At 46.4% G+C, this 72,089-nt stretch overlaps 1 long non-coding RNA gene across 1 annotated transcript; it reads left to right on the top strand.

Moving 5' to 3' along the window:
• The first annotated feature begins 10,075 nt into the window (after positions 1–10,075).
• LOC141244298 (uncharacterized) lies at positions 10,076–30,827 on the top strand. The gene is made up of 3 exons (XR_012308231.1): positions 10,076–10,158; positions 11,974–12,117; positions 29,046–30,827. It is a non-coding gene; the product is annotated as an uncharacterized lncRNA (long non-coding RNA).
• Positions 30,828–72,089: the final 41,262 nt, after the last annotated feature.

A 72,089-nucleotide genomic window follows, 5' to 3' on the forward strand; every position in this document is an offset into this window, starting at 1 on the left:
TAGTCATCGGGAGGAGGTGTCCAAACCTTGTCCCCGAAAGAAAAGGGGGGCACAAACTACAGTGGGCCCACATGAGGTCAGCACTCAATCGCTTCTGAACCTTTGCCTATTCAAGACAGTGAAGATTTGTGCTAAGTCTGTCTCTCACTGGTAACATTAAGCTGTTTTTCTTGGGGTTTCTTCCCCTTTTTTTTTAATCTTTTCCCTCTTTTCCTTCCTCCGTGGACTCTATTCTACACTATTGGATGACTTCTTGAGCATTTGGAGGATTGGAACAGGGGTTGAGGAGAGGCGCTATGTATATGCAAAGACGGTTGCTACACTTTAAACTTTGTTCATAAGCCGTTGGGCGGGAGAGAAAGGAGGTTACCTGTCAGTATATGGAAGTTCGTTTACGTCGAATATTTAGAGGGATAATTGTTGAGGGGAGGGGGAGGGTATTTTTACAAGGGGGGGAAATGGGAATGGTTTTTACTGTTGTTGTATAAAGAGTTTTCAGAGCGCGATCCACTTAATGCAACGTCGTCTCAAATTATAATGTGCTGTTATACCACAAATTATGCTTACCCAGTTAGAGAGTACCATCACCTAATCTCACTATATAACAAAGAACATGGTTAAGGTTATAACCTGGAACGTTAAAGGATTAAGATCCCCGGAATAAAGATCAATGATATTGCGACATCTGAAGAGACTTAACGCTGATATTGCCATGTTACAGGAAACTCATTTGTCCCAAAATGAAATGTTTAGAATGCATAGAATGTGGGTAGGGCAGTATATGGCTCTGGGGCGGAAGGGAGGAAAGCAGGCGTGCTAATTCTGGTCAACAGGGCCTTCCAACACAAAATCCTCTCTGAGGTCAGGGACGATGGGGGACGCCTGATACACCTGGTACTGGATAGTCCGTCAGGTAGACTAAGTCTCTATAATATTTATGCCCCTAACTCGGCCCAGAAAGACTTCTTTACATACATTCAAAAGTTGGTCCTGGAAGATGGAGAGGATACAAAAATTTTGGGGGTGACTTCAATACAGTAGTATCTAGCTTAGAAGATAGAAGAAGGGGAGGACGTCATGGACTCTGTGTTGCCCAAAACGAGGAGTTCCAGGAGGGGTCGGGACTACTCCACAATTTGATTTCCTGCTTATGCTTGGGGGATGTGTGGAGAATGTATCATCCCCTAGATCGTGGTGAATTCACACATTATTCTCACCCGCATGATTAGTGGTCACGTATAGACATGTTCTTACTGGGGGGGGGGTGCCGATAGATAGAGTAGAAGATGTGACCATAGAAGACATGGCTATTTCAGACCACAATCCAGTCACTCTACAATTGACAGATTCATCGCCAAGAGGGACAGATTATCTGTGGCGCTTCTCGTCATATCTTAGACGAGACGGGAATTTTGACAAATTATTAGGGGAATGGTGGACTGAATTCTCATTAGACAATGAAGCTCACAGGTCTGATCCACGGTTATTTTGGGAAACGAGTAAGGCCGTAATGAGAGGTAAAATCCTAGCCTACACAAAGACACAGAAATGTAAGGCCAATGAGCAGTTTAAAACTGCTAGCGAGGCCGTCAGGAAGGCGTACACTCAATTCAAAAATCTACAAACTTTGGACTTGAAATCCCAGTGGGTGACAGCTAAACAAAAATTTGACGCATGGGCCAAGAAAAAAGAGCTATTTTGGAAAGCCCAATGGGAGGTTGATTTATATAGATACGGGGATATAGCAGGAAAAATTTTAGCCAATTTAGCCAGAGGAAAGAGGCCGCATACGGCAATAACATCTTTGAAAAAGAAGGATGGTACTTTAGAATCCACTCCAAGGGGGATTAACAATCTACTCGGAAAATACTATTCAGAATTCTACAAAGACAATCTAGGGCCAAGAGAGGGAAGGGAGGACTGGTTGAAAAAAGTAAAATTACCAAACTTAGCAGAGGGAGAACTAGAGGGGTTAAATAGAGAAATAACCCAAGAAGAGGTCCTTGAGACGATAAAACACCTGGGTTCCCACAAGGCTCCGGGTCCTGACGGGTTCACTGGGGAATATTATAAAGCGCTTAATGATAAAGTTGCCACCTGCATGGTCCCTTACTTTAATAAGATCTTGAGGGGTGAGCGCCTGTCTGATCAAACCAATATGGCATATATTAAACTTTTCCCGAAAGGAGAAAGGGTAGCAACCGATCCCTCCAGTTATAGACCCATTTCACTAATCAATCAGAATCTCAAGATTCTGCCCAAGATTATGGCAGACTGTCTGGCACAAATTATGCCACGGCTTATCGGGAGCCAACAATCGGGGTTTATAAAGGGAAGGTCGGCAGTGGGTAATATTAGGAAGGCTATATTGATCCTGGATGAGGTGGGAAGGGGGAGGTTATGCAGGGATGATCCACCGGCATTACTATTGTTGGACGACGAAAAAGCGTTTGACAATGTAAGTTGGGCATGGCTTGATATGGTTTTGGATGCCTTTGGCTTTCTCGGGTCCTTTAGTACCTTTCTAAAAACACTATACTTTAACACAAGAGCGAAGGTGAACACCCCGGGCTTTCTGTCTGCAGCCTTCCCCTTGGAGAAGGGAAAACGCCAGGGATGTCCCTTGTCTCCTTTGCTTTTCAACCTGGCAACTGAACCTTTTTCTCGATTCCTCAATGATGGCGATGCATTTGAAGGAATACGAGTAGGGCAAAGAACTGTTGAATCAGCTTTATTTGCTGACAACGTAATATTATTTTTAAATAGACCGGGAAGAGATATGGGCAACCTGCTTGCACAGCTTGAAGTCTATGGCTCCTTTTCTGGCTTCAAACTAAACAAATCTAAATGTGAGCTGCTCAGACTGGGTGAGTCAGGTCGCAACATCCATCATGAGAGGTTGGTGGACCGGATAGGAGGTATTAAGGTTAGACGTGACCACATAAAATATCTAGGGGTTTATCTGGGGAGGTCTGCGAGCTCTGTGTATTCTCTGAACTTTGGCCCGTTAATTGCCAAGATAGAGAAAGAGTTGGAGGAGTGGAAAAACCTCCCATTGTCTCTATTGGGGAGGTGTCATCTGATAAAGATGATTAGTTTAGCGAGACTGCTGTACCCACTACAGACGATCCCTCTTCTCCTCCGATATACAGACATCAAACGACTCAATGTAGCATTCACGAGATTCTTATGGAGAGGAAAGAGAGCGAGAATAAGAACTGATACCCTGACGCTTCCCAAAGACAGGGGGTGGTTAGGACTCCCGGATATTAGGGGATATAATTTGGCTTGTCTTTCCCGACATGTGCTAGACTGGCTAAAGAAATCTAGCAAACACTCTAACTATGAAGATGAGGTGGAACCATGGGACCCGGTTAGTCTCCTTCATGCCTCTTGGTCTGACATTCCACAGTCTTTGAAACACTCATTGATATACAGAGACACAGCGATGTGCTGGAAGCGGTCCGAAAGAAATTTAAGTTGGCGTGGAGGGTTTCAAAATATTTGAATCCCTGGGCCCATATCGGCTTTAAAAATGGGAAGGGAGAACATTCTATTCAAGGAATGGAGAGTTAGGGGCATTCAGAGGATGGGTGACCTGTTACATGTGACTAAGAAAAGATGGTTACGTGGGTCGGAAGTGTTAGAGAAGTACGGTCTATCGGCCATGCAGTTGATGCAATATGGACAACTACAGTTCCATGTCTTAAACCAGCTGAAGGATGTCTCGATGGAATGCGTTACAATCTCTTACTTATACAAACGATTGAAAGACATAACCTCATTTGAGGGCGTTGATAAGAGATTTAAAGGTTGGGAGAGATTGATTTAAACTGAAGATCTGGAGGACAAAATACTTAAAGGCTGGGAATTGGTGAGAAAGTATATACCTAATGAAAAGTGGAGGAACATGCAATTCCGTATCATGTATAGAGCGATATTTGGCTTTACCATACCACCAACACCACAAGCACCTGATAGGTTACAAAGTTGCCCAAAATGTGACACCCCTAAGACAGATATGATTCATGGCCTGTGGACTTGTACAGCTATTCAGGGTTTTTGGAGACGGGTTATTACGGCAACACAAGATATTTATAATAATGACATAGGTCACGACCCCTTGACATGGCTGTTACACTTCCCGGCGGAAAAAATTTGGAGATGAAAAGAAGCTAGATTATTGCACATTATAGCTATAACAGCTAAGAAACTTATTTTAAGGGACTGGCTGAGTGGGGCATGCCCCAAGATCCCAGACTTAGTAACAATGCTGAAAGACAACATATTGACTGAGAGGATGGAAGCTGAGAGAAACAAGGATATCTTGACAGAAATTTTTTTTAATACGTGGAGAGCCTTCAAAATTTTGCATCTGACCCCGGACGAGTTGGTTCGTACGGTCCTTCCATTTAAAAATTCCAACTGGTATCTACTAGAAGACTTGAATGGTACTCTGGGGATCTTAAAGATATAGAAGTGGTTTTATTGTTTGTGGTGATAGCGGAGGAACCTTCATTCGATATCTTTCAGGACACTACTAGAGTCATTTGATATACATGATAGATGGCTGTACTGCATTTTGTGGATGTATCTATATTGGGGGCTTATGTTTGATTTTGATTTTGTGCTCTTATGATGTTATTTTGTTATTTTGCTATTTTGTACCATTGACAAACTGTAATAAAAATGATTTTGGAAAAAAAAAAAAAAAAAAGAGTCCATAATAATAATATCATAGAATCATAGAATGGTAGAGTTGGAAGGGACCTCCTGGGTCATCTGGTCCAACCCCCTGCTCAAAGCAGGATTCACTAGATCATCTCAGACAGATGTCTGTCCAGCCTCTGTTTGAAGACGTCCATTGAAGGGGAACTAACCACCTCTCGTGGCAGCATGTTCCACTCATTAATCACCCTAACTGTCAAAAAGTTTTTTCTAATATCTAATCTGTGTCTCCTCCCATTTAGTTTCATCCCATTGCTTCTAGTCTTTCCTTGTGCAAATGAGAATAAAGATGATCCTTCTACAATGTGACAGCCCTTGACATATTTGTAGACAGCTATTAAGTCTCCTCTCAGTCTTCTTTTTTGCAAGCTAAACATTCCCAAATCCTGCAACCGTTCCTCATAGGACATGGTTTGCAGACCAGTCACCATTCTGGTCGCTCTTCTCTGAACTTGCTCCAGTTTGTCTATGTCTTTTTTAAAATGTGGTGCCCAAAACTGTACACAGCATTCCAGATGAGGTCTGACCAAAGAGGAGTAAAGACCGATAATGACTTCACGTGATCTAGACTGTATGCTTCTGTTAATACATCCCAGAATTGTATTTGCCTTTTTTGCTGCTGCATCACACTGTTGACTCATGTTCAGTCTATGACCTATTAGTATACCTAAGTCTTTTTCACATGTACTGTTGCTTAGCTCTATTCCTCCCATTCTGTATATGCTTTTTTCATTTTTATTGCCCAGATGTAGTACTTTGCATTTTTCCCGGTTAAAAACCATTCTGTTGGTTGCTGCCCACTGCTCCAGTTTATTTAGGTCTTTTTGAATCCTCTCTCTCTCTTCTCTAGTATTAGCTATCCCTCCTAGCTTTGTGTCATCAGCAAATTTAATCAGTTTACCCTCAATTCCTTCATCTAAATCATTGATAAAGATGTTGAACAATACAGGTCCCAGGACGGAGCCCTGTGGTACCCCACTTGAGACATTCATCCAGCTGGATGTGAAGCCATTTACAACCACCCTTTGAGTCCGATCACTAAGCCAGTTATGAATCCACCTAACAGTTGCCTGGTCCATTGCATACTTGGTCATTTTTTCAATAAGGACGGTGTGAGATACTTTGTCAAATGCTTTGCTGAAGTCAAGATATACTATCATTGGACACCACTTTGTCCATCCACAGCGTGCAACCATTATATTTCGCCAGAAAAGAGTCCCAAACCTCCAGATCCGCCTTGATCTCCTGAGTAACGCGAAAAAATGATGCGACGATGATTTTCCTGCCAACGCCTCCGATAATCACCTGGAAAACACCCTGACCATCGGCATTATCCTGCAAGCAAAATTAAGCTTGCCCAACAATGACCGTACTACCTTCAACCTTATTTTCTTGACGCGTCGCACCGCCGCTTCCGCCAGCCGCAAATCCATCAACTTTCCTTTAGGAAGCCTACACTCCATCGCCACACTGTCAATTTCTATACCCAAAAAACACATCACCGTAGCAGGGCCCTCCGTCTTGTCTGCGGCTAATGGGATCCCAAACAACACCGTCACCTTCTTTAAAGTTACCCACAAAACTGAACACACTAACAAGCCAGAAGGCCCAACACAAAAGAAATCATTCAGGTAGTGAATTATTGAAGAGACCCCGGACATGTCCCGAACCACCCATTCAACAAATAAACTAAAAGCCTCAAAGTATGAGCATGATATAGAGCAGCCCATGGGCAAACAACGATCTACAAAAATGTTTTCATCCCACATGCAGCCTAACAGATGAAGAGTGTCCGGATGCACTGGAAGCAAGCGAAAAGCCGCCTCAATATCCGATTTTGCCATTGTGGCGCCCCTGCGGGGTCAGTCGCCACAGAGGTACTGCATCTCACCCAGAGGTGTGGTATCTCACTCTCAGGTAAGGATGGAGTACTGCCCGGGACCCACCCACTTGCATCCAACACTACACCCTTCCAGGCCAGCAGGCGGGGCAAGATGCACTGCCTTATGCTGAGCCCTGTCCCTGTTGGAAGTGCGGTGGAACCGACTGAGGGGGAACCAAGTATTGGGTGAGGGTGGAGGAAGCAGCTAGGGGAGCACTTCAGTAGGTGTATAAAAAGGGGAGCCATCTTGAGAGAGAGAGTCCAGTCAGTCAGTGTTCAGTCTGAGGAGAGAGTGGTGGAAGCAGGAGCTCTGCTCAGAGAAGAGAGCCTAGACAGAGAGGCCCAGGAGGACTGGCTGAAGAGGAAGGGAGCAGAGGAAGGCTCCAGGAGTAAGGGGATCCCAGGGGCACGGCAAGTGCGGAAGCCACCAATGCGCCCGAATCTGCAGGAACGTGGAGGTATCAGGCCGCAAAGAGGACCGGCCCCTAACTAGTGGAGAACTACAAGGCTCAGCTAGAAACCGGATGCTTCTGTACTTTCAGGGTGCAGCTGCTCACAACCACAACTACATCGCTAAAAAGGTAGCCACATAGGATTCAGGGGACTGCAGGTTACCCGCCAAAATCCGAGGTTACCGGCTTGGGACACTGGCGCAGGGCAGGAGGGTGAGAGCCAGCGCAGGAAGACGACCGAGTAAGGCACACAGACTGGGGTCCCGTTATGTACTCCTGAGGCACCTGGGAGATTGCTGAACCCCTGCCTTGGTAAACACAGGACGGTGTGGGAGGTTACCCTGGTCCTGGTAACCTGGAGTTCAACAACTGTGAGTAAACCTTGAAGACTACACCCCACTGTGTCCTAGAATTATTATCTGCGCCATCACCTGCACTACACCGCACCAACCACATCCGCCCTATAGTATCACTACTTACTGCCCTGGAGCTAAGCTCTCCCTGTGGAGAGCTGAACCAACTCTGCTGTGTCATCATCAGTTCCAGAGGATCTGCACCGCAGCGGCGGCCCCATATAGCAGCATATCACAGGTGTCGTCACGAACATTATATAAAAACTATATTCCCTTTTCTTTAATCCCTTTTATTAACCGCCCTGGGTCACGGACCGGGTCACTGCCACTGTGACACCCCCAGCACCGACCTGCCCCGCTACAGAGTACCCCACGGCCCAGGGGGCGAGTCACCACCAACGCAGCTTGCCCTGCTGCCCTTACCAACCCTAATGACTTATCAAACGATAACTCTACCGGGATGCCATTCACGGAGTCCTCTTCTAGAGAAGATAAGTGATGAATAAGCCAAAACTTATTTGGTACCAGCTTGGGTACAACATTCAAAGGGGAAATTCTCAATTCTGGCCAAGGCGGATCCAGAAACGGTCCCGCCGTGCTCCCCAAAGCCACTTCATTATACAGCGTTTCCATCACCACCTCCGGGTGTTCCCCTGCCGATTTCAAATTTCCCGGCCTAAATTTTGGCGCTCCAGGATCAAACGGAATCCTGAAACCCTCAGAAAAACCCAGCTCAATTAACCTAGCCGCCTCCATATCTGGATATCTATTTAAAAATGGAAGCATCGCCTCGACCTTCACGGGAGTCCTCCCTCTTTCCAGAACCCTCACCTCTTTTGCCTTTTGCTCGTTTAAAGCACTTACTGAGCCCCTGACTTCCCCTACATCCAAAACACTCGTGCTTAAACTTGCATGTGCCCCCAAACTTACATTGCCCCTAGTTGAACTGCCAACAAAAACCTTTCTTTATAGACACTGAAGATCCGCTGGCTGTCTCCTGCCCTCCGGTTTCTGCTGCTGGGCTTTCAGTGCCCCACAACCTCGGACTCCGGTGTCCAGTTCTTCTGCGCTTCCTCTGGGGTGAACTGCCATGCAGCTCCACTCCCTAGGTCTTTCCTCATCGACGTCCTGACTTCAACTCCTTTCTTCTTTCCTCAAACTAACCAAGCCTCCAGATCCCAGTTGCTAAGGGGAGGAGCTCCCCTTGCTGGTCTGGAGCCAGGAAAGTGTTGCATGCTAGCAAAACCTGATTAGGGGACCCCTCCTTGCTTCGAGGCATGGCATCACCCCTTGTGAGGGAGGCAATGCCACTGTGGCACCCGGACTCCTGGGGTGCCACATACACTTCAATTATCCAACCGAACCACCTCATCCTCCTTTTCTTTCTCAGTATTACTCTTTTCCTGTGATAACACCGAGCCACCACCCTGCAGGCGCACTCCCGCCTGCCCAGATCCTGCTCCTGAACCTCCGGAAGCCACTCACGCCACTGCCGGCGACCTCACATCACTTGCCCCCTGTGACGCCAAGCCCTGCAATACACTTAATAATTGACCCCATAGATAATGCACCCACCAATTGCCCCTTGAATATTCCCTATAACACCCTCTGAATTACTAACCCCCAACACACCCCGAGCACCACCCACATCAGTTAAATTATGAACAAGGGTAGTCTCCTCATCAGGCTGCCTCAGAGAGATCCTCTGACCGGCCGCGACATCTCCTGACGGAACTTGCTCATGTTCTGACGGTCCCTATGAAATCTCGCCCTCCTCTCAGCTTTTCTCCATGTTTTCAACGTTGTCAGGTCTTGATAAAGGCGCAGAAGGAGCTGCCTGACGACGCTGCCGCTCCGGATCCAAAGATAGCTCCCTAAGGTCCCGCACATCTGCCGGCCGCTTCCTGCCCGATAATCTTAAAAGGGCCCCGCAGGACAGCCTGCCCCCGCAATCTCCCGTGGCACTCCTGGACCCCAGATCCTCCCATCCACAGACCCACCCTGCCGCCTGCAGGAGGGCCGCTCATCTCTCATCCGTCCCCTTTCTTGACCACCTGCTGCTGCGCCAGTGTTCCTCATGGCTCTGCTGCACCTCCGCCCTGCAAGCCGTGCTCCTCCCTGCCGACTGTGGGAAGGCCCTTCACGCTCCCTCCCCCGCCGGGGTCGACCCCAGCATGACATCGGGGCCACCGCTGCAGACAGCAACTCCTCCCCCGCCGTACACTGGACGCTGGTCCCGCCCTCATCCGCAGACCGTGGGAGGACTCCTCATCCCGCCATCTTGCCAGGTATAACCCACGGCTGGCTTGTCACCGGGGGTCACCGCCGCGCTGCTCGGGGGCCTTTTAGGCCGCAAACCGGAAGAGGGCCGCAGCGCAGGCACGCCCACTTCTGGTAGGCTGCGGCTCCGGCGAGGATTCCTCCTGGGGATCGGAGAAGGAGCCTCAGGCACGCGCTGCTCCCCTGGCTGCAGAGGTCCCCGAGGGGGCTCCTGGAGCTTCTCCTGCTCCGAACCTCACCTGCTGGTGAGTAACGCTCCGGCGGCCGTGACCGCTGCAGGCCTCCCTGAAGCTTCTTCTGCAGCCGACGACTGTGCACAGGTCACCCGCAGCTGCTGCTGCACCAAGTCTGCCCCATGGATTGCTGAGACAGGCCGCGCTAGGTCCAGCAAGGCCACAAGATCTGCCATGGCTCCACTGCAGGGTCTGGTCTGCTTCAGCTGCGATCCAGGAAGCAAGAGGAGGTAACTGACCCCTGCCCTTCCTTATATCATCTCTTGCTCCTCCCCCCACCTCTTCCCCTCCAATCAAAACTCCCCACACTACTCCTAATCCCTTATTCAAAATTTTAACTCCTTCACTCCCACCCTCCTATCTTGTCATGTGGCCTATACGCCCTATGGGGCTCCCTGGCCTTCCTTACTAATGGTAGAGGGAAACTTACCCTTGTATACTTCGCCTGCCCCAGCAAGAGATTTTCTAATGCCTGGATTGCTTGGAGTTCCCTGTCTGTGGTAAAAATAGAATTGGTGGAATTTATCATGAAACATTTCTTAACAGTTTTTGAATAAAAAGATTTATCTTTAATGGCTCAAAAATGGTTAAAATTTGCTGCGGGTCTCACACACACACAGTCTGGAAAACAACAAGGCTATGTGATCTGATCCATAGATTATAATGGGTAGGTGAACACCGCGGATATAACCCGTACGTGAAACACTGTCGTCTGAATGAGGCATTGACGCGCCCCCGGGGCAATGGGGTACTCGGCATCCGGGCCTGTGGATGCTGGTGGGGGATATCACGGTGGCTGGCCCGGTCCGTGGCCCAGAGTGGTCAACCAAAAAGGGGGATTTGTAACTTGGATAGGAAAAATATAATAAATAGTTTGTGACGCCACCTGTGGTACCTGGTAAGGATTACCAGCGCTGCTGCAGACCTCCGGGGGGTGATGGGATGGCAGCTGAGGTGGAGCGGCCCCCGGGGCCGTGTGGAGTTTGATGGTGGTGATGCTGGGACTTGTAGTGCAGGCGGATGGCGCAGCAGAAGTAACTGACAGAGTCAGGGGATTCGCTTCAATACCTTTACTGGTGCGGATGTCAGGTACGGTCCAGGGTACTCAGTAGGATGGGTGCACTTCAGAACTTCTCCCCAGTGAGTGGGTATAAGGCCTCCTGGTCCGTGTCTGCCTCTCTGTATGCTCCTGGCCAGCCTGCAACTGGGCCTAGCTTATGTGTCGTGTTGTTCCTTCACCTGTCGCTCGGTAGTAGGACCTTCTGCTGGCAACCACTATCCCTGGTAAAGCTGGGGCCTTCGTGGTACCTGATCCTGTAATGGGTCTAGCTTCAGGTCGTCGAGGGACTTGTAGTCCTGGAATGCCGGTGAACCCTACTGGGTATAAAGGGACCCTGTAGGCGCGGACCTGGTGTCCGGTTTGTATATCGGGGTGAGCCTATGAAGCTCCTCTGCCCCCTCAACTCCTCTCTCCTTTCTCCTCTCTGCCGTCGGCCACACTCGGGGCCCTCAGAACTTAGCAGCAGACGCGCTGCGTCTTCGCTGCTCTCAGCGTCAGCACGCTCTCTGACTCTGACTGAACTTCTCACTGACTGAGCTGCCTGGCTCCACCCTCCATATATATATCCCTAACAGGCTCCCTCTGGTGGTGTGAGGTGGAAGGGTGGAGGTGTTTGTATGTAATGAGGGCCTCTTGTGGAGAAGTCCATCCATGCACCCTGGGTCCTGTGGTACCTGTGAACAGCAGGGTGCCACAGCATGAGGGGAGTCTGATTAGGCATTATTTCAAAAGGAAGTCTGGGGTTTGTATTACAGAGGATTGTGGTCAGGAGTCTGCATTAAAGGGGTTGTTGGACAACCCCTTCTTGATCTAAATGTTTGGCCATAATAAAATTAAAACGCCTGAGTATAGGTGAGTATAAGCTTTTTTATTTTATTGGGGCCAAGCGTGGGGGTGAAGGAGTTGTCCAAGTAGTGGACAACTTCTTTAAGAGAGAGTCTGGTTTGGGTATGGATTTATGAACTCTGGTAACTGTATCTTTTAGGGCTCTGTTCCAATCCGAGTTCACAGAGCTGCAGTACTGAAAGGAGGGACGGAGCCACTGATTACACAGGAGGTCACTGACCATAAGTTTTTCCTAAGAAATCAAAGGTCAAAAGCAGCAGACACTGAAGAAATGATATAGCAGGTAGGCATCAAACATGTAGAAGAGACTTAAATGTTTATTTTTTGCCCAATTTATATAAACCCTCGTCATGATTCATATCGTCTAAATAATACTAACTGCATCACTAGGATAGGTTCATAATTAGTATTACGCTTCCTACTTCCATTATATCTACAAACTATTGCTCTTCTTATTTTCTGCACACATTGTTATACTTGGGGCTCACTGTATATTACATACTAGGGATTTTTTAGGCTGCAGGGGCCGTTGTTCTTTTCCCCATGGGAGATATTGCATGTGTTATGTTGCACTTATTGTGTGATAATGATTATTTGCTGGATATGTTATTGCAGATTTACATGGCTTTGAATGTGTTGTGAACATGGGTCAGAATGATTCTCGCTGTGGCATAACTTGAAGCTCATGGGCCCTGATGCAAAAGCTCCAACGGGGCCCCTAGTTATTGCAAATCTTCAATAGTAATGGTCTTTTCACATGGGCCAAAGGGACCTTTGAGGCCCCTCGGCTCCAGGGCCCGCGTGCTATTGCAACCCCTGCACCTATAGTTACTCCCCTGGATTGTAGATGTGACATCTATTTTGTCATCATATTGGGGAGAAATCAAGTATCATGGTCAAATTGGCATATTGCTATCACTTAGCCAGCGTAGGAATTCAGGAGAGGCAAAGACGGCTAGTCACCCATGTGGGAGTAGAGAAATAGGTAGAATAAATAGGTCATATTCCCTATTTAACCCCTTCATGGTGCGACCATTTTCTGTTTTTGCACTTTTGTTTTTTACTCCTCTTCTTACCAGAGCCATAACTTTTTACATTTTCTGTCAATATGGCCGTGTAAGGGCTTGTTTTTGCGGGACAAGTTGTACTTTTGAACGACACCATTGGTTGTACTGGAAAACAGGAAAAAATTCCAAGTGTGGTGAAATTGCAAAAAAAATTAAATTCCACAGTTGTTTTCTGGGTTTTTCTTTTACCATGCTCACTAAATGCTGAAACTGACCTGCCTTTATGATTCTCCAGGTCATTATGAGTTTGTAGATACTAAACATGTATAGTTTTTTTTTTTTATTTAAATGGTAAAAAAATCTAAAGTTTGTTAAAAAAAAAAAAAAAAGTCACCATTTTCTGAGACCCGTAGCGTCTCCATTTTTCGGCTTCTGGGGCTGGGTGAGGGCTTATTTTTTGCTCACCGAGCTGATGTTTTTATTGATACCATTTTGGGGTAAACCTTGGGGAGACTAGAAGCTGCAATCATCCGATCGCCTGTGCTACACATAGCGCTGTATGTAGCAAAAATGTTCACTTGCATCCCTGCAATGACAACTGTAGGGGTCTCCTGCAGACACCGGGTTGTCATGCCAACCCATCGACGATGCGCAGTCATGTGACATGGGCGCCGATGGGCGGGTCTTGTGACGCTCTTCCAGCGGAGCCGTCTTAAATGCCGCTGTCAGAGATTGACAGCGGCATTTAACATGTTAATAATCACGAGAGAATCGCGATTCCACCCACGGCTGTTAGGAGCACATGACAGCTGATCAGATCCGCTGTCAAGTCCCCGGAAAGGTGCGGGCTCATCGTCGGAGCCTGCATCTAAGGCAAAGACACGTCATGCGCCGTATATGTACGGCGCATGTCATGAAAGGGTTAACAGGACAGGCTTAGCCTTTGGTGTGACCTACTGATAATATTATTTAGAATCTGATAACTGTGACCGAATTGTTGGCCAAATGATGCTTCAGTTGATCATTTGGCCGACAACCATCTTGGCCGTCTCTCCCATACACGGAAGCGCTCACTTGGCCGAGTGCTCCTGTGTTCTCTATGAGAGAAACTGACAAACATCTCTGTCAGCAGCTTATCTCAGAGAGAATGAAGTGATCGGCAGTCCAAAATTGTATATGCCCAAATAATATCTTCCCTGACCAGTTGATTGGCGCGCCAATATGACGCGCCACATGGGCCCTGGGGTACTTGGTGCCGGGCTGGTCGTTGCTAGGGGAGATGTCATAGTGGCGGTGACCTGGTCCGTGACCCAGGGTGGTCAATAAAAGGGGATATTTACAGGGGATTTATAGTTTTTATATAATGTTCGTGACGCCACCTGTGGTATGTGGCTAAAGGGAGCCGCCGCTGCGGAGCAGGTCCTCTGGAGCTGATGTTAGTGCAGCAGAGTTGGTTCAGCTCTCCACAGGCAGAGCTTAGCTCCAGGGTAGGAAATGGTGATGTTGTACACTGTGTTCCAAATTATTATGCAAATAATATTTTCTCAGATTTTCCCAAATTACCTATATGAATTGCAGTCATTGTAATTTTCCAGTCAAATAACTATTAGAGTACAATTGAAAGGTTTTTGTACAAACTGCCTATGATAACAGTATATTTAAAAAAAAATAAAACACTCAAACTGCACTCAAAATGCATGTTCCAAATTATTATGCACAGCAGCGTTTTCAACCTTTTCATTTTAATAAAGAACAAAAAAATGGTCATTTTTGAAATTATAAGCATTAGCAGGTTATTACAAACTGAAATCAAACAGTTTTCAACTCAAAACTTTATTCTAGGTGATGTTACATTTGCACATAGGACCCCTTGTTCGAAAGGAGCTTTTGAACTCTCTCGTCCATTGAATTTGTCAGGTTTTGCCTGGTTTCTGCTTCAATTGTTTTGTATGAGGACAGAATACCCTCCCAGAGCTGTTGCTTAGATGTGAACTGCCTCCCGCCATCATAGACACTCCTTTTGATGATGCTCCAGAGGTTCTCAATGGGGTTGAGGTCAGGGGAGCATGGGGGCCACACCATAAGTTTGTCCCCTTTTATGCCCATAGCAGCCAGAGATGCAGATGTGTTATGTGCAGCATGAGACGGGGCATTATCATGCATGAAAATGATCTTGCTGCGGAATGCACGGTTCTTCTTCTTGAACCATGGCAGGAAATGCTGTTTGAGAAACTCAACATACATTATGGAGTTCATCTTTACCCCTTCAGGGATCCTAAAGGGGCCGACAATCTCTCTTCCCATGATTCCCGCGCAAAACATTACTCCACCTCCTCCTTGTTGGCGCCATAGCCGTATTTGCATGGGGTGTCCATCAACCAGCCATCCTCCTCCTCCACTCCATCCATCTGGACCATTGAGCGTTGCACAGCACTCATCGGTGAACAAAACAGTTTTGAAGTCAGTCTTCATATATTGTTTGGCCCACTGGAGCCGTTTCTGCTTGTGTGCAGTGGATAGAGGAGGTCGACAGGTTGGCTTACGCACAGCTGCAAACCTCTGAAGGACCCTGCATCTTGTTGTTCGGGGGACGTTGGAGGCACCAGCTGCTTCAAAAACTTGTCTGCTGCTATGACAAGGCTTTTTTGCCACTGCTCTTTTAACCTGACGTAATTGCCTGTAGGAAAGTCCTCAATTTTCCCTTATCAGCACGCACACGTGTGTACTGTGAATCAGCTACATACTTCTTGATTGTGAGATGATCACGATGAAGTGTCTTGGCAATGTTGATTGTAGTCATGCCTTGACCTAAACGCTCCACAATTTGTTGCTTCTCAGCAGCCGACACATCCTTTTTCTTTCCCATTTTGGCAGAAAATGTAGGCTGCTTAATAATGTGGGACAGCCTTCTTAAGTAGTCTTGCCTTTCATTGGACACACCTGCCAAACTAATTAGCACAAGTGTCTGCTATTGCTTACAGTGATTTAAAGAGCCCCGACACACATCACCATCAATGAGTTTAACTGACAAACAAAAAAATTCTTACTTTATCACCCCTAAACACTTTTGCTGTGAAGTGTAGTGCAGGGAATGATGGCGCAGTAATAAGTCGCAGAGACAGTGGGGTGCCGTCTTCCGGATTTACTCACAGTTCTCACTTTGCTCCTGGTTACAACTGCAGATCATAACTTCCCACGTTGTCCTGTGCTTACTCAGGGAGGGGTACAGCAAACCCTCAGGTACCTCCTGAGTACATAACAGGACCCCCTTCTGTGTGTTCCTTCTGGCTGTCTTCCTACACCTCACACCCAGTGTCGCAATCCAGTGACCGCGGACCTTGTCGGGTGACGTTTTCTCTGTCCCCTTGGTCCTCTATGGCCACCTTTTCGGTGAAATAGATGTGGCTTTTGGCTGCAGCACTTGAAATGCTGCACCCTCCGGTTACCTAGTTGAATATTGCAATTCTCACTAGTTAGGGGCCGGTCCCCTCTGCGACCCGCTCTCTCCACCGCCTGGTAGATTTGGGTGTACGGGTGGCCTCCAGCACTGCTCATACCCCTGGGATCCTTTCTTCACTCCTGGAGCCTTCCCTCTGCTCCCGTTCCTTCCTCTTCTCCTTCTCCTGGGCCTCCTCACTAGGCCCTCCTCCTGAGCAGAGCTCCTGCTCTGACTCTCTCTCTGACTCAACCCCCTCAGAACTTCACTCACTCTAGAATGTTCCACCCTCTCTTTCATATTGCTCCTTACTGTGCTCCCCTGAACTGCTTCCTCTACCCACACCCACTACATGGTTCCCCCTACTTTGGTTCCCCCAACTCCAGCCAGGGACAGGGCTCAGCAGAGGAGCAGCGCATTTTGCCCCTCCTGCTGGTCTGTAGTAGTGTAGTGTTGAATGCAGGTGTTAGGATTCCGGGCTGTACTCCTTCCTTACCTGAGAGTGAGATACCACACCTCTGGGTGAGATGCAGTACCTCTGTGGCGACTGAACCCGCAGGGGCGCCACACATACATATGACGCTCCCACTGGGCCGTGGGGTACCCGGTGCCGGGCTGGTAGATGCTGGGGGATGTTACAGTGGCAGTGACCCGGTCCGTGACCCAGGGCGGTCAATAAAAAGGGTTATTGATTGGGGATTTATAGTGATTGTATAAAGTACGTGACGCCACCTGTGGTATGCGGCTAAGGGAGCCGCTGCTGCGGAGCAGGTCCTCTGGAGCTGATGTGAGTGCAGCAGGGATGGTGTAGCTCTCCACAGGTAGAACTCAGCTCCAGGGCAGTGTAGATGTTATAGGTTATGCTGGGCGTTGTAGTACAGGGGTTGATGGCGCAGCAATAATCACAGAGACAGTGGGGTGCAGTCTTCCGAGTTTACTTACAGTTGATAAGTTCCTCCGGTTACAGGGTCCGGACTACAACCTCCCACATCGTGCTGCGTTCACCAGGCAGGGGTTCAGCAATCCCTCAGGTGATTCAAGAGTGTCTGACAGGACCCCTTTCTATGTGCCTTCCTCAGTCATCTTCCTGCGCTGGCTCTCGCCCTCCTGCCCTGTGCCTCGCAACCAGTGTCCCAATCCGGTAGCCTCGGGTCTTGTCGGGCGACCTGCTGTCCCCTGGACCCTCTGTGGCCACCTTTTCGGCGACATAGTTGCGGATGTGGCCACTGCACCTTGCAAGTACAGCAGCCTCCGGTCCCTAGCTGAGCCTTGTAGTTCTCCACTAGTTTAGGGGTCGGTCCCCTCTGCGGCTCGATCCCTCCACCGCCTGGCAGATTCGGGCGTACGGGTGGCCTCCAGCACTGCCCGTACCCCTGGGATCCCTTCTGTTCCTGGAGCCTTTCTCCTGCTCCCTCTCCTCTCTCAGTCCTGGGCCTCTCACTAGGCCCGCCTCCGAAGCAGAGCTCCTGCAGAGCCTCTGCTCCACACACTCTCCTCCTCTGACTGGCTTGTCTTTCTAAGATGGTTCCCTCTTTTATATCACTCCCTCACCAGTGCTCCCCTGATCTACGTCCTCCACTCACACCCACTACATGGTTCCCCCTCGCTAGGTTCCCCACCACTCCAGCCAGGGACTGTGCACTCCCGTAGGAGCAATCTCGCCCTGCCCTACTGAAGTGGATGTGTTGGATGCAGGTGTTAGGGTCCCGGGCTGTACTCCTTCCTTACCTGAGAGTGAGATACCACACCTCTGGGTGAGATGCAGTACCTCTGTGGCGACTGAACCCTCAGGGGCGCCACACATATTAGAGTGTAAGGCATACTTATTGATATGAATGTGTCAACCGACTTTAGACTTATGTATGGGGGACTGAAAGCTGCATTTACACCTAAAATACAGCTTTCAGTCCCTTCTAAAGAGGCAGCCAATTAAACACAATAAACAAGCTAAATGGTCATTTATCGGGTGAAATGATCTAGATGTAATGATGCAGATAGTGAGGATGCAGGGATAGTTAACCAAAGCTATTTATTTTCCTACCACAGAAAGAACGTTTAACTATAGGAACACATGGTGATGCAGGTATATGGAGACAACTAACACAATCTTAGCAGTAATGACAATAAAAGCAGTGTAATAAATGCAATATCTTACTCTATGTTCTATCTGCGTGCAGTCTCATTTCACAGTTAAACGACTATTAATGTCTTTAGCTCAAAGAGCGTCACTGCCAGCGCCAGGCTTGTAGCTGTAATATGCGCTTCAAGCGCCTTTGATTGTTATACTGGCACTAACGGGGGACACCGGTACTTTCCGCTAAGCCACAAGTGCCTCATATGTGAGTCACTTAGTGGGTTCTTCACACTGGCCACCCTCGTTCGTTTCTGAAGTGCAGCCCACACCCTGTACCGTTCGTCTACGCTTGAATTAAAGGCCTGGTTCACTTGGGTCTTCTCGTCAGCACGGCAGACGTCCTGCTTCATCCAATGACCACCGTCTGATCTTCGGTGCTTGACCTGCGGCATCTTGACTGGTGAAGACTGGGGTTTGGGTCTTGACCAACCGAATCTGGGCTTAAATCAGCCATTATCTGCTGTGAAAAATCCGAGCTCGGCATATGAGCCTGCATTAAAGTCAGGGACATGACCTTTGAAGTACATTAACGTCATAGGTCGTGAAGGGGTTAATGTCATTACCTAATCTCTTTTCTAATATACATTACTTAAAAAATCCCTATTGTTCACTAGACTATCTGACTCCTTTTTTTTATTTTTTTTTTTATCTTCTTCCTGTTTCACGTTGCTTCGTTTGAGAACCCCAAGTGCATACTGGGATTTACAAACAAACCATCATCAGGGAGCAGAGGCTGCCGTCATTGCAGTAGCGCCTGTCCTTTCCCTGAATTAAGAGCCGTCAGTGATGTCCTTTTCAGGGTCTGGGCTAGTTCCTCCTCTACTGAGCATGCGTCTGTTGTCAACATCATCCCACACTGATAACATCACCTCCACCTTCCTGATATAGGGCCACATGGCTCATGTGTTTCGCTGTGACCACTGCACCCTAGTTGCACTCTTGTGAAACAGTGTAAGGCTATGTGCCCATGATGCAGAAATGCTGTGGATTTTTCCTGAGCGTTTCTGCATCTCTCTGGCAGAAAAAACGCATGCGGATTTTACATGCGTTTTTTCTGCCAGGTAGAAGCGTAAGTGAAGCTTTTTTAACATGCGATTTCGCATGCGAGTTGTGAAGCACTTTTCTAAGCGATTTTAGCATCACTTGGAAAAGTGCTTGACAACTTGGTCACACTATAAATCCATGCAAACGGCATGGATTTATATAGTGTGACCAAGTTACGATACTGCAAATGCAGCATCAATAGTAAAAAAAAGAATACAAATGGTGAAAAATAAAAAAAAAACATATACTCACCTGGCCCCTGATCTCCTTCTCCGTTGCGTCCGGTGTCTTCAGCGGCTCGCGGTGGTGTAAAAGGACCTTCCATGACGTCATTTAGTCATGTGACAGGTCACATGACTAAATGACATCATGGAAGGTCCTTTTACCACCGCGAGCAGCCGAAGACACCGGAGAAGGAGACCGGGGGCCATCAGAAGGTGAGTATATGTTTATTTTTTATTTTAATTCTTTTTTAACTACAGGTAGTATGGTACCCGGGACTGAAAGGGAGTCTCCTCTTCTCCAGACACAGGTACCATCTGCGCATTGAACCGCATAATATCCGCATGTGCACATGTAGTCATGCGGATGTTATGCGGTCCAATACAAGTCAATGGTGGCTAAAACGCCGCGATTCCGCAAAATTAATGGTAGTGCTGCGGATTTTTCCGCAATGATAATCTGCAGCGGAAATTTCCCAGCATGTGCTCAGCAAATGCGGATTATCATTGGGGAACATTGCAGACCTTCTACCAAGCGTTTTTTAAGCGTTTCCACGGCGGAATTGCTGCTACGGAAGTGCTTAAAAAACATTGTGGGCATCGTGGGCACGCAGCCTAAGGGGGCTCTCTCTAGCTACCACCTCTCTAACATGCTGTAGCCTTGCTGACCATGCATTCGTTCACAGATAATCTCCAGGTCTGGCTGACACAACTGACACCTTTACAAAATCATCACTATCCCGGAGTCAGTATGAAAAAGGTCCTGAGCTCAATGCTCCCACACATTATTCACATCTTTAAATTTGCTATGACTGAGATAGCTGCTGCTAGTGCCCTTACTACAGTGCCTGACAGAGCCAACCAACAAAACTAGGCTTTTGTTACACGCACGACACTAGGTTCAAATAGGGCGAGACGGGTTTCATAAATTCATTGGAATCTTGGGGGAACCGTTACTCAGGGCAACCATAGGCTGCAGCTTCTCTCAGGCACATGATAGATTCAGTTGCTGACCAGACACATCTGACAAGAGTCTTGTTCAACAGTTTAACAGTGGAATTTAATCTGAAGCATGGCCAGTGCAGTTCAGGGATATTACAGCAACAATCTTCATTACAGCACAGTCTCATAAAGCAGGCACAGGAACCTCAGTCTCTTCAGTAGCATAATTCAGCACAAATTAGATCTCTTGGCAGCACACTTCTATACGTAAACAGCAGGCTTTTCCTTCACAAGGACTCACTAGTACACAACATTCTTTATTCTGCATGGAGATGGAGGGGGGAGGGTTTGATGAGGAAGATGATCTCTGTGACACAATTCCTTCCATTCCTTATCTTCCTGCCTGATGGTAGATTTCCTGAACTAACAGTGCAAGGTATCTGACCTGTGTTGAGTTTCACCCTAGACTTGAATCCTGTTCTCTTTCCTGCACTTCTGTGAGATACAGATCACATACCACTTCTCCCTTTGGCTGCAGCCAGAATAGTAAACAAGTTCCCCACAATCCCCCTGGGGCTCTGCTAACCACTCCCTGTCTCTTGTGACTGTGTTAACTCTTATAGTTGCTGGATCCTTTTGAAGCAACAGCACTATTTCTGCATGTCACACTTTCCCTTCTTTTTTAATGTCGTTCTCGATATTCGTTTTAATTGGTCAAGCTGACCAATTCTGAGACAGTGCTAAAAGTTGAATAACTTTATATACAAATTGGCATTGTCATATTGGCATAAAATTTACAAACATCAATAACAACCTGTTCTTACGACCTTTTGCTTGTAGAACTCCTGAAAGAAATACACAATTAAAACAATCAGCATCTCTTCCGCTGGAGGTTTTCATACGTCTTCAACCAGCTCTCTCTCTCACTAGGCCAAAACAAGTCTTTCCACCAGGTAACATTGTCCATAATGTCTCTCGGTGGTGAATACCACTCAAGTGAGCTTACCTGGTCCGTAGGCAGAAATACCTGTTTCCAATGGACAGTCCTTGGCACTTGACTCGGTTCACCGAGTGTCTCATATGTCAGCATCACAGGCCTCCTCACTTCTCGAGTCGACATCCTCCTGGTAGGTTGTTCCTCAGATACCACGGGTTCCTCGGTTGCAGGAGTTTCTTCTGCCACACTCATTTCTCGAACTTCCTCAAATGATCTTGGAACTGCCTCTGTAAGTTACTGTACTTCTCTTGAATCGTTCGTTTCCACCTGGTCTGGTAATTCTGCTACTCCTAAGTGTCGATCGGTCTCTTCAGTGAACGGTGTTAGATCATCAAATCTGAATTGGACTATATCTGTACTCCTTGGTACAAACTCTGGAGCCTGGGGACTTACTTCACTCTCCTGAGGATGGTACATCCCTCTCCTTGCCGGTCCGAGAAATACAACGGTGTGTTCTTCTTCATGTGAACTTTCAAGATCACTATCCATCTTCGGAGCTTCAGTCTGTGGTGGTCCCTTAGTCGATCTCGGACGATGTTGTTCTACTTCTGGAAAGTCTTGTTGTGGTGGGAGATAATCACAGGGTTGTAGTAAATTCCGATGGACTATTCTGGTTTCCAATCGGATTTCATACACTGGACTGTCATCGGCTTTCCTCCTTACGACCACATACACCTTGTCTTCCCAGTACAAACAAAGTTTTCCCGGACCGCCTTTTGTTCTTGACTAGCACACGGCTTCCCAGTGCCAATTCTGCTCCATAACATTTTCAGTCATAGTACTCCTTGCTCTTGCTCTGTCCTTGCGTAACCACTTTGGACGCTATGTTGTATCCCTCTGCCATCCGTTCCTTCCATTTCCGAACAAACTCTGGATATGTTCTGTAAGTCTCTGATACTGGAGTATCGAACATGATGTCGATTGACAGTCTTGGCGATTGACCGTACAATAGAAAGAAGGGTGAGTAACCCATTGCATTGCTCTTTGTACAGTTATAGGCATGTACCACTTTTGACAGAGAACTATTCCAGTCTTTCTTCTCGTCAGCTGTTAAAGTGCGCAACATCGACAATAATGTCCTACTAAAACGTTTCACTTGTCCATTACCCTCTGGGTGATAGGGCATTATGTGGGATCTCTGAATCCTACAGTACTTTCCTATCTTGGCAAAGATCTGGTTCTCAAATTCTCTTCCTTGGTCATGGTGTAACCTCGTAGGGAACCCAAACCTCAAAGCAAAATCATTGAAGATCTTCTCTGCTGCTGTTCGACCCGCTTTATTGGTGGTGACATATGCTTGAGCAAATCAAGTAAAATGGTCCATCACCACCAAGATGTATTCGTCACCACCCTTGCACGTCTCGAGATGTAGAAAGTCTATTGAGACCATCTCAAACGGATACGTAGTTTGGATGTTGCCCATAGGTGCCCGGGTTGATGTGTTGGGACGTTTATCTTTCAGACCCCCACACTCCCTGGTCACGTATCTCTCAATATCTCACTGCATGTACGGCCAGAAGAAACGTTCACGGATCAAGTTTGTTGTCCTTTCCACTCCCAGGTGTCCCATGTTTTCATGGAGTTCTTTTAAGACCAATCTACGAAATACTCTGGGTAGTACCAACTGCCGGTTTTGACCTCCTTTACGATACAGGATACCGTCTTCACTGAGGTAGAGCTTCATCCATTCTTTAACTAAAACAGATACTGCTGGTGACTCATTATCTCTCTCCCATTTACTTGGAAACCAATTTTGGTCCACATAAAGTAGTATTCTACCATTTATCTGATCTTCCCGTTGTGCTCTATGGATTTTTCCTTTTGGTAGTCGTTGAATAGACAGGGGGTAATCTTGTTCTCTCGCTTTTATGGTGGTTTCCACCGTCAACGGACACCACAATGGTGTGTTGTCCTTTTGATAAGCTTGTACTGCTTGGGCAGTGCTCTCAATTGCTTCCAAACTGACTTCCTCTGAGCTTTCTTGCATGAACTGATCAGGCTCTAGTGGGATTTTCCACAATCTGTCAGCATCCGCCTTGCATTTTCCTGGCCTGTACTTGATGCTGAAATTGAAGTCAGCTAGTTCAGCGACTCATCTCTGACCTGTTGCATTCAGTTTGGCTGTAGTGAGGACATAGGTCAAAGGGTTGTTGTCAGTGTATACCTCAAACTCTTTGCTGTAGTAGAGATAATCTCTAAATGGTTCACAGATAGTCCATTTCAACTCCAGGAACTTCAATTTTCCGGAATGTAGATGGTAATTCTTCTCGGCGTCTGTCAACGTTCTAGAACCTTAACCGATGACTCTCAATTTTCTATCTTGATGCTGATACAGGGCAGCTCCCAGTCCAACTTGAGAAACGTCACAATGAAGAACAAACGGTAAGTTGAAATCAGGATATCCCAAGATGGGTGGTTTTACCAGGTAGTCTACTAGTTCTTCCAATACCTCCTGGTGGTCTGCTGTCCAGAGAATGGGCTTTTGGGATGAAACGGCGTTGCTTCTTTTAAGCCCAGTTCTACCCGCATTCTTCTTTTTCTCCGTGGGTGTTGTTGACTCTGTCGCCCCCCCCCCACCAAGAGGAGGTATAGTGGGGCGGCAATCCTGGAGAAGTTCCGAACGTAAGTACGACAGTAGGAGGGGAATAATAATATCTACCTCAACTCCCCGACAGTTGAGGGCCGCTTGTCTTTTAAGGCCGGTACCAGAGCGATTTCTGCTGGGTCTATGGTATATTCTTCTCCGGACACAATTTTCCCTAGAAATCGGACTTGCCTTTTGAACAGTTCACACTTCTTTGGGGGTCAACTTAACTCCATATTGTTGACTTGATATCGTTGTAATACGGTCCTCACGTGTTCAACATGCTCCCAGAAAGTTTTTCTGTGTACCACATTGTCATCCAAGTACAGCTGGAAGATATTATCCCTCAATCCTTCTAAATATGTCTCCATGCTCCTCTGGAATTTTTCTGGAGCTGAACTGAGCCCAAACGGTATGCAGATCCACTCGTATATCCCGCATGGTGTGATGAATGCTGTCAAAGGTCTACTGGACTCTTCAACAAACCCTTGATGGTATGCTTTACCCTGATCGAGGACAGAGAACCAGGTACTTCCTGATAGGTTATCCAGCATATCTTGAATCTGTGGTATCGGGTGCTGATCAGGTACTGACTTTCGGTTTAGTTCCCGGTAATCACAGCAGAGTCTCAACGTACCGTCCTTCTTCCTAACACAAAGAATAGGAGAGGAATAAGACAGCTTTTACTTTTGGACCCAAACTCTGTTGATTAGATCTTGTAAATACTCTTTCACTTCACGGTGTAATGGTTTTGGCACAGACATGTAACTTCTGGTTACTGGGGTCATGTCTTTCAAATTGATTTCCAACTGCACCAACGGGATACCGCCTATATCAGAGTCATCTTTGGAGAATGCATGACACTCTTCTCTCAGCATCTGTTTTGCTACCGCTCTATCTTCAGCACACAAGTGTTCTAGGGGTACTGGGGGATCCCAGGACCCCGAGGTGGGTCGTGCAATTTCCTCCCCTGGTCAACTCCTGTTCCTTGGTGGGGAGACTGAATTCATGGTAGACCCGTGGGCGGGTCTCACACTGGCTGAATATACAGTTTTAACGGTTTCAATGTGACCTAACACAGTCTTTGGATCCCTTGTTTCGTAGTATTCATCACCGGTACTTTCACTCGAGTAAACCCACCAGTAGGAATGGTAAGCACAGTCTCACCTTGAACTAGGCCTTCCGGAAGTTCTGATGAGTCTTTTGGCATGAACAGTCTTTTCTGAACTTTTCTTACCAGTTCTACCTGGACTCCACACCTCACCCCCACCATTTGGTTTGCAGGAATGATGTTTGGGCGCCAGCCTACCTTGACTTCTTTTAGGTTCATTGTATTCTGTGCTTTCTTTACTCTATGAATCACATTTTCCACCACGACATTGGGTATGGCAAGCAATGTGACAGTTGCATCCACCACCAGCGTCACTGACTTGTGTTTCATGATGACCTCACTGATTACATTATAACCCAGGATAGGATCCTCTTCCACGTTCTGATCACTGGTCACGAGAAAAGGTACCAAAAGCTCAATGGTGTTGCTGTTGTTCGTGGCCCTCAGTTGGAAAGTCACTTCCACCCAGCCTATGAAAGGGACTTCGGTCAGGTTGACTGCTTTGCCGTGGAGTTCCACTGGTCCTAAGAGTTTGAAGGCACGTATGTGGCAGGTAGCGCCTTCTCCATTCTTCATTTAAAAGGCTCGCTTGGGCTCCTGTGTCCCACAGTGCTGTTATCAGGAGTCCATCTAGCTGGCACTATATAAAGCATCTTTCGCTGATTAGGCCGATGATGCTATCTTTACTGACCGAGGAATCCTCCTCCCAGGAGTTCATCATTTGACCTCCACACTGGGCATTAAGTAACTGATGCCCCTGTCTCTCTTGCAGCTGTTGTAGACGGAAACACACTTGGGGATAGTAATAACGCAGCTGTTTTAGCTCATATGCCGTTCTGGGGTTTGGTGAGATTTGGATTTGCTTCTGGGACCTCCTCTGTGTCGTGGTTACCAGTCGCCCCTCTCTGGCAACCTCCTGTCTTTTAACCCAAAAGACCATGACCATTGGCATTCCTTGGCATAATGTCCTTCCTCACCACATCTTAGTCAGTGTACACATACCGTACTCTGATTTGATGAACGGCACGCTTCACAAGCCGGGTATCTTCTGTTTTGGAACCCACTCCTGGGTCTGAGGGATGCAGGTTCTGTTCTGGAATGAATCAACTTTTTCATCTCAATCAACTCAGCTCGCAGTTCTCCTATTACTTCTTCCCAGTCAGCGCTGGCGGTCCTCTCTTTTGTTGGTGCTTTAAGGTTCCCTCTCGGAGGTGGCACTGGAGGGTCTCCATGATTATCTTCAGACTGGCCACTGGGGGTCTCCAACCTCAGCTGACTCATTTTGGTGATTTAGAAGCTAATTTAAAAAAACATCACAGTATAAGATAATGCCTTATCAACACCAGGTCTGATTACCAAGGCATTGCAGGATGCAGCAAGCCTCCATGATAAAGGCCGGGGCAGCACATGTGCAAAATACTGAGGCAGACAGCCACTCACTAACCTACCAATTCATGGAGGGGGTGACTGTGTAGTATTATACATGCACACCGATGGAGTTTGCATAGGGCACCAATCACTCAGATATGTGTGATGCACAGTGTCTGGCTTGCAGCCTATTGATGACGCCCATACTATTAGATCAGGGGGGCTGCCCAGCACTATATACGTGCACCCCCACAGGACAGACGCCCCAATTTACCCAGCCAACACTAAAGAGGCCTGGCTGCATCCTGCACAAAAATGTGTAAAAAAGATGAAAAATAGTGTATAAGATAAATACACCACATGAGGTAAGGGTCGATATTTTGACCAAAATACGCAAGCTCGCAACCCAGCATCAAGGGTCCCCATACTTGCGAGTCCTAACATTAAACATTAAAAATACGCAAGCTCCATCGGTGTGCGTGTGCACGTATAATACTACACAGCCACCCCCTCCATGTAATCTGACCTGGTGTTGGTAAGGAATTTGTCTTTTACTGTGATATTTTTTGATTTAGGAGCAGAGCCTTTCTTTATCTTTTGTTCGCTCTCTGACTCCAAACTAGCTGCCTCATTCATTTGTTCAATTAGGATTTTGTCCAGAATGCCAGGATCTTCTAGGTACTGTTTCAGCTGCGACTTGATGTATGTACTGATTAACCCTGTTCCCAATGATCTCAAGAACTTCTTCTGGACTAGTCCAGCATCAAACCTCTCGTCCGCTTCTACATCTCTGGATGCAAACAACAGTCTATCCTTCAGTTCAATTTCTCTGCACAAGAAACTTTGGGGTGATTCATTATTTTTCTGTGAGAGGTTAATGAGTCGGTGGAACAATTCTGAAGTACTCTCTTCTTTATAGTGCCCTTTTAAAATCATCTTCAGTTGTTGCAAGGTCAATTGACTCTTCATTTCTAGCATACTACAGAGGTTCATTCCTGGGCTGATCACTTCACCACCCCCTCAACGATTTCATCTGGCTGGTAGCCTTTCTGTAAGCCTGCATCAATCTGGTGAAACAAGTTCATATAAGACAGTTTCTCTTTCTGTTCACACTCTCCAATCTTTCCCAGGATCTTGAATTCTTTACTTATGGTGATTTGTGGTGTTAGAGAGGACTGTCTTCCTGATTTATCTAACCCGAGCAGGTTAAAGGTTCTGTCTGAGTCTGTCACCCGTTAAGAGATTTTGGTCGATTCCTGCAGGGCTGTTGTTAGGGTTTTGAGTTGTTCTTTCAATTCCCGTAGTTCAGTCTGCGGACAGAGATTCCCGCTTTTGGTAATTGGTGCCGTCCCTCCATCCTCCAACTTCAACCTGGTTAGAAACTGTGTTAGCTCCTGGAGGCATGTCCCCATGACGTCTTCAGCTTCTTTCTCCCCCAGCTCATCCATTTTTGCATTAATGGCAGCTAACAGTTGCCTGCGGTTGTGTGCTTTAGAAATCTGTTCTTCTGACATCTTTATATGCTACTGTTCTTAATTCTTCGCAGGTTAACTGAAGAAACCGCTCACTAATTCTGTCTATTTGTATTTCAACATCCATTGCTGCTAGTGAGTTTTCTTTAGGGATGGTCCCCTTTAAGTGGTGTAGCAGAGTTAAGTTGAGGTGCTGTGCTGCTGTATTTTTCCAGACATTTTTCCTCTTCTCCCTCTAGACATTAATCCCCGCTCAGTCCTCCCCATATGGGCCACCAATGTTACACGCACACCGCTAGGTTCAGATAGGGCGAGACGGGTTTCATAAATTCATTGGAATCCTGGAGGAACTGTTACTCAGGATGACCATAGGCTGCAGCTTCTCTCAGGCACATGATAGATTCAGTTGCTGACCAGACACATCTGACAAGAGTCTTTTTCAACAGTTTAACAGTGGGATTTAATCTTAAGCACGGCCAGTGCAGTTCAGGGATATTACAGCAACAATCTTCATTACAGCACAGTCTCATAAAGCAGGCACATGAGTTCATATCACAGCTACTGATGATGACTAAACAGCTCTGACTGTTTACTTATGTTAACCTATCTAGGGAATGCAGAGTGGAGGATAATTACCATGTCTTTCCTAGAGGCTCAGATGATCCTGGCTGTGGATGCTCATGTGATGCTGTGCTGATGCATCATGGTACTGATAGCAAAGTATACAAGAAAAACTTCTTTGTGAAATCCGAGGCTAAAGAGAAGCAAAGATGGGGCTTAACTGCAGGAAACTGAGTAAATTTTATATAAAAGAATTGCAGAGTGTAATAAACTTGGTGAGGGGTATAGTAGCTGGATTGCGTCTTTCATCATGAATTTTTTTTTTTAATTCCAGACATGCTTTATTATCAATACCAATTTAACACTTCTGAAGACATTACAGAAAGAAGACATCAGAAATCAATACAGAGATGGATTTCGTACAGATGGCGGCATTTGATGAGGCATGTTGGCCAATGAAGTTGATATGGGAAAGAATTAACCATGCATTTACATCAGATTCTCCCCGAAGTCATTTGGGTTCCAAAAAGGAGAATATATATGGGTTTTTAGCTCGAACAATGAAAAATATTCTGTGGTCTGGGACACTTTTTGCTCATACTGGAAAGTGAAAACTCCATTCGGCCCTGTTTTACATTTCATTGGACCTCTGTTTATTGATGGAACAAGTAAAGGATTATATGTACCACCATCACTTACTGTCATTGTATCAGATACACATATTTTAATGCCTGCTCGAGCTTCAATGGTGGATGAAAACATTTTAAAAATTTCCCGTTTTGTTATAAACTCTATATAATACAGTGATGTATATGATAAACACATTTGATTTATAAAGGTGTTTTACTTTATATATACTTTGTTGCAAATTTACATTTTCCCCTACAGGTGTTCATATCTCTTATGTAGGTATCTCATGTTAGAAAAAAAATAGTTAATAGGAGTTATATGCATTTACATGTTGTTATAAACATCAATTATGCAGTCATTTTCTTCATTTAAATATATAGTATGGCACCCTCTTGTGTTCAAAGTGTATATCAATGTGCAGGCGCAGTTAATGTGCTTAGTGCTGCTGGACATGCATGCTCGGTCTCTCTCCTCTGTTTACTGTAGACAAGCCAATAGCTGTCTGCAATGGTTCTCAGGTAAAAAGCCGAGCTTTAGCAATAGCCAGGGGCGTACATAGAAATCATGGGGCCCCATAGCAGAAATTCTAATTGGGTCCACCCTCCCAAAAAAAAAATAATTGTCAGCGTCACAGAAGACCATATCTCACAACTTTTCAGCCTTTGTATAGTCATTTTCCTCCTGCTGAAGTCTTAGATTCCTCTTTCAGTGCCCCCATAAAGTATAATGCCAACAAAAGTGCCCACCAAACACAATATGATACCCCCACAGTGAATTCCTCCACATTAGCCTCCACATGCACAGTATAATGACTCAACTGTACCCCACCTCAATTCCTAAGGTAAAGTATGGTGACCCTAACACAGTATAATCCCCCAACTGTGGCCCTCACACAGCCCTCCATGCAGGATAATGGGTCTACATACAGTTTAATTGCCCCATACTATATAATGGCCCTCCAAACAGTAAACAGTATAATGGCCCCCACACAGCCCTCCACACAGTATGATGGACCCCATGCAAACCTTCATGCTGTATACTTTCTTGCATACAGTATAATGGCCCCCCACATAGCCCTCCAAATATTAAAATGGTCCCCCACATAGTCTTCCATATAATGTAATGCGACCCCTCATAATCCTCCATATAGTGGGATGTATTAACAGAAGCATACAGTCTAGATCACGTGAAGTCATTATCGGTCTTTACTCCTCTTTGGTCAGACCTCATCTGGAATACTGTGTACAGTTTTGGGCACCACATTTTAAAAAAGACATAGACAAACTGGAGCAAGTTCAGAGAAGAGCGACCAGAATGGTGACTGGTCTGCAAACCATGTCCTATGAGGAACGGTTGCAGGATTTGGGAATGTTTAGCTTGCAAAAAAGAAGACTGAGAGGAGACTTAATAGCTGTCTACAAATATCTCAAGGGCTGTCACATTGTAGAAGGATCATCTTTATTCTCATTTGCACAAGGAAAGACTGGAAGCAATGGGATGAAACTAAATGGGAGGAGACACAGATTAGATATTAGAAAAAACTTTTTGACAGTTAGTTTGATTAATGAGTGGAACAGGCTGATACAAGAGGTGGTGAGTTCCCCTTCAATGGACGTCTTCAAACAGAGGCTGGACAGACATCTGTCTGAGATGATTTAGTGAATCCTGCTTTGAGCAGGGGGTTGGACCAGATGACCCAGGAGGTCCCTTCCAACTCTACCATTCTATGATAATGCACCCCCTTAATCCTCTATATAGTATAATGCGCCCCATGATCCTCCATATAGCATAATGCACCCCCCATAATCCTCCATATAGTATAATGCATTCCCCATAGTCCTCCATACATTATAATGCACCCCCATGGTCCTTCATAGAATATAATGCACTCCCCATGGTCTTCCATACAATATAATGCACCCCCCATGGTCTACCATAAAATATAATGCACCCCCATGGTCCTCCATACAATATAATGCACCCCCCATGGTTCTCCATACAATATAATGAACCCCCATTTTCCTCTATACAATATAATGCACTTGCCCTGGTCCTCCATATAATATAATGCACCTGTCATGGTCCTCCATGCAGCATCATTTTTGAAACACCATTTTTTTATTGTTAGGAATTTAGAAGGGTTAAAAGTTGACCAGCAATTTCTCAATTTTCAAACAAAATTTACAAAACTATTTTTTTGTAGGGAGCGCATCAGATCTGAAGTGACTATGAGGGGTCTATATGACAAATGACCCAAACGTGACACCATTTTAAAAACTGCACCCCTCAAAGTGCTCAAAGCCACATTCAATAAGTTTATTAACCCTGCAGGTGCTTCACAGGAATTAAAGCAATGTGCAAGGAAAAAAATTAAAATTGAACTTTTTCCCACAAAAATTTCGATTTAGCCCCAAATTTTGCATTTTCACAAGGGTAACAGGAGAAAATGGGCTATATAATTTGTTGTGCAATTTCTCTAACAGCAATCAGAGAGCGGGATCAATGAAATGGGTCCCTGCATTTCTGTCAGTGGAAGCTGTCTGCATGGAGCAGTCACTGTTTGATTTCACACAGTGACCGCTTAAATTCATGATGGACATAGCTCGTCATGATGCGGGAACTGACACTTGCTCATGAAGTGCTATGTTCATCATTCATCGTTAAGGGGTTAAAGGGAAACTGTAAGATCAAAAAACTGGATGAGTTGTAGTTTTTAATGACAACTTTTTACCATATAATGTTCTGTTAAATGGGAAAACAAATCCAAGTGGGGTGAAATGGTGACAAAAATGCAATTTCTTCACTGTTTTTTGGGGATTGTTTTTACAGAAGTCATTCTGCAGCAAAATTTACTTGGTAATATGATTCTCCCAGTCAGTATGATTACAATACCAAACTTTTTATATTTTAAGGGGAAACAGTCATGTAAAAAAAGCTATTAACCTGCAGATATGAGGTTAATCTGCAGGTTAATAGCGTTCTAAAGCTGCCTGGTTCACGCACTGAGAGCCCCGCTGCCAGAAGGGAATTACCTTTATTCTTTGCAGCAGCCTCAGGCTTTCAACCATAGGGGTATGGCTAGTGCAGCTTCAGTCGCTGCTCAGTGCATAATGAGCGATGGCTGTAGCTGCGCCCCGGCACTGTTTGACAGCCAGCTCTAAACCTGAGCTCTAATGTTGAGCCGGCTGTCAGTCAGTGCCAGGGCGTGGTTTCAGCCACCACTCACTATGACGGAAGCTACACCGGCCGCACCAGTATGACTGAAAGCCCGAGGCTGAAGAGAGGAATAAAGTTAATTTCCTCCCGGCTGCAGGGCTCTCAGTGTGGGCACCGGACAGCTTTAGAACGCTATTAACATGCAGAGTTACCCCATATCTGCAGGTTAATAGCATTTTTTTTTAACATGAGAGGTTTATTTTAATAGTTAAGAAAATTCAGAACCTTCTTTAACAAAAAAGGTTATTGTCACTATTTTCTGAGACTGGTAACCTTTTCTATTTATTTTTTTGTCCAAGGAACTGGGTGAAGGCTTATTTAATTGGTTTAATTGTTTTTTATTGTATGTTTGGGGAGAAGCGCAGAAACCAAGAGATGTTTCATTTTTTTGCCTTCCACCATTTAACGTACACTTTAAGTACTTTTATACGTTGAGCCTTTTAGCACAGAAATAATAAGTTTACTCTTGTACTGCAGTGCGTAAGACGTGCCAGTGACTCACTGACACAGCCTGTTAGGCCCTGCTTATAGCAGAATCAACAAACCACCGTACTGTGGGGTCATCAGATGACCTTGGGGTACCATGGCAATTATCACCATCAGCGATTAGGATCACGGGGGGGGCGATGGTATCAAACGGAATCTTTAAAACCCCTTTTAACAACTTAGGTGCTGTTGTCGCAATTGACAGTGGAAAGGGGTTAATTGGGCCCGATCGTTTCCAAAACCGGTAGGGGCCGAAGCTGCAGGGTGTCAGTTTTCGTATACAGCTGTCACTCATGAGAATTTTGCTCACTTGCAGGTGCTATACACTTATTCCTAATCGCCGATCAGGAATGAGGCCTCTTTATGACTGATGTTTTAATGTGTATTGGTGGTTTTTAAAGGGAATCTGTCACCACTTTGGAGTTACCAGACCTCTACTATGGGCATACAGAGTATAGAAAAGTAAATCTATACATACCTGTATGGCCCATGGTAGAGGTCTGAATGCAGAGAAATGTAGTTTTATCTCCTTGGTTTTTCACAGGCTTGGTGTCCCCCGGATGCCAAGCTATCTTCGCCCATCTGCTTGTTCTTCCACCAATTCCCCGCCTATGTACATGTTTACCATATTTCCCCCCCTCCCTGCACGTCACAGGGCCCTGTGACATGCGCTTTTTTCCCCCTCACCTCCCGGCGCATGCGCAAAGCGCAGCTCACGGGGAGCGAGCTTTGTTTCCTCCCAGGCCCGTTTGGCTGAGTACAGTGCAGCAGTGTTCTATTGCGCAGGTGCCGGGGAGTCACTGTGAAAGTCTCATTTATACTAACATAAGCCCATCTTTTTATAGGGGTGGCTTGGTTACATAAGAGATTGCATAATGGTTGCATAACTATTTGCATGAGTATTGGTAAGACAATGATTTGGCAGAAATACTGATTTTGTGAGATGATGGATTGTCTTTATGGCACCTGAACTACTGTACGTCTCAAATACCAGCGTAAATAGTTTGTCCTTGGCCGAATAGAAGCCTGGAGTTTCTCATTGTTCCATCTCAAAAGGGAAATTTTATCTTCACTTCAGAAGCCAAACTCCCATCCAGTCAAAGCCAAATATTGCACAATATAGTACAAACAAGGATGAAGTGCAGACATAAGATAACGCCACTAAAGAATATTCAGGAAACAAAAATCAAAATGAAAAGGAAATGTAGCAATTTCTTTCACAATTCCCCTTTTTTATCATCTTGCATACCTTTCTAAAATACCTTCCCTGCCTCACCATCACAGGTCTGCAAGACAACCCTACTACATAAGGTCCAAGGCTAAACCTATGTAAATTATGGGATGATAGTCCTGCACAGCATCTATTCAGATGAATCTTGTTAGTCAGACTTTCTATGCCTATCTACCATTACTCTAACAGTTTAAAACAATGTATCAATATTATAATAAAAGATATATAATTGATTTATAACTGCAAACATTATAGATGATATAGTCCATATGAATTAAAGATTAACCACTGAGTGACCACCAATATGACTTAAAACTGACCTGAGCTATAAGTGAATTTAGCATCCTCCTACGGGTGAAAATGCAGCAGCTGTCGGCTGTACACTATAGCTCACTTTAATTACAAATTCCCTAACGTATCCTCCCCAGTCTGACTTCTTGCCTCTTTTTTTTAAACTTCCAATGGAATTTTGTTTGAGAACTCCCAATGCATGCTGAGATACTCAAATGAGCCCTCATCAGGGGGCAGAGGCTGCAGTCACCTCCGTAGCCTCTGCTGCCTCCCAAAAACAAAGCGGCATCAGCGACGTCTGTTTCAGGGCTGGGCTAGTCCTTACTCTAATGATAATGTGTCGGTTGTAAATTCTGACGTATTCTCACTATGAGCTTCCTGTGCTATATTCTTTTGAATTCACAGTGCGCTCCCTTGCCAGCTTTAGAGAGAAATGACAAGCCAGAAGGAGAGAACAATATAGCAAAGAGAAGCCCAAAAAGGTTATATATAAAAATGCAAAAAGTTTATTTAGAACAATTTAAAAACTGTAGTAGCAGGTCACCAAGAAAATTCCAGGAGACAGTGCAGATAGACCAACGCATTTCAGCTTAGCGCCTTATTCTAGAGAGAAATGACAAGCCAGAAGGAGAGAGCACTCTCAGTAGAAATTGTAAGGAGACCACGAAGCAAGCAATGACTAGCCCATCCCCTGAAACACAGGTCACAGATGACGCTTTGTTAAAAGGTCCGCAGCCTCTGACTCCTGATGTTGTCCCGTGTGAGTATCCCAAAATTCACTGGAATTCTCAAATGAAACATCATTGGTGTTGCACAGCTTCTGGATACCCACAGTTGCGGTAGAAACTTCACAGAGCAGATTACATGGGATAACAAGCTTTTACTTCTCAGAACATGAGGTAAAGGAAAAAATGCGCAGTCACTCAGTACTGCACCAGGAAGTAAGAACAAAACTGAAAGTACAAGAGAGACTTTTTTTTCTTTTACAATACAGTAAACAAGGAAACTTTACACAACATCGCCATCTACTGTCAGATCAGCATAAAGTCCCCCTTCACACAAACAAAGAAGTCCACAACTGTTGCATATACCAACACCCTTTCTCAACAGTAAGGACTTATTCAGTCAAACCTAATTTCTTCATTATTCTCTGATGTTTTTCAGCATTCAATGCCTTTGTGAAAATGTCTGCTGTCATATCTTCAGTTGGACAATATTCTAATTTCAGGATTCCTTGTTCCTGATGGTCCCTCAAGAAATGATACTTCACATCAATGTGCTTGGTTCTTGGGTTAACTCTTTCCATCTGAGCAAGAACAAGACATCCCTGATTGTCCTCATTTATTTTTGTTGGTTCCAACTGTGCTTGTCCTAGGTCTGTTAGCAATTGTCTAAAACCATAGAACTTCTTGACGCGCATGTGCTGCTGCAACATATTCTGCTTCTGTTGATGACAGCATTACTATTGATTGTTTTTTACTAGTCCAACTAATTGGTCCACCTGAGAGAAAGAAAAGATAGCCACTGGTAGATTTTATGTCAGTTGGATCTCCAGCCCAATCCGCATCAACGTATACAGATAAAATGCATTCATCACTTGTAGGCAGTTTCAGTTTAACATTGCTGGTTCATTTCAAATAACTTATTACTCTCTTCACAGCATTCCAATCCGCTTTATTTCGCTTGGACACTTTTCTACTCAGAATTCCTACTTCTGCTGCAATGTCTAGCCTTGTAACAGTCGCTAGATACAGTAATTTTCCTATCGCCATTCTGTACTCTTCATTATTTGGTAACACATTTTTCTCACTACTCATCTCTTTAAGATAATTAGTTTCCATTAGAGACTTTGCTGGTTTTGCATCCTTCAATCCAAATGTTTCGGATATGTCTTGAATCATGTGATTTTGATTAAGTAGGAAACTTCCATCTTCTTCTCTTTCTATTTTCATTCCTAAGTACGGTTTCACATTTCCCAAGTCTTTGATCTCGAAATGTTGATTCAGGATTTTTAGTATGTCCTCTTTATCTCTTTTTCAAAACGAACTAAAATGTCATCAACATATATGAGTACATAGATCCATCTGACCATTAGTCTTTTTGTGTACAGGCAAGGATCAGCTTTGCTTCTTTTAAATTTTTCATTTGTGAGCACCTCTGTGATTTTATCATTCCACACTTTAACAGCTTGTTTTAAACCGTATATACTTTTCTGTAATTTGCACACCATGTTTGGGTTACTTTCATCTTTGAATCCTGGAGGTTGTTCCATGTAAATATCTTCTGTTAAGCTTCCATTCAAAAATGCTGTCTTTACATCCAGATGTTTCAGTTCCATTTGTTTCATTTCTGCAACTGCAAACAAAGTTCTTATTGTAGTATGTTTGACAACTGGAGCAAATGTTTCATCATAGTCTTCTCCATATTTTTGAGAATAACCTTTAGCTACGAGTCTTGCTCGGCATCGTTCAGCTGTGTCATCTGTTCGTTACTTTACTTTAAAAACCCATTTACATCCTATAGCTTTTCTTCCTTCTGGTAATTCTGTTAGTGTCCATGTTTTTGAGTCATGCATGGATTTTATTTCTATTTCTGTTGCCTCTATCCATTTATTGGCTTCTTCTTCAGGAAGTCGAGATATGTCTTCCCAAAGTGATGTGTGCACACCATGTATACGATGCGTGTATACGATATACGATGTGTGTACACCGTGTAAATGATGTGTGTGCATCGTGTATCCGATGTATGTGCACCGTGTATATCATATGTTTACACTGTGTAAATGATGTGTTTGAACTGTGTATACGATGTGTGTGCACCGAGTATCCAATGTGTGCTCACTGTGTATCCGATGTGTGTGCACCGTGTAAATGTTGTGTGTGCACTGTGTATCTGATGTGTGTGCACCATGTAAATGATGTGTGCGCACAGTGTAAATGGTGTGTGCACACCCTGTATCCAATGTGTGTGCTCTGTGTATCTGATGTGTGCACACCGTGTATGTGATGTGTGTGCACTGTGTAAATGATGTGTTCACACAGTGTAAATGATGTGTGCACACCCTGTATCCAATGTGTGTGCTCTGTGTATCTGATGTGTGTGCACCGTGTAAATGATGTGTGCGCACCGTGTATGTGATGTGTTCACACAGTGTAAATGATGTGTGCGCACCGTGTATCCAATGTGTGTGCTCTGTGTATCTGATGTGTGCACACCGTGTATGTGATGTGTGTGCACTGTGTAAATGATGTGTGCGCACCGTGTATGTGATGTGTTCACACAATGTAAATGATGTGTGCGCACAGTGTAAATGATGTGTGCACACTCTGTATCCAATGTGTGTGCTCTGTGTATCTGATGTGTGTGCTCTGTGTATCTGATGTGTGTGCACAGTGTAAATGATGTGTGCACACCCTGTATCCAATGTATGTGCTCTGTGTATCTGATGTGTGCACACCGTGTAAATGATGTGTGCGCACCGTGTAAATGATGTGTGCGCACCGTGTATCTGATGTGTGCGCACCGTGTAAATTATGTGTGCGCACCGTGTAAATTATGTGTGCGCACCGTGTATCCAATGTGTGTGCTCTGTGTATCTGATGTGTGTGCTCTGTGTATCTGATGTGTGTGCACAGTGTAAATGATGTGTGCACACCCTGTATCCAATGTATGTGCTCTGTGTATCTGATGTGTGCGCACCGTGTAAATGATGTGTGCGCACCGTGTATCTGATGTGTGCGCACCGTGTAAATGATGTGTGCGCACCGTGTAAATTATGTGTGCGCACCGTGTATCCAATGTGTGTGCTCTGTATATCTGATGTGTGCGCACCGTGTAAATGATGTGTGCTCACCATGTATCCGATGTGTGTGTACAGTATATCTGATGTGTGTACCATGTATCTGATGTGTGTACCATGTATCCGATGTGTGTGTACAGTATATCTGATGTGTGTACCATGTATCTGATGTGTGTACCATGTATCCGATGTGTGTGTACAGTATATCTGATGTGTGTACCATGTATCTGATGTGTGTACCATGTATCCGATGTGTGTGTACAGTATATCTGATGTGTGTACCATGTATCTGATGTGTGTACCATGTATCTGATGTGTGTACCGTGTATCTGATGTGTGTACCATGTATCTGATGTGTGTACAGTGTATCTTATGTGTATCTGATATTTCTGCTGTACTGTCTGTCTAAAGATGAGAGCTCATCTAGAAAACTCAGGATGAACAATGTCATAGATCCCAACCAGATAAGCTAATGAAACACTACACAATGAAATTCATAATTGTACCCATAGACCGTGAATGGAATATAGATTTACCCTGATACAGAGCAATACACATGTTTTAGCCTATTTTATGTCTGGCATTCTGTACAAGAACCAGGAAGCTCAGGATGCACAATGCTTCTGTATACATGCATAAGTGAAATGTATTTTTCTGTCAGTATATTTCATTAATATGTCATTAGGTTATATGTATAGCATTGTTTATCCTGAGTTTTTTTATTCAGAAGTAATAAAACTGACACACGTATATTGTTATGTATTAGAGAAAATTTAAACTCCACTTAGGGTCTATGAGAATAACAATGAATTTCATTGTATACAGCAGGGGTCTCAAACTCAGCTGGGCATATGGGCCGCACACGGAAAAACATTTAATTTGGGGGGCCGCATTATTTGCATGACAAAGTGACATTTTTAGTGATACCATTTTATCTTCTATACACCTTTTGAACTGGTCCTCATCTTGCAGACATGGTCTCCCCTCCAGGTCCCCCATATTGCAGACATAGTCTCCCCTCCAGGTCCCCCATATTGCAGACATAGTCTCCCCTCCAGGTCCCCCATATTGCAGACATGGTCTCCCCTCCAGGTCCCCCATATTGCAGACATGGTCTCCCATCCAGGTCCCCCATATTGCAGACATGGTCCCCCATCCAGCAGACATGGTCTCCCATCATGGTCCCCCATATTGCAGACATGGTCCCCCATCCAGGTCCCCCATATTGCAGACATGGTCTCCCATCCAGGTCCCCCATATTGCAGACATGGTCCCCCATTAAGCAGACATGGTCTCCCATTATGGTCCCCCATATTGCAGACTTGGTCCCCCATCCAGGTCCCCCATATTGCAGACATGGCCCCCATCCAGGTCCCCCATCCAGCAGACATGGTCCCCCATATTGCAGACATGGTCCCGCATCCAGGTCCCCCATATTGCAGACATGATCTTCATATTGCAGACATGGCCTCCCATCCAGGTCTCCCATATTGCAGACATGGTCCCCCCTCCAGGTCCCCCATATTGCAGACATGGTCCCCCATATTGCAGACATGGTCCCCCATCCAGGTCCCCCATATTGCAGACATGGTCCCCCCTCCAGGTCCCCCATATTGCAGACATGGTCCCCCATATTGCAGACATGGTCCCCCATCCAGGTCCCCCATATTGCAGACATGGTCCCCCATCCTGGTCCTTATGTTGCAGACATGTCCCCCATCCAGGTCCCCCCCCATACTGCGCACAGGGCCACCCTCCGCCCCATACTGCGCTCAGGGTCCCCGTCCCCCCATACAGCGCTCAGGGTTCTCGTCCCCCATACTGCCCACAGTGCTCCCCCTATACTGAGGACAGAGGAAAAAAAAAGTGCTCACCTGTCCTCCGTTCCCTCAGAGTCCTTCCTGCACCTGTGGCCCCCAGACACAGACCCCGTAACGATAGCGGCTCTCTCCAGCAGCCGCCGACATCAGCGCTGTAATGCAGTGTATTGCCGCGCAGAGACCGGCTCTCTGCACAGCAATACCAGTGTCAGCCGCCGGCCTATCAGAGGCCAGCAACTGACATCTGCGCATGGCAGTGACGTCATACGCTGCTGCGCTGGGACGCAGATGGCAGCTGCTGGCCTCTGATAGGCCGGCGGCTGACACTGGTATTGCTGTGCAGAGAGCCGGTCTCTGCGCGGCAATACCCTGCATTACAGCGCTGATGTCGACGGCTGCTGGAGAGAGCCGCGATCATTACGGGGTCTGTGCCTGTGGGCCGCAAGAAGCAGCCAGAGGGGCCGCGTGTTTGAGACCCCTGGTATAGAGTATCATCAGCTTATCTGTTCGGCATCTATAGCATTGCTCAGGCTGGACATGCTGGTTCATGAACTGTATGACAGAAGTATAATAAAGATTGACAAGCATGTTTTACTATGTATCAGTGCAAATTTATATTTCATTCCATATATTTTATTAATATTTAATTGAGTGGGATGTGTAGAGTAGCATTGTGCATCCTGAGACTCCTGATTCATGTACAGAATGCCAGACATAAAATACACTAACACACGTATATTCCTATGTAATAATAAGTATATATTTCATTGATGGTTTCTTGGGTACAAATTGGGTATGAATGGTATGAATGTGATTCATGTCAGTGTCCCATTCCCTGATGAAGCCGCACCTGAGGTGAAACATGTTGGGGAGACTTGTGATTTAATGTCTGCTTGTCCTATTCTGTTATAAAGTTGGTGACTTCCCGTGTTTCGTCCATATCAAATATAGGTGTATACCTTATAATATGAGATTGAACAGATTAGGGACAATATTTTAGTAATACCCTACAGCAAGTTTTCTACAATTAAAAATTAAAGTTATATTTTATGACTTATTAGTGAGGGATTCCAATATGGGGTCCGTTCCTTTGCACTTATGCTTAGGATTTCTATATGCAGATATATCCAATCTTACTATTTGGATCTGTAATATACTGTCTGTCTCCATCCTTTTTGGAGGCCTATTGCCCTTTCTTTTTAATTGGTTTCTTGTTTTTATGTATTAATAATAATAAAATTATATTTTAATTATCAAGCTGGAATCTCTTTATATCTGACAGCACTTCTACTTGTTGTAACAGATACGGATTATGAATGATTTAAATATCATATCATGTGACATATTTCTCCATACACAGTTTTACATGTGAAGCCCTGAATGATCAGATGCTTCTTCCTTGATTCTGTCATTTATATAAGTGACAGGTGGAATGAACCAATCAGCTGCTTGCTCTGTTTTCCATCATTTCAGAGTGACAGTAGAACCAACCAATCAGATGCTTTCTTTTTCTGCCCCTTGTGAGATGACAGTTGGAATGTGTCGGTTGGTTCCGGTGAGGAGCTTCTGGTTATATCTGACCCCAGCCCTGGTACTGTGCAGATATGGGACGTCACGTGCCGCCTCTTCTGGGATGTAAATGACAATATATCATGTCTTCTGTAGGGACAGTGTCATGTACAAGCTGATATATCAAAGTCATAGAAGTCCACGTTCCAGCAGAGATCTCAGCACAAAGACTCAGCGTCTTCCGCACAAGTCACCGTCCAATGATCTGCAAGTTACTTCCAGGTAACAGAATATATATGGAAAATTACTGGCAAGACGGTAAATTCAGAGGGTTAAACCTATGTACAATGTAACTTATTATTTTGACCCACTAAGAGCAGAATTGAAACCGAACAGAATAACTACCTGCCCTAAATGCCAGACACCTAAGACTGTATCTCATGGGTTTTGGTTATGTACTCATTCAGGTAATCAGTGGAGGATTGTCGGGGAGGGGGTGAAAGAAATTTGAGGTCTCAACTCATACTGTTTAATTCATGGTCTGAAGGCAATGATATAGAAAGGACCAGCCCCGGCACTCACGTGTTGATTAAATGCTTCTTTAATGGCAATCCACATAAAGCAAGACATTTCAGCCTCTCCCAGGCTTTTGTCAATTGTGGCACAACACATTCAACATGATTATATGTCACATATAGCCACGGAAATGACTTCATATAAATTAACATAAAAAGGAGGAAACAAAAAGAAAAAATATGCAAAACATTCTAGGTATATTGGTTCCTCCTTTTTATGTTAATTTATATGAAGTCATTTCCGTGGCTATATGTGATATACAATCATGTCGAATGTGTTGTTCCACTATTGACAAAAACCTAGGAGAGGCTGAAATGTCTTGCTTTATATGGATTGCCATTAAAGAAGCATTTAATCAACACGTGAGTGCCGGGCTGGTTCTTTCTATTTGTTCAAGTTGATTCCCCATGTTCACCAGCTTGTATACATAGTGTCGACTATTCATTGACTTTACTTGAAGGCAATGATGGCTCCAAACATTATATGTATCCATCTTGTTTATTACATGTGCTCCAACTTGAAACATTGGTTGTAAGATCAGTTACCACCTTGTCCGAACTAATCACAAAAATAAAACAAAAATATTACACACCGATAGGGTAGATGCCGAAAAAAGGAGGAACAAGCAAGTAAATTCCTAACAAAATGGAAGCTACTGTATCTATTTCTAGATATTGCTCAAAGAAAGAAATAACGTAGAAGTGACCTTCTAGAGTCTGAAAGCAAAATTGGCAATTTATTGAGATTTCAATGTCCCAGTTGAATGTAGATGAATATTGTTATGTGTATTTGTGTATTTATGGTAATGATTATAGATTTTGATTTTAGGTTTTGTTACATAGGGATCGCTTTTCTCTGCATTTGATAATGTAATATGTATTGTGATATTCTGAGGCCTGCGCGCCCAACACTCTGTAGATGAACCCCCTATGTGCGAGCGAGCTTTATATTTTGTGTTGTATTCATTGCATTGTAAAATCAAATAAAAATTACTTACAAAAATGAGTCATACCTAATGATCCTGATTGTAAAGCAACTATTGATTGTATAATTGATTGCGTCTTTGTCATAAAAAGCTACAAATGTTTTAATCTGAGAAAACGAAATAAAAATTCACTGAAAATAAAATAAAAATGAGTCAGTGGGTCCTACTCTATGGGGAAAGAGCGGACATATTGCCTGTGCTGCGGGGAATAAATATGGATGATACTCTAACATAAATAATGGAAGCCTATGAACATCACTGGGAAAAAAGAAAACTAGAAAAATGTTCAAAAACAAAATACACTTTGGTACATTGGTGAGCATTCATAGGAGCACAGGTCGCACCGCTTATTTTACAGCAGGTTACGAATACTCTTTTTTGCAATTTTGAGGAGTATTTTTATACAAGAAGTAATAATTTGCAGTAACTCACATTTATAGTAAACAGGTTTCCATAATGCTAAGACCTCGCTATATATGCAGGTACACACGCAGGACCGGTTTTAGACATATTGGGGCCCCCAATCCTGAAATATTCCACCAACAACACTGTTTGGCCTCGTGCCCATGTTGAGTATTTGGTCAGTATTTTATATCAGTATTTGTAAGCCAAAATCAGGAGAGGAACAATCAGAGGAAAAGTATAATAGAAACACGTCACCACTTCTGTATTTATCACCCACTCCTGTTTTTGGATTACAAATACTGATGTGAAATACTGACCAAATACTGAATGTGTGAACGTAGCCTTACACTGGTACCAGTGTAATCAATGTGCCATCAGTGTGTCATTCGTGTGCCGTGTGTGTGTCATCGTGTTTTTCCTGTATGGATACTGGAAATGAAATTACAATGCTTCCACTATGCTTTCAATGTTAAACACATACACACGGCACATGGACTGTACCCAGGTGCCATCCGTGTGCTGGATGTGTTTACACCCATAGACTTGTATTGGCCCCTGTCATCCGGCTGCAGGGAAAAAAATGGACATGTGAGCAGCACCATAGGTTGAAATGAGTACATTTGGAATCCCTAAAAAAAATGTCACACGTACTGTATGGATGCCACACGTGCCGGAAACAGTGACGTAGGAAGGGGGCCTCAGCGTAGGGTCACACGACCGTATAAAACATCTTTCAGAGTTTCATTCTGAAAAGTGGAGCAATTTTTTTCTCACTTGTCTTCCGTGTACAATCCGTGTTTTACAGCAGCAGTTATTAACCCTTTACAGGACCATTTACAGTTTCTTATGTTACAGAACTGCAATGTAAAATCGGATTCTACATTGTGGCATCTGATTTTTTATGACGCACCCATAGGCTTGAATGGGTGTCTCATCTGGTTTATGGTAGGAACTAGTGCATGCTGCAATTCGGTCAGTGGAAAAAAAATCCCTCATCTGCACTGCCCCATTGGATCACATTGGTCCGAGTGCTGTCTGGTTTTATCACGGTTAACACTCGGACTGAAAGTACAGTCATATGAATGAAATCTAACAGTCAAATAGAAAACATTAGCAGAATTTCCATCTTTTTGTACATTCTACCTCACAAATGGCAGAATAAAAAGTGATAAAATAAAGTCCTATATGTCCCCCAAACTACCCTGCTAAATCCCCTCTGTCTTTAGTGCCGATGCTCCCGTGTCCCTGATAGTCATTATTCAATTTGCAGCTAGAGGTAGAGCCACAAGATCACTGCAGCCAAGTACCACGACTGCCATAGACTTCTAGAGCATCAGTGCTGGAGCCGCGGGGGAGTCATCATTTCATGAGAATTATTTTTACACTCGCAGAAAACCCCTGTAAGGTCTGTTCACTTGCACAGTTTTTCTGCGGATTGTTCTGCATCAAAAACCAGAGTGTTGGCAGGAAAAATTCTGCGTTTTTTCAGCCTTTTCGTTTCCCATTCATTTGAATAGGGAAAAAAAACACTGCAAAAATGCTGGAAGAATTGACATGCAACGGATTTATAAAAAAAAAGTGTCTTGTGGTCTGTGTCTGTCTGTCTGCTGTACTGGGAGAGTTTGGAGTTGTATAGTAGACTGCACTATTCCATACTATAGTATGTTCAACCCTTTTCACACTTTTTCTGCAGTGCGTCCGGGGGCTCTGCTTGAATCCCCCCAAAATAGGATTCACACAAATTCCCGATGGGGCCACAGACTACAATGACACAAGCGGACTTCAAATGAATTCCATTTGCTTTTTTTTCTGATATTGATCCTCTGATTTAGTTTCTTAAAGTCCCTGTTTGTGTTTTTTCTTCTAAGCGTCCATTTTTCTGTGGCTGTTGGAACAGACAGACATATACAGAAAAAAATCACACATGGAATTCATTTGAAGTTCATTCCTGTCATTGCAGTCTATGGCTCCATAGGAAATTCAGGCAGAAACCACCAGGCTCAGTAAAGAAAAACAGTGTGAACAGGCCCTAATGTAAAACGCTTACATAAGACATAAACTGTGCTTAGAGATGATCCCTATTATGGTGACACTACAATTACAGAACTATATATGCAGCACATAACAGATATACCCTATACATGTACACACATATTTTATATACACTGCTCAAAAAAATTAAGGGAACACTCAAATAACACATCCTAGATCTGAATGAATGAAATACTCTCATTGAATACTTTGTTCTTTACAAAGTTGAATGTGCTGAAAATAAAATCACACAAAAATCATCAATGGAAATCAAATTTATGAACCAATGGAGGCCTGGATTTGGAGTCACCCCCAAAATTAAAGTGGAAAAACACACTACAGGCTGATCCAACTTTGATGTAATGTCCTTAAAACAAGTCAAAATGAAGCTCAGTATTGTGTGTGGCCTCAACGTGCCTGTATGACCTCCCTACAACGCCTGGGCATGCTCCTGATGAGGTTGTGGATGGTCTCCTGTGGGATCTCCTCCCAGACCTGGACTAAAGAATCCGCCAACTCTTGGGCAGTCTGTGGTGCAACGTGACGTTGGTGGATGGAGCGAGACATGATGTCCCAGATGTGCTCAATCGGATTCAGGTCTGGGGAACGTGCGGGCCATTCCATAGCTTTAATGCCTTCATCTTGCAGGAACATCTGACACACTCCAGCCACATGAGGTCTAGCATTGTCCTGCATTAGGAGGAACCCAGGGCCAACCTCACCAGCATATGTTCTCACAAGGGGTCTGAGGATCTCATCTCGGTACCTAATGGCAGTCAGGCTACCTCTGGCAAGCACATGGAGGGCTGTGCAGCCCTCCAAAGAAATGCCACCCCACACCATTACTGACCCACAGCCAAACTGGTGATGCTGAAGGATGTTGCAGGCAGCAGATCGCTCTCCACGGCGTCTCCAGACTCTGTTACGTCTGTCACATGTGCTCAGTGTGAACCTGCTTTCATCTGTGAAGAGCACAGGGTGCCAGTGGTGACTTTGCCAATCCTGGTGTTCTGTGGCAAATGCCAAGCGTCCTGCACGGTGATGGGCTGTGAGCACAACCCCCATCTGTGGACGTCGGGCCCTCATACCACCCTCATGGAGTCTGTTTCTAACCGTTTGTGCAGACACATGCACATTTGTGGCCTGATGGAGGTAATTTTGAAGGGCTCTGGCAGTGCTCCTCCTGTTCCTCCTTGCACAAAGGCGGAAGTAGCAGTCCTGCTGCTGGATTGTTGCCCTCCTACGGCCCCCTCCACATCTCCTGGTGTACTGGCCTGTCTCCTGGTAGTGCCTCCAGCCTCTGGATATTACGCTGACAGACACAGCAAACCTTCTTGCCACAGCTCGCATTGATGTGCCATGCTGGATGAGTTGCAGTACCTGAGCAACTTCTGTGGGTTGTAGAGTCCGTCTCATGCTACCATGAGTGTGAAAGCACAACCAACATTCAAAAGTGACCAAAACATCAGCCAGAAAGCATTGGTACTGAGATGTGATCTGCGGTCCCCACCTGTAGAACCACTCCTTTATTGAGTGTGTCTTGATAATTGCCAATAATTTCCATCTATTTTCTATTCCATTTGCACAACAGCATGTGAAATTGATTGTCAATCAGTGTTGCTTCCTAAGTGGACAGTTTGATTTCACAGAAGTTTGATTTACTTGGAGTTATATTCTGTTGTTTAAGTGTTTCCTTTATTTTTTGAGCAGTGTATATACATTATACACATACTGTAATGCACACGCCCGGGCTGAGCGGCGTGTGCGTGTGATTGTAGTGATTCCACTGGACCGTGCCGGAGAGTGAATGCCTGGAGGGGCGTAACTAGGTATTCACCTGATCCGACCAGGGTCGCACGACGGCATACGACGCCAGTGCACCAAGGAGGAACCGAGCAGAGGGACCAGGTGCTACTCCAGGACAGACCCCAGACACGGCTGTTGACCCACACAGGGGAACACAGGAACAGACTGGTAGGCTGGCGCACAGACTGGTGGGTATAGGCAGGCACGACTGGTATGCAGGCAGGCGGGTATGCAGGCAGGGGGGTACAGGCAAGCACGGCTAGAGTGCAGACAGGGAGGCACTAGCAGGTAGGAACACAGGCGGGATAGGACCCAGTACACACTGGGACTCAGGAACAATACAGGCAGAGGGGTACAGGCAAGCACAGCTAGAGTGCAGACAGGGAGGCACTAGCAGGTAGGGACACTGGTGGGATAGGACCCAGTACACACTGGGACTCAGGAACAGAACCACAGATGTGGCGGACAAACACAGCAGAGTGAGGCCGCCCAGAGAGATGAGCGAGAGCAGGGCAGGGCAGGACGAGGCCGCCTGGAGCGGTGAGAATGAGTAGAGCAGGACAAGGCTGCCAGGAGCAGTGAGCAAAGGGTCAGAGCTGAGCGAGACTGCCGGAGCAGTGAGCAAGAGTAAAGCAGGACGAGGCCGCCTGGAGCGGTGAGCAAGAGTGGAGCAAGACTGCCGGAGCAGTGAGCAAAAGGATAAGAGCGGAGCGAGACTGTCGGAGCAGTGAGCAAAAGGGTCAGAGCGGAGCAAGGCTGCCGGAGCAGCGAGCAAAGGAGTCAGAACAGGCTAGAACCGCCGGAGCGGTGAGCAAAGGAGTCAGAGCAGGCTAGAACCGCTGGAGCGGTGAGCAAAGGAGTCAGAGCAGGCTAGAACTGCCGGAGCGGTGAGCAAAGGAGTCAGAGCAGGCTAGAACCGCCGGAGCGGTGAGCAAAGGAGTCAGAGCAGGCTAGAACCGCCGGAGCGGTGAGCAAAGGAGTCAGAGCAGGCTAGAACCGCCGGAGCGGTGAGCAAAGGAGTCAGAGCAGGCTAGAACCGCCGGAGTGGTGAGCAAAGGAGTCAGAGCAGGCTAGAACCGCCGGAGCGGTGAGCAAGGCAGAGCAGGGGGGACAGGGCTCTGTTCACACAGAACAGACAGGAAGAGAAAGGCAGAGCCAGATACCCACAGGGTACTTGCAGTGAAGTAGCGAGTGGACCACAAACTCACAAACGGGAGTACAGAGACAACAAGCAGGAGTTAGGTACGAGTTCAGACTCTGCAGAAAAAGGAAGGGAACGGACATCGGACATAGAGGCAAAACAGGTAAAGGATAGGAGAGAGTTCAGACTGGAACTGAGTGTACGGAGGAGACCGACACTGCAGAGGGATACACGAGCGGGTCTGGGAATACGGCCCCCAGAGAGGCGGGACGAACAGGCAAGGAGCGTGTTCAGACAGGACAGACAAGATACAGGAGCGGGTCTAGGTAATCGGCCCCTAGAAGGCGGGAGGAACAGGCTAGGAGCGTGTTCAGACAGGACAGACAAGATACAGGAGCGGGTCTAGGTAATCGGCCCCTAGAAGGCGGGAGGAACAGGCTAGGAGCGTGTTCAGACAGGCCTGGAAATACAGCCTCCAGGAAAGGCAGACAAGAGAACACAGAACGGGACCTGGCACCTTCAGAGTGCAAGCACACACTGAATGAAACACTATGCTCAGGCAGGGATTGATTGGAGCAGCTGAGCTATATACCAGGTGACAGACAACAATAGGCTGAGGACGCACAAGGGGTGTGACCCACAGCAGGTACAAAAAGCAGGAAGTGATCGGGCGCCGCCCTTAAGCAGCAGAAACAGACACAAACAGACAGCATGGAGGGAAGCCAGAGAGACATTCTGGACTGGAGATCAAGTGCGCGCTCTTGCACAGTGGAAGATGGACCACCATGCAAGGACGCCGCCAGGTATGTTACAGTACCCCCCCCCCTTACGCCCCCTCTTCTTCAGGCCTGCCAGAATCTTCCGCAGGGAAATCGAGGACCAGTCGTTCACTTCAAGGAGATCACTTCCACTGTCCACAGGAAAAACTGATCCCATCTGGTTAGCTAGGATGCTACCTCCTATCCAGCCATCCTCAGCAACAGACGAAACGGGTAGAGTACCAGGAACAGCACACGAGGAAGTCTCTCTCCACATATTTTCAGGTGGCACCCCAGAGGGTACAGGAGACAACTGGAAGTCCTTCACCGGGTTGGAGGGGGACAGAGACTTGGGGGTAATCTCTGCTTCGAGGTACATCTTGTCAAGCTCACAGGAAGAAATAGACGGGTTATCAGGTACATAATGAGGAAAAGTCACTGTCTCTTTGTTATCTGGTGGTACCCCGGAGAATTCAGGAAACAACTGGAGGTCCTCCGCCGGGTCAGAAGAGTGCAGAGGCTCAGAGAAAACATCTGCTTCAGAGTACACTAGGTTGGACTCACTGGAGGAAGCAGGCGAGGTATCGGGTACCGAGTATAGGAAAGTCTCTGTCCATTCACCACCAGGTGGCACCCCAAAGGGTTCTGGAGACAACTGGAGGTCCTCTGCCTGGTCAGAGGAGTGTAGAGACTCATGGGTAACCTCTGCTTCAGAGTACACTAGGTCGAACTCACTGAACGAAGCAAGCGAGGTATCAGATCCAGGATATAGGAAAGTCTCTGTCCATTCACCACCAGGTGGCACCCCGAAGGGTTCTGGAGACAACTGGAGGTCCTCCGCCTGGTCGGAGGGGTGTAGAGACTCGGGGGTAACTACCACTTTGGGGTACCCATTGTCAGGCTCACAGGACGAAGCGGACAAAGTATCGAGTACCGGGTGTAGAGAAGTCTCTCTCCATTTGTCATCGAGTGGTATCCCGGAGGATTCAGGAGACAACAGGGGGTCCTCCGCCAGGTAGTAGAGGTGCACAGACTCTGAGGTAACCACAGCTTTGGAGCATCCTTGGACATGCACACCAGTTAAAGTGGGTGAAGCATCTGATGCCGGGTGCAGGAAGTTCTCCTGTGTGGAGTCTGGATGGGCAGAAGTCTCTTCGGGCAGGAGAACCGGTGCACTACCCACGCACATTACCCGTTGGGGCTTCTCCGGGATACAGGGAGATGAAGCTTCATTAGGGACTTCAAGGTTGGGGTCAGGAGATCTCAGGGAGGACAGACCCTGGCGTGACGGCTTGCCTCTACGTCTAGCACGTCTGGACTGCCTCTTGAGGTTGGGAGAAGTATTCCGGAAAGCGTAATCACCCTGTGAGGATTCTGGGTGGGCAGTAGTCTCATTGGGCTGGAGGACTATTGCGCTACCCACACACATTACCCATCGGGGTTGCTCCGGGATATTGGGAAGTGAAGCTTCAGCAGGAGCCTCCGGGTTAGGATCATCAAAGACCATTAGAAAGGCCACCAGGAAGGCCATTAGGTCCAGGAGGATCGGATCCTGTGTTTCATATAGGGGGTTGATCCATTCCAAGGCATCACCCGCCAGGTAAGACATAATGAATGCCACCTTAACCCGATCGGTGGGAAAACATAGAGGGTAGAACTTGAAGTGTAGCATGCATTGCTCCACAAATGCACGACTTTGTCTTGGATCCCCATAGTAACGTAGCGGATCCGCAGGAACGAGAGCAGATAGATCCATCTGGACGGGTGCGTAATTCGCCTGGAACTCAGCTAAGAAAAAAAAAATTTTATTTATTTATTTTAATGCATGTATTCGCTGGAAAACTTCTCAGAGAGCGAAGGCCGTGGGGCTCAACGGGAACCATGGCCTGAGCATGCTGTAATGCACACGCCCGGGCTGAGCGGCGTGTGCGTGTGATTGTAGTGATTCCACTGGACCGTGCCGGAGAGTGAATGCCTGGAGGGGCGTAACTAGGTATTCACCCGATCCGACCAGGGTCGCACGACGGCATACGACGCCAGTGCACCAAGGAGGAACCGAGCAGAGGGACCAGGTGCTACTCCAGGACAGACCCCAGACACGGCTGTTGACCCACACAGGGGAACACAGGAACAGACTGGTAGGCTGGCGCACAGACTGGTGGGTATAGGCAGGCACGACTGGTATGCAGGCAGGCGGGTATGCAGGCAGGGGGGTACAGGCAAGCACGGCTAGAGTGCAGACAGGGAGGCACTAGCAGGTAGGAACACAGGCGGGATAGGACCCAGTACACACTGGGACTCAGGAACAATACAGGCAGAGGGGTACAGGCAAGCACAGCTAGAGTGCAGACAGGGAGGCACTAGCAGGTAGGGACACTGGTGGGATAGGACCCAGTACACACTGGGACTCAGGAACAGAACCACAGATGTGGCGGACAAACACAGCAGAGTGAGGCCGCCCAGAGAGGTGAGCGAGAGCAGGGCAGGGCAGGATGAGGCCGTCTGGAGCGGTGAGAATGAGTAGAGCAGGACAAGGCCGCCAGGAGCAGTGAGCAAAGGGTCAGAGCTGAGCGAGACTGCCGGAGCAGTGAGCAAGAGTAAAGCAGGACGAGGCCGCCTGGAGCGGTGAGCAAGAGTGGAGCAAGACTGCCAGAGCAGTGAGCAAAAGGATAAGAGCGGAGCGAGACTGCCGGAGCAGTGAGCAAAAGGGTCAGAGCGGAGCAAGGCTGCCGGAGCAGCGAGCAAAGGAGTCAGAACAGGCTAGAACCGCCGGAGCGGTGAGCAAAGGAGTCAGAGCAGGCTAGAACCGCCGGAGCGGTGAGCAAAGGAGTCAGAGCAGGCTAGAACCGCCGGAGCGGTGAGCAAAGGAGTCAGAGCAGGCTAGAACCGCCGGAGCGGTGAGCAAAGGAGTCAGAGCAGGCTAGAACCGCCAGAGTGGTGAGCAAAGGAGTCAGAGCAGGCTAGAACCGCCGGAGCGGTGAGCAAGGCAGAGCAGGGGGGACAGGGCTCTGTTCACACAGAACAGACAGGAAGAGAAAGGCAGAGCCAGATACCCACAGGGTACTTGCAGTGAAGTAGCGAGTGGACCACAAACTTACAAACGGGAGTACAGAGACAACAAGCAGGAGTTAGGTACGAGTTCAGACTCTGCAAAAAAAGGAAGGGAACGGACATCGGACATAGAGGCAAAACAGGTAAAGGATAGGAGAGAGTTCAGACTGGAACTGAGTGTACGGAGGAGACCGACACTGCAGAGGGATACAGGAGCGGGTCTGGGAATACGCCCCCAGAGAGGCGAGACGAACAGGCAAGGAGCGTGTTCAGACAGGACAGACAAGATACAGGAGCGGGTCTAGGTAATCGGCCCCTAGAAGGCGGGAGGAACAGGCTAGGAGCGTGTTCAGACAGGACAGACAAGATACAGGAGCGGGTCTAGGTAATCGGCCCCTAGAAGGCGGGAGGAACAGGCTAGGAGCGTGTTCAGACAGGCCTGGAAATACAGCCTCCAGGAAAGGCAGACAAGAGAACACAGAACGGGACCTGGCACCTTCAGAGTGCAAGCACACACTGAATGAAACACTATGCTCAGGCAGGGATTGATTGGAGCAGCTGAGCTATATACCAGGTGACAGACAACAATAGGCTGAGGACGCACAAGGGGTGTGACCCACAGCAGGTACAAAAAGCAGGAAGTGATCGGGCGCCGCCCTTAAGCAGCAGAAACAGACACAAACAGACAGCATGGAGGGAAGCCAGAGAGACATTCTGGACTGGAGATCAAGTGCGCGCTCTTGCACAGTGGGAGATGGACCACCATGCAAGGACGCCGCCAGGTATGTTACACATACAAACATACGCTATATGCTGCATATATATATACAGACACATACAGTATGTACAAACACATATATAAAGTATATACATACAGCAACACATATATTCAGTTTATACATGCTTACACACATAAATATAGTGTATATATATATATATATATATATATATATATACAGTATAGACAAAAAGTTTGGACACACCTTCTCATTTAAAGATTTTTCTGTTTTTTCATGACTTTGAAAATTGTACATTCACACTGAAGGCATCAAAACTATGAATTAACACATGTGGAATTATATAGTTAACAAAAAAGTGTGAAACAACTGAAAATATGTCTTATATTCTAGGTTCTTCAAAGTAGCCACCTTTTGCTTTGATGACTGCTTTGCATACTCTTGGCATTCTCTTGATGAACTTCAAGAGGTAGTCACTGGAAATGGTTTTCACTTCACAGGTGTGCCCTGTCAGGTTTAATAAGTGGGATTTCTTGCCTTATAAATGAGGTTGGGACCATCAGTAGTGTTGTGCAGAAGTCTGGTGTATACACAGCTGATAGTCCTACTGAATAGACTGTTAGAATTTGTATAATGGCAAGAAAAAAGCAGCTAAGTAAAGAAAAACAAGTGGCCATCATTACTTTAAGAAATGAAGGTAAGTCAGTGCGAAAAATTGGGAAAACTTTGAAAGTGTCCCCAACTGCAGTTGCAAAAACCATCAAGCGCTGCAAAGAAACTGGCTCACATGATAACCGCCCCAGGAAAGGAAGACCAAGAGTCACCTCTGCTTCTGAGGATAAGTTTATCCGAGTCACCAGCCTCAGAAATTGCAGGTTAACAGCAGCTCAGATTAGAGACCAGGTCAATGCCACACAGAGTTCTAGCAGCAGGCACATCTCTTCAACAACTGTTAAGAGGAGACTTTGTGCAGCAGGCCTTCATGGTAAAACAGCTGCTAGGAAACCACTGCTAAGGACAAGCAACAAGCAGAAGAGATTTGTTTGGGCTAAAGAACACAAGGAATGGACATTAGACCAGTGGAAATCTGTGCTTTGGTCTGATAAGTGCAAATTTGAGATCTTTGGTTCCAACCACCGTGTCTTTGTGCGACGCAGAAAAGGTGAATGGATGGAATCTACATGCCTGGTTCCCACCGTGAAGCATGGAGGAGGAGGTGTGATGGTGTGGGGGTGCTTTTCTGGTGACACTGTTGGGGATTTATTCAAAATTGAAGGCATACTGAACCTGCATGGCTACCACAGCATCTTGCAGCGCCATGCTATTCCATCCGGTTTGCGTTTAGTTGGACCATCATTTATTTTTCAATAGGACAATGACCCCAAACACACCTCCAGGCTGTGTAAGGGCTATTTGACCAAGAAGGAGAGTGATGGGGTGCTACGCCAGATGACCTGGCTCCCACAGTCACCAGACCTGAACCCAATCGAGATGGTTTGGGGTGAGCTGGACTGCAGAGTGAAGGCAAAAGGGCCAACAAGTGCTAAGCATCTCTGGGAACTCCTTCAAGATTGTTGGAAGACCATTTCCGGTGACTACCTCTTGAAGCTCATCAAGAGAATGCCAAGAGTGTGCAAAGCAGTCATCAAAGCAAAAGGTGGCTACTTTGAAGAACCTAGAATATAAGACATATTTTCAGTTGTTTCAGACTTTTTTGTTAAGTATATAATCCACATGTGTTAATTCATAGTTTTGATGCCTTCAGTGTGAATGTGCAATTTACATAGTCATGAAAATACAGAAATATCTTTAAATGAGAAGGTGTGTCCAAACTTTTGGTCTGTACTGTATATTTACACAATGTACTGCATACATGCACACATACAGTATACATATATATAAAAAATATTATGGAGCAGAGCCAAAAGGCTACTGAGTGGGTGCAAAGCACTAGGAACACATACCCTCTGGTCCAATATGATACATAAAGAAAGAATAAGCAGCATTCCAGGTTAAGATGCAAAAATAGAGGACTTTTTATTGGCCCATGTAGCTGTGACCTGGAATGCTGCTTATTTTTTCTTTATGCATCATATTGGACCAGGCGGTATGTGTTCAAAGAGCTTTGCACCCACTTAGTAGGCTTTTGGCGATACTCTATAATAGTAACATATATATTCAGTTTAAAAATGTATTTACACACAATATACTGCATACATGCACACATACAGTATACATATATATACAGACACACACTTACTATATACTGTGTGTATATAATATATACCGTATGTACACCCATATATATATATATATATATATATATATATATATATATATATACACAGTGCCTACAAGTAGTATTCAACTCCCTGCAGATTTAGCTGGTTTGATAAGATGCAAATAAGTTAGAGCCTTCAAACTGCAAACGAGAGTAGGTTTTATGAACAGAAGCATAAATCTTACAAACCAAAAAGTTATGTTGCTCAGTTGAATTTTATTAAATTTTAAACATAAAAGTGTGGGTCAATTATTATACAACCCCTATGTTTAATATTTTGTGGAATAACCCTTGTTTGCAATTACAGCTAATAATCGTCTTTTATAAGACCTGATCAGGCCGGCACAGGTCTGTGGAGTTATCTTGGCCCACTCCTCCATGCAGATCTTCTCCAAGTTATCTAGGTTCTTTGGGTGTCTCATGTGGACTTTATTCTTGAGCTCCTTCCACAAGTTTTCAATTGGTTTAAGGTCAGGAGACTGACTAGGCCACTCCAACACCTTGACTTTTTCCCTCTTGAACCAGGCCTTGGTTTTCTTGGCTGTGTGCTTTGGGTCGTTGTCTTGTTGGAAGATGAAATTACGACCCATCATAAGATCCTTGATGGAGGAGCGGATGTTCTTGGCCAAAATCTCCAGGTAGGCCGTGCTATCCATCTTCCCATGGATGCGGACCAGATGGCCAGGCCCCTTGGCTGAGAAACAGCCCCACAGCATGATGCTGCCACCACCATGCTTGACTGTAGGGATGGTATTCTTGGGGTCGTATGCAGTGCCATCCAGTCTCCAAACATCACGTGTGTGGTTGGCACCAAAGATCTCGATCTTGGTCTCATCAGACCATAGAACCTTGAACCAGTCTGTCTCAGAGTCCTCCAAGTGATCATGAGCAAACTGTAGACGAGCCTTGACATGACGCTTTGAAAGTAAAGGTACCTTACGGGCTCGTCTGGAACGGAGACCATTGCGGTGGAGTACGTTACTTATGGTATTGACTGAAACCAATGTCCCCACTGCCATGAGATCTTCCCGGAGCTCCTTCCTTGTTGTCCTTGGGTTAGCCTTGACTCTTCGGACAAGCCTGGCCTCGGCACGGGAGGACACTTTCAAAGGCTGTCCAGGCCGTGGAAGGTTAACAGTAGTTCCATAAGCCTTCCACTTACGGATGATGCTCCCAACAGTGGAGACAGGTAGGCCCAACTCCTTGGAAAGGGTTTTGTACCCCTTGCCAGCCTTGTGACCCTCCACGATCTTGTCTCTGATGGCCTTGGAATGCTCCTTTGTCTTTCCCATGTTGACCATGTCTGAGTGCTGTTCACAAGTTTGGGGAGGGTCTTAAATAGTCAGAAAAGGCTGGCAAAAGAGATCTTTAATCCACACATGTGAAGCTCATTATTCTTGGTGCCTGAACTACTTCTTAATACTTTAGGGGGACCAAACAGAATTCTTGTGGTTTGAGGGGTTGAATAATAAATGACACTCTGAATTAACTTTTAACGTTTTCAAAAAAACAAAAACAAAATTTGCTGCAGTGCATTTCCCACTTCCAGGCTGATCTACAGTACAAATGTCACAATGCCAAGTTAATTCCGCATGTGTCAACCAGCTAAATCTGCAGGGGGTTGAATACTACTTGTAGGCACTGTATATATATATATACAGTGTATTGTGAAATTATTTGGCCCCCTTGAACTTTTCTACCTTTTGCCACATTTCTGGCTTCAAGCATAAAGATATAAAATTCACATTTTTTTGGGAAGAATCAACAACAAGTGGGACACAATCGTGAAGTGGAATGAAATTTATTGGATATTTTAAACTTTTTTAACAAATTAAAAACTGAAAAGTGGGGCGTGCAATATTATTCGGCCCCCTTGAGTTGAGTGACAAAACTTAAAAAAAGATATGAATGTGGTATTGCTGTAAACATACTGACCTGAAGAATAAAGCTGCCTTATCAATTATACCACACGCGGAATGGCCTTAAAAAAAAAAACGAAAAACAATTCTTGAATTTTTGTTTATTCTGCCTCCCAAAAATCGGAATACAAAGAGATCAAAAAATGTCCTGTGCCCGAAAATGGTTCCAATAAAAACATCAACCCATCCCGCAAAAAAAAAAACCCTCTCACATGACTCTGTCAGCCGAAATATGTAAAAGTTATAGCTTTCAAAATATGGGAATACAAAAACTTGTTTTTTGCAATAATAAGCGTCTTTAAGGCATCCTTCACACGTCCTGGTGATTCAGGAAAAAACAGTACTAGTGAGATCCGTGGTCCGTGTCTGTGTGCCATCCGTGTGTCCGTATGTGACATCCGTGTGACATCCGTGTGCTGTCCGTGTGACTGTGTGCCATCCATGTGTCCGTATGCAGCAGCCATGTTTTGTCCAGGAAAAAAATGAATGATATTTAAAAATGTATTTATAAAGTTTAATTGCAAGAAATTTAACAACACAGGACTTGCAGGAGCGAGAACAGATGATAGATACAAAAATGTTGATATCTGTATAATCAGTGGTTTGCGTGTGTTGTTGTCTCTACTTTGATGTATCTACTAAATAAATAAAATACATTAAAAAGCGGCGTGAGCTCCGACATCATAACCAGCAGAGGGAAAGCCGACCACTGGGGGCTGACTTGGGAAGGGGCCATTAGCCAAAAATGTTATGTGGCTATTAATAACAGCCCACAGCTGTTTGATTAGCGTTTACTGGCTAAATTACAGGGGGACCCCAGAAAAAAAATGATGTAGGGTTCCCCTATAAATTCTAACCAGCAAAGGCTAACCAGACAGCTTTGGGCTGATATTAATAGCAGGGAAGGGGCCCTGGATACTGGCCCCCTCTGAAGCTAGTAACATCAGCCCTCAGCAGCCTCAGAAATAGCGCATCAATAAGATGCACCAAATCTCGTGCTTAGCCTCAGCTAATATCACTTGTTCTGGTGTAATGGCAAGTGTGGTAATAGTGCTAGGGTTCGTGTCAGCCTTGTATTGGCTGCTGACATGAAGCCCAGGGGTTAGTAATGGAGAGGCCTATAAGACACCCCCATTACTAACCGTATAGTAAAAGTTGGGAAAGAAACAAAGAGCTTGAATAAAATCTTTTATTTGAAATAAAAGTCTACACTGTTTTACACATTTATTTAAAAATAAAAAACACATTTGTGCTCACCTTACAAATTTTCCTCTGATGCACGAGTCCCCTGTAAAAGACAGAAAATAATAAACAACAAAAATGCTCACCTTACACCTAATCCATCAAAGTCCTTGTCCCCTGTAAAAAAACTAAAATAAAAAACAACCATAATACTCACGTATTCGACATACTGTCCCACGCTGTAATCCATCTCTGCAATACTTGGTTTACAAGCTCTGTGATATTTGATTTACAACAATCGCCAAATTTCCAACTTTTTCACAAATAAACGCAAGTCATATCTAAGACATGTTACCACTATCATGATGTACAATATGTCACAAAAAACAATTACAGTATCACTGGGATCCGTTGAAGCGTTTCAGAGTTATTACATCACAAAGTGACACTGGTCAGAATTGAAAAAAATGGCCAGGTCAGGAAGATGAAAACAGACTTCAGGGTGAAAGGGTTAAAGTTGTACTCTGGCGCCAATCTCTTTCAAATCTAATATGGGTACTGCCAACGAACTTACGACCCTATATATCTTCCAAAATAAGTGCACGATACCTGCTGATCTTGCATGCATCTCAGTAGGTATTCGCACCACTTGATACAACAGTTAGTGAAATACCCCTCTATCCCCTATCTGACATATGACATACAGTTATGTCATATGCTGGCTCCCTGACTTTGATGCGGACTCAGGGACTAGAATTGAGACTAATGAGCACGTAACCACCTATTCACACGGGGAATACAGGGGAATTGTGACCACATGCATAGGCGGATTATAATGAAGGCAATCTGGGCTACTGTTCACGGCCCATGGCTCCAAGGGGGTCCATTGCCAGATTGCCATCATTATAATGGGCTCATACTGTATGTAGGAGGCTATGTGTGGGCTCATATTGTATACAGGAGTCTATGTGCGGGCTCCAACTGTATATAGGGGCTATGTGCAGGCTCATACTGTACACAGGAGGTTATGTGCGTGCTCATACTGTATACAGGAGGCTATATGGGGGCTCACACTGTATACAGGAGGCTATGTATGGGCTCATACTGTATCCAGAAGGCTATGTGGGTGCTCATACTGTATATAGGAGGCTATATGAGGGCTTACACTGTATACAGGAGGTTATGTGTGGCTCATACTGTATACAGAAGGTTATGTGCGAGCTCATACTGTATCTAGGTAGCTATATGGGGGATCATACTTTATATAGGGAGCTATGTGGGGCTTATACTGTATAAAGGGAGCCATGTAGGGGCTCATACTGTATGTAAGGGTCTGTGTGTGGACTCATATCATATGTAGGGGGCTGTGTGAAGGCTTATTTTGTATGTAGGGGCTATGTGCGGGCTCATACTGTATATAGGAGGCTATGCGGGGGCTCACACTTTATATAGGAAGCTATGTGCGGGCTCATACTGTATCTAGGTAGCTATATGGGGGCTCATACTGTATATAGGTAGCTATGTGAGGCTTATACTGTATATAGGGAGCTATATGGGAGCTCATATTGTATGTATGGGGCTATGTGGGGGCTAATATTGTATATGGGGGGCTGTGTGGGGGCTCATATTGTATGTAGGGGCTATGTGGGGCATATTGCCTGGGCCTGTGAGCTGTTATCCTCATTGCAGTATATCTTATGGTCTCCTTTTCTTTTCCTATTTGAAGGAATTCCCTGATGAACCCCTGAATGACCGAAAGAGAGGGGAAATGCGTCCAAAGAAAATTCCATTAATCTAAGTACACAAGTGTTCAGGCCATTTAGGATCCATATACTGCATAATAGTACATGTCCATAGAAACGTGACTGTGAGGTATATGGATGGTTTGTGATTGACATCATATATGTTTCTTCCTGGACTTTGTTTTTTTTTTTCTGGTCAGATTGTTGAAAAATATTGATAAATATATATACTGTATACTGTATGCATGGCACCCCTCCATCCTGGTATGCATGGCACCCCTCCATCCTAGTATGCATGGCACCCCTCATTCTGGTATGCATGGCACCCCCTCCATCCTGGTATGCTTGGCACCCCTCCATCCTGGTATGCATGGCACCCCTGATCTCCATCCTGGAATGCAAGGCTCCCCTCATCCTGGTATGCATGGCATCCCTCATCCTTATCCTGGTATGCATGGCACACCTCATCCTTATCCTGGTATGCACTGCATCCCACATCCTTATCCTGGTATGCATGGCATCCCTTATCCTTATCCTAGTATGCATGGCACCCCTCATCCTTATCCTGGTATGCAAGGCACTCCTCATCCCTATCCTGGTATGCATGGCATCCCTCATCCTTATCCTGGTATGTATGGCACCCCTCATCCTTATCCTGGTATGCATGGCACAGCAATCCCCATCCTGGTATGCATGGCACCCCTAATCCCCATCAAGCTGCACATTAAAAAAATAAACACTTCTACTCACCTTTCTTCCCTGTGTTCCAGCACTGCATCCTGCTCTGCTGCCAGCACTGATCTCACCATGTGAGCCTCACTGCCATGCACCCTCAGCTGTGAGAATAGTCACTGCTCCCCACGCCGGGACTGTGTGCATGGAGAGCAGTGACTTCATTCTCCTTAATAGCCGGCACACAGTGTAGCCGCAGCGTGGCTCCTGCTGCAGCCAGGCGATCGCATGTGCCCGCTATTAAAGAGCATGAATATTCACCCCTCTCTACTCCCATGAGTGTGGAGAGGGGTGAATATTCATGCCCTTTAATAGCAGGCACACGTGATCGTCCGACAGCAGCAGGAGCCGCTCTGTGGATACACTGTGTGCCGGCTATTAAGGAGAAAGAATATTCAGTGCTCCCCACACCCATGGGCGTGGGGAGAACTGAATATTAATTGTCTTTAGCAGCAGGGACAATGTAGGCTGCAGCATGCGGCTGCTGCCTCCTGTGCCTCGCTCCTCCGCTGCTACTGCTCCCCCCACAACCCCACAGTATATATATATACCCCCCACATTCGGATTATAAGACGCACCTCCCACTTTCCTTTAAAATTTTGGAGGAAAAAGTGTGTCTTATAGTCCAAAAAATGCGGTATATATATACAGTATATCTATAATATAACGCTAAAAGTGTCCCTCTGTCTGAAGCCTCTATAGACTGCACAAGTTTGACACACCTGCTCAGTCTGGCTCCAGACAGAAGAACGCATGGAGCCGTTACAGGTAAGAGGAGTGTGTGGCGCCGGGGATCGCGGTATGCGTTCAGTGTCTACACATACAGCGATCTCCGGCGCCACAGTTACATACCTGACCGGGAGGAACGCTGCCACGGCGCCTCTCTTCTCGTCGGAGACCGGGGCAGGAGTGAAGGCATCGGAATCAGCGCATGCGCATAGTGCTATCCTGCGCCATTTTACTGAAGACACATTTGCAGTGTGTCTTCAGCAAAATGGCACCGGAAAGCGCAGTATGGGCATGCTTGTACTCTGGCGCCACACTCCTCTCCCGGCCTCCGGCAGAACAGGGCACCACAGCGCTGGAGCACAGGGAAGAAAGGTGAGTATATGTGTTTTTTTGTATGTGTGCAGCGTGAAAGGGATGAGGGGGTCACACATACCAGGATTGTTGGGTGAGGGGGCCACACATACCAGGATTGGGGGATGAGGGGGTCACACATACCAAGATTGAGGGGGTGAGGGGGCCACACACACCAGGATTGGGGGATGAGGGGGCCACACATACTAGTATTAGGAGATGAGGGGGCCACACATACCAAGATTGGGGGATAAGGGGTCCACACTTACCAGAATTGGGGGATGAGGGGGTCACACATATCAGGATTGGGGGATGAGGGGGCCACACATACTGGGATTAGGGGATGAGGGGTACCATACATACCAGGATTGAGGGGTGAGGGGACCATGCATACCAGGATTGAGGGGGTGAGGGGACCATGCATACCAGGATTGAGGGGTGAGGGGACCAGGCATACCAGGATTGGGGGTGAGGGGACCATGCATACCAGGATTGGGGATGAGGGGACCATGCTTACCAGGATTGGGGGATGAGGGGTACCATGCATACCAGGATTGGGGGGTGAGGGGTACCGTGCATACCAGGATTGGGGGGGTGAGAGGACCATGCATACCAGGATTGGGAGGTGAGGGGAGCCATGCATACCTACCAGGATTGGGGATGAGGGGTGCCACGCATACCAGGATTGGGAGGTGAGGGGTACCATGCAAACCAGATTTGGGGGTGAGGGGACCATGCATACCAGGATTGGTGATGAGACGTGCCATGCATACCAGCATTGGGGATGAGGAGTACCAAGCATACCAGGATGATGGATGGGGTGCCATGCATACCAGGATGTGGGGAACCATGCATACCAGAATAGGAATGAGGGATACCGTGCATACCGGAATAGGAATATGTGGTGCCATGAATAACAGGATTGGGGGGTGAGGGGTACCGTGCATACCAGGATTGGGGGGGTGAGAGGACCATGCATACCAGGATTGGGAGGTGAGGGGAGCCATGCATACCTACCAGGATTGGGGATGAGGGGTGCCACGCATACCAGGATTGGGAGGTGAGGGGTACCATGCAAACCAGATTTGGGGGTGAGGGGACCATGCATACCAGGATTGGTGATGAGACGTGCCATGCATACCAGCATTGGGGATGAGGAGTACCAAGCATACCAGGATGATGGATGGGGTGCCATGCATACAGGATGTGGGGAACCATGCATACCAGAATAGGAATGAGGGATACCGTGCATACCGGAATAGGAATATGTGGTGCCATGCATAACAGGATTGGGGGATGAGGAGTGCCACACATACCAGGATTGGGGGAAGAGGTGGCCACACATACAAGGATTGGGGGATGAGGGGGCCACACATACCAGGATTGGGGGATGAGGGGGCCACACATACCAGGATTGGGGGAAGAGGTGGCCACACATACCAGGATTGGGGGATGAGGGGTACCATACATAACAGGATTGAGGTGTGATGGGACCATGCATACCAGGATTGAGGGGTGAGGGGACCATGCATACCAGGATTGGGGGTGAGGGGACCATGCTTACCAGGATTGGGGGATGAGGGATATCATGGATACCAGGATTGGGGGATGAGGGGTACCATGCATACCAGAATTGTGGGGTGAGGGATACTATGCACACCAGGATTGGGGGGTGATGGGACCATGCATTCCAGGATTGGGAGGTGAGGGGCACCATGCATACCAGGATTGGGGCTGAGGGGTGCCTTGCATACCAGGATTGGGAGATGAGGGGCACCATGCATACCAGGATTGGGGGGTGAGGGGACCATGCATACCAGGATTGGGAGGTGAGGGGGGCCATGCATATCAGGATTGGGGGTGATGGGTACCATGCTTACAAGTATTGGGGGTGAGGGTACCATGCCTACCAGGATTGGGAGGTGAGGTGGGCCATGCATACCAGCATTGGGGATGGGGGGTGCCATACATACCAGCATTGGGGATGAGGAGAACCATGCATACCAGGATGATGGATGGGGTGCCATGCATAAGAGGATGAGGGGTACCATGCATACAAGAATAGGGATGAGGGGTACCATGCATACTAGAATAGGAATATGTGGTGCCATGCACACCAGGATTGGGGGATGAGGAGTGCCATGCATACCAGGATAGGGATGAGGGGGCCATACATACCAGGATTGGGGATGAGGGAGCCATGCATACCAGGATGAGGGGTTGGGTGTCATGCATATCAGGATTGGGGGATGAGGAGGGCATACTTACTAGGATTGGTTGATGAGGGATGCCATACATACCAGAATTGGGATGAGGAGTGCCATGTATACCAGGATGAGAGGTACCATACATACCAGAATAGGGGTGTGTGGTACAATGCATACCAGGATGAGGGATTGGGTACCATGCATACCAGGATGAGGGATGGGGTGCCATGCATACCAGGATGAGGGGTACCATGCATACGAGAGTAGGGTTGAGGGGTACCATGCATACCAGGATAGGAATGCAGGGTTCCATGCATACTAGGATGAGGGATGGAGTGCCATGCATACAAGGATTGAGGGATGAGGAGGCCATACATACCAGAATTGGGATGAGGGGTGCCATGTATACCAGCATGAGGGATACCATACATACCAGAATAGGGATGCGGGGTATCATGCATAGCAGGATGAGGGATGGGGTGCCATGTATACCAGGATGAGGGGTACCATACATACCATGAAAGGGATGAGGAGTACCATGCATACCAGGATTGGGGATGAGAAGTACCATGCATACCAGGATTGGGGATGAGGAAGCCAGGCATATCAGTATGAGGGATTAGGCACCATACATACCAGGATTGGGGGATGAGGGGTGCCATACATACCAGGATTGAGGGATGAGGGGGTCACACATACCAGGATTGGGGGATGAGGGGGCCATGCATACCAGGATGAGAGATGGGGTGCCATGCATACCAGGATTGGGGATGAGGGGAGCCATGCAAACCAGGATTGGGGATGAGGAATGTCATGCATACCAGGATTGGGGATGAGGGGTGCCATGCATACCAAAATTGGGGTTGAGGGGTGCCATGCATACCAAGATTGGGGAAGAGGGGTGCCATGCATACCAGGATTGGGGATGAGGGGTGCCATGCATACCAGGATTGGGGATGATGGGTGCCATGCATACCAGGATTGGGGATGAGGAGTGCCATACATACCAGGATTGGGAATGAGGGGTGCCATGCATACCAGGATTGGGGATGAGGGGTGCCATGCACACCAGGATTGAGGATGAGGGGTGCCATGCATACCAGGATATGAATCTGGGGGGCCAATGCATACCAGGATTCGGATGAGGGGTCATGTATACCAGGAAAGGGCTGAGGGTGGCATGTATATCTGGATGAGGGATTGGGTGCCATGCATACCAAGATTGGGGATGAGGGGTGCCATGAATACTAGGATTGGGGATGATGGATGCCATGCATGCCAGGATTGGGGATGAGAGGTGCCATGCATACCAGGATTGGGATGAGGGGTGCCATGCATACCAGGATTGGGGATGAGTGGTGCCATGCTTACCAGGATTGGTGATGAGGGGTGCCATGCATACCAGGATTGGGGATGAGGGGTGCCATGCATACCAGGATTGTGTATTAGGGGTGACATGCATAACAGGATTTTGGATAAGGGGTACCATGCATACCAGGATAGGGATGAGGGGTACCATGCATACCAGGATAGGGCTCTGAGGGGTCCATACATGCCTGGATTCGGATGAGTGGTACCATGCATACCAGTATGAGGGGTGCCATGCATGCCAGGATTGCGAATGAGGGGTGCCTTGCATACCAGGATTGGGGATGAGGGGTGCCATGCATACCAGCATTGGGATGAGTGGTGCCATGCATACCAGGATTGGGGATGAGGGGTGCCTTGCATACCAAGATTGCGGTTGAGGGGTGCCATGCATGCCAGGATTGGGGATGAGCGGTGCCATGCATACCTGGATTGGGTATGAGGGGTGCCATGCATACCAAGATTGCGGTTGAGGGGTGCCATGCATACCAGGATTTTGGATAAGGGGTGCCATGCATACCAGGATAGGGATGAGATGTACCATGCATACCAGGATAGGGATCTGGGGGGGGCCATGCATACCAGGATTCGGATGAGGAGTACCATGTATACGAGGATGAGAGGTACCATACATACCAGAATAGGAATGAGGGAGCCATATATACCAGGATGTGGGGTGCCATGCATGCCAGGATTGGGGTTGAGGGGTGCCATGCATACCAGGATTGGGGATGATGGGTGCTATGCATACCAGGATTGGGGATGAGGAGTGCCATACATACCAGGATTGGGGATGAGGGGAGTTAGGCATACCAGGATTGGGGATGAGGAGTGCCATGCATACCAGGATTGGGGATGAGAGGTGCCATGCATACCAAGATTGGGGTTGAGGGGTGCCATGCATACCTGGATTGGAGATGAGGAGTGCCATGCATACCAGGATTGGGGATGAGGGGTGCCATGCATACCAAGATTGGGGTTGAGGGGTGCCATGCATACCAAGATTGAGGATGAGGGGTGCCAGGCATACCAGGATTGGGGATGAGGAGTGCTATGCATACTAGGATTGGGGATGATGGCTGCAATGCATACCAGGATTGGGGATGAGGAGTGCCACACATACCAGGATTGGGGATGAGGGATGCCATAAATACCAGGATTGGGGATGAGGAGTGCCATGCATACCAGGATGGGGGATGAGGGGTGCCATGCATACCAAGATTGGGGCTGAGGGGTACCATGCATACCAAGATTGGGGTTGAGGGGTGCCATGCATACCAAGATTGGGGATGAGGGGTGCCATTCATACCAGGATTGGGGATGAGGAGTGCCATGCATACCAGGATTGGGGATGATGGGTGCAATGCATGCCAGGATTGGGGATGAGGAGTGCCATACATACCAGGATTGGCGATGAGGGGTGCCATGCATACCAAGATTGGGGCTGAGGGGTACCATGCATACCAAGATTGGGGTTGACGGGTGCCATGCATACCAAGATTGGGGATGAGGGGTGCCAGGCATACCAGGATTGGTGATGAGGAGTGCCATGCATACCAGGATTGGGGATGATGGGTGCAATGCATACCAGGATTGGGGATGAGGAGTGCCATGCATACAAGGATTGAGGGATGAGGGGTGCCATGCATACCAGGATAGGGATGAGGGGTACCATGCATACCAGGATAGGGATATGGGGGGCCATGCATACCAGAATTCGGGTGAGTGGCCATGTATACCAGAATAGGGATAAGGGGTACCATGTATATCAGGATGAGGGATGGAGTACCATGCATACCAGGATAGGGATGAGGGGTACCATGCATACCAGGATGAGGGGTACCATACATACCAGGATAGGGATGAGGGAGCCATGCATACCAGGATGAGGGGTGCCATGCATGCCAGGATTAGGGATGAGCGGTGCTATGCATACCAGGATTGGAGATGAGGGGTGCCATGCAAACCAGGATTGGGATGAGGGGTGCCATGCATACCAGGATTGGGGATAAGCAGTGCCATGCATACCAGGATTGGGGATGAGGGGTGCCATGCGTACCAGGATTGGGGATGAGGGGTGCCATGCATACCAGGATAGGGATGAGGGGTACCATGCATACCAGTATATGGATCTGCAGGGGCCATGCATACCAGGATTTGGATGAGGAGTACAATGCATACCAGGATGAAGGGTAGCATACATACCAGGATAGGGATGAGGGAGCCATGTATACCAGGATGAGGGGTGCCATGCATGCCAGGATTGGGGATGAGGGGTGCCATGCGTACCAGGATTGGGGATGAGGGGTGCCATGCATACCAGGATTGGGATGAGGGGTGCCATGCATACCAGGATTGGGGATGAGGAGTTCCATGCATACCAGGATTGGGGATGAGGGGTGCCATGCATACCAAGATTGGGGGTGAGGGGTGCCATGCATACCAAGATTGGGGATGAGGGGTGCCATGCATACCAGGATTGGGGATGAGGGGTGCCATGCATACCAGGATTGGGGATGATGAGTGCAATGCATACCAGGATTGGGGATTAGGAGTGCCATACATACCAGGATTGGGGATGAGGGGTGCCATGCATACCAGGATTGGGGATGAGGGGTGCCATGCATACCAGGATTGGGGATGATGGGTGCCATGCATAACAGGATTCGGGATGAGGGGTGCCATGCATACCAGGATTGGGGATAAGGGGTGCCATGCATACCAGGTTTGGGTGTTAGTTGTGCCATGCATACAGGATTGGGATTGAGGGGTGTCATGCATACCAGGATTGGGGGTGAGGGGTGCCATGCATACCAGGATTGGGGCTGAGGGGTGCAATGCATACCAGGATTAGTGGTGAGGGGTGCCATGCATACCAGGATAGGGATGATGGGTGCAATGCATACCAGGATTGGGGATGAGGAGTGCCATGCATACAAGGATTGAGGGATGAGGGGTGCCATGCATACCAGGATAGGGATGAGGGGTACCATGCATACCAGGATAGGGATATGGGGGGCCATGCATACCAGAATTCGGGTGAGTGGCCATGTATACCAGAATAGGGATAAGGGGTACCATGTATATCAGGATGAGGGATGGAGTACCATGCATACCAGGATAGGGATGAGGGGTACCATGCATACCAGGATGAGGGGTACCATACATACCAGGATAGGGATGAGGGAGCCATGCATACCAGGATGAGGGGTGCCATGCATGCCAGGATTGGGGATGAGGGGTGCTATGCATACCAGGATTGGAGATGAGGGGTGCCATGCAAACCAGGATTGGGATGAGGGGTGCCATGCATACCAGGATTGGGGATAAGCAGTGCCATGCATACCAGGATTGGGGATGAGGGGTGCCATGCGTACCAGGATTGGGGATGAGGGGTGCCATGCATACCAGGATAGGGATGAGGGGTACCATGCATACCAGTATATGGATCTGCAGGGGCCATGCATACCAGGATTTGGATGAGGAGTACAATGCATACCAGGATGAAGGGTAGCATACATACCAGGATAGGGATGAGGGAGCCATGTATACCAGGATGAGGGGTGCCATGCATGCCAGGATTGGGGATGAGGGGTGCCATGCGTACCAGGATTGGGGATGAGGGGTGCCATGCATACCAGGATTGGGATGAGGGGTGCCATGCATACCAGGATTGGGGATGAGGAGTTCCATGCATACCAGGATTGGGGATGAGGGGTGCCATGCATACCAAGATTGGGGGTGAGGGGTGCCATGCATACCAAGACTGGGGATGAGGGGTGCCATGCATACCAGGATTGGGGATGAGGGGTGCCATGCATACCAGGATTGGGGATGATGAGTGCAATGCATACCAGGATTGGGGATTAGGAGTGCCATACATACCAGGATTGGGGATGAGGGGTGCCATGCATACCAGGATTGGGGATGAGGGGTGCCATGCATACCAGGATTGGGGATGATGGGTGCCATGCATAACAGGATTCGGGATGAGGGGTGCCATGCATACCAGGATTGGGGATAAGGGGTGCCATGCATACCAGGTTTGGGTGTTAGTTGTGCCATGCATACAGGATTGGGATTGAGGGGTGTCATGCATACCAGGATTGGGGGTGAGGGGTGCCATGCATACCAGGATTGGGGCTGAGGGGTGCAATGCATACCAGGATTAGTGGTGAGGGGTGCCATGCATACCAGGATAGGGATGAGGCATGCCATGCATACCAGGATAGGGATGAGGGCAGCACATAGCAGGATGCAGGAACAGGATTGGGGAACACAAATACCAGGATGGGGGCAGCTCAAATACCAGAATGGGGGCAGCACATACTAGCATGAGAGACCATATACCAATAAAAATGCTCGCCAACCGAGCGTAGAACAGGCTCAATAGCTAGTGTACACTACCGTTCAAAAGTTTGGGGGTCACTCAGACAATTTTGTGTTTTCCATGAAAACTCATACTTTTATTTATCAAATGAGTTGCAAAATGAATTGAAAATATGGTCCAGACATTGACAAGGTTATAAATAATGATTTTTATTAGAAAGAATAATTTTCTCCTTTAAAGTTTGCTTTTGTCAAAGAATGCTCCCTTTGCAGCAATTACAGCTTTGCAGACCTCTGGCATTCTAACTGTTAATTTGCTGAGGTAATCTTGAGAAATTTCACCCCATGCTTCCTGAAGCCCCTCCCACAAGTTGGATTGGCTTGATGGGCACTTTTTGAGTTCCATACGGTCAAGCTGCTCCCACAAAAGCTCAATGGGGTTGAGATCTGGTGACTGCGCTGGCCACTCCATTACAGATAGAATACCAGCTGCCTGCTTCTTCCCTAAATAGTTAATGTATAATTTGGAGGTGTGCTTTGGGTCATTGTCTTGTTGTAGGATGAAATTGGCTCCGATCAAGCGCAGTCCACAGGGTATGGAAAGGCGTTGCAAAATGGAGTGAGAACCTTCCTTATTCAAAATCCCATTTACCTTGTACAAATCTCCTTGAAAAAATAAAAGGCCGTCCTCGATGTATGCAATTCCCCCTTTGAAGTTTTTGAAACATGTTATTCTCATGCCAATTAAGGAAAAAAGGTCACATTCAATTGCTTGGCTGTTCTTTAGCAATGCCCACACATTTCACAATGATAAATACATTAAAAGCTCTTGTCAAAGAGTTGTTTTACTGCATTGTTGTGAAACTATGCATGCACAGAGCTTTGAGCAATAATTTTTGTGCATTCCATGAGCAATAGCATGGTTGAAGATTTTTCTAGAATAGCCTTGGATGTGTTCTTCCATTTTTGACAAAGAGCATCTTCTAAATATTGTACAGTGAGAACATTTTGGACCTTCCATCAAGAAAAGATTACCTCAGAAGAACCTCGAAGAAGATGTTTGGATTTATTGATCATTTTCTTGGAAAACTCCAAATCGAAGTAAGTAGGACAAATGTAATGATTCAATGTTTGGATTTAATCTACCCTGTTTGTCCTACCTGATATGTTTGTTTTTTACTTTTTTTGTAGGTCCGGAAAATCCTTACCTGAAAGCCTTATGTGGACTCTTGGAATCCTTGGAAGATATTGTAGAATTCAGGTCATACTCCAATTGTGTGGTAAGCATTTGCTCAAGAACTCTATCACATTTTCAAAGCTTTAAATGTAGACAATATGCAATCATCATGTGTCAGAAAGCTGAGAGGCTTTACATTGAGATTGCATTTTTATTACTACAATCTAATCTGTTGTGTGTCAGTTAAAAAACAAAAGACCATCTTTGATCCAGGGAATATCCACTTTGCAGTCATAGAAATATGTTATCCTCAGGCCAATTACGGTAAGAAATACTTGTTCAACTACTTGGTTGTTTCTGTGCATTACCCACACATTTTACAATGATAAATTCAGTAAAAGCTCTTGTCAAAGATTTGTTTTTACTGCATTGTTGTGAAATCATGTGCATGCACAGAGCCTGGGGCATAAATTGTTTTGCATATTGCATGGGCCATGGAATAGTTAATTCACTTTGAGGAAGAACCGTAGAAGATTCTTCCTTCTTTGACAAACAAGCATCTTCTAAGTTTTGCATTTTGAGAACATTTTTGGACCGTCTATAAAGAATGGATTCCATTAGAAACGCCTTGAAGAACATGTGAAGCATTTGTTCATCAATTTTTGGAAAACACCTAATTAAAGTAAGTAAAACAAATTTAGTATTTCAAGTTTTGCATTCTATCTTCTCCATTGGTCCTAGCTGACATTTTTTGTTTTGTTTTGTGTAGGTCAGAAAATAATTTCTCTGGAAGCACTTTGTGGACTCTTGGAATCAGTGGAATACATTATATAATTCACGTTGTGCCCCAATTGGGAGGTAAGTATTTACTATACCATTCAATTACATG

Source organism: Phyllobates terribilis, unplaced genomic scaffold, assembly GCF_046119375.1.
Source record: "Phyllobates terribilis strain yellow unplaced genomic scaffold, ASM4611937v1 Scaffold_1546__1_contigs__length_261829, whole genome shotgun sequence".
In the NCBI taxonomy this organism is placed as follows: domain Eukaryota; kingdom Metazoa; phylum Chordata; class Amphibia; order Anura; family Dendrobatidae; genus Phyllobates; species Phyllobates terribilis.